The sequence below is a fragment of the Lontra canadensis genome, unplaced genomic scaffold (assembly GCF_010015895.1).
Source record: "Lontra canadensis isolate GAN:19392208 unplaced genomic scaffold, GSC_riverotter_1.0 scaffold19, whole genome shotgun sequence".
NCBI lineage: Eukaryota > Metazoa > Chordata > Mammalia > Carnivora > Mustelidae > Lontra > Lontra canadensis.
In genome coordinates this window covers 17,417,174-17,488,614 of record NW_022631013.1, presented here as the reverse complement: position 1 = coordinate 17,488,614, position 71,441 = coordinate 17,417,174, and the positions used below count along the sequence as shown (strand labels likewise).

General features: G+C 43.1%; 3 protein-coding genes across 7 annotated transcripts in view; 2 read left to right on the top strand and 1 right to left on the bottom strand.

Annotated features, from left to right (window-relative positions):
- Nucleotides 1-24,158, top strand: part of GRIN3A (glutamate ionotropic receptor NMDA type subunit 3A) — a 150,907-nt gene extending 126,749 nt beyond the window's left edge. The window contains exons 7-10 of one of the 2 annotated variants that reach the window (XM_032860746.1): nucleotides 15,764-15,928; nucleotides 17,065-17,141; nucleotides 21,541-21,869; nucleotides 23,770-24,158. In XM_032860746.1, coding sequence (XP_032716637.1) covers nucleotides 15,764-15,928; nucleotides 17,065-17,141; nucleotides 21,541-21,869; nucleotides 23,770-23,840 — 642 coding nt within the window. In that variant the 3' untranslated portion in view covers nucleotides 23,841-24,158. Of the gene's footprint in view, nucleotides 1-15,763; nucleotides 15,929-17,064; nucleotides 17,142-21,540; nucleotides 22,696-23,769 lie in introns of those variants that run through there. The other variant, XM_032860747.1, reaches the window with a different exon arrangement.
- On the top strand, nucleotides 1,724-2,573 carry PPP3R2 (protein phosphatase 3 regulatory subunit B, beta). Its single transcript, XM_032860748.1, has one exon. It carries the CDS (start codon nucleotides 1,754-1,756, stop codon nucleotides 2,264-2,266), a length of 513 nt encoding a protein of 170 aa, XP_032716639.1. The 5' UTR covers nucleotides 1,724-1,753; the 3' UTR covers nucleotides 2,267-2,573.
- Nucleotides 24,159-31,561: 7,403 nt separating the features above from the next.
- Nucleotides 31,562-57,869, bottom strand: RNF20 (ring finger protein 20). 4 transcript variants are annotated; one of them, XM_032860742.1, is made up of 20 exons: nucleotides 57,716-57,869; nucleotides 56,462-56,616; nucleotides 51,281-51,448; nucleotides 51,017-51,164; nucleotides 50,681-50,863; nucleotides 46,425-46,543; nucleotides 44,569-44,715; nucleotides 44,317-44,394; nucleotides 44,018-44,137; nucleotides 42,504-42,683; nucleotides 41,630-41,765; nucleotides 40,949-41,070; nucleotides 40,459-40,829; nucleotides 39,147-39,264; nucleotides 38,391-38,540; nucleotides 35,166-35,378; nucleotides 33,990-34,115; nucleotides 33,692-33,832; nucleotides 32,924-33,025; nucleotides 32,493-32,669 (listed from the first exon to the last, which is right to left on the bottom strand). In XM_032860742.1, exons 2-20 carry the CDS (start codon nucleotides 56,588-56,590, stop codon nucleotides 32,493-32,495), a joined length of 2,928 nt encoding a protein of 975 aa, XP_032716633.1. In that variant the 5' UTR covers nucleotides 56,591-56,616; nucleotides 57,716-57,869. The 4 variants fall into 4 exon arrangements, with proteins under 4 accessions (XP_032716635.1, XP_032716633.1, XP_032716634.1 ...); XM_032860743.1 differs by having other exon boundaries at nucleotides 57,769-57,851; XM_032860745.1 differs by lacking the exon at nucleotides 57,716-57,869 and adding an exon at nucleotides 53,681-53,752 and having other exon boundaries at nucleotides 56,462-56,576.
- Nucleotides 57,870-71,441: the final 13,572 nt, after the last annotated feature.

Below are 71,441 nucleotides of genomic sequence, written 5' to 3'. Positions count from 1 at the left end.
TTCCATTGACTTACTTCAATGAATGTCTGATGGTCCGGATCCCTCCTGTGATAAACAGAAAGAGTAACAGTGAAAATGACTAAGAATAACAACCAGAGAAAATTGAAACAATGGCATTGAGCCCCATAACAATGCTGACCTACAAAGTTTATGAAATGTGGAGCAATGGGGAACTCAACTTCACATTGACTAGAACTTAAGATCCAGTGTGACATTGCATCCTCTGCAGGGAAGGAGTAAAACAATTCTTGGTTGCACACTGAATTATTTGAGTGAAGTGGTGCCATCTTCCTGATAGTGTCTGTTCCACATGAGTTGACTCTTGTGACAGTACTTCTCTTACATAACATTTCTATGTGCACTCCCGCATCTCGCTCTCAGAATAACTACATGCAGTGGAGAAGGCAGTTATAATTACTATCCCCATTTTACAGATGAGTACACTGAGGCTGGGATAGGAATGGCTCCTCTAAGGGCTCATTTTTAATCTGGGCAGAGCAGGGATTGGAACCTGGTCTACTGAATTCTTATGCTCTCTCCACTACCCTTTACTACCTCCTAATAAAACCCATAGAGGAACAGAGGAATACATTTACTAAAAGTTTCCACACTAATATCTCCTTTCCAAATGACAACTCTCATGGGTAAGTCAGCGTGAACTCCAGAAACATGCTTGATGGGCCAGTGCGGTCAGTCCTCAAGGAGTGTGCTGGGGGAGCCAGAGCTAATGCTGAGGAAGTTCTTAGAGCAGTGAGTGGCACACTGTCAGTGGTACCAAGGAATGCTCATTAAATGACATACCTACGTGTAAGGACCCAGGCTGCCAACTGTTCATTCTTTAAGACTTCATCTCCAAAAAAAAAAAAAAGGAAAAATTAAAAAAAAAAAAAAAAGACTTCATCTCCACCCACAGGGGAAATAGTAAGGATAATGATGATGTGACAATGATTTCTCATATTGGCTAATACCAGCTTTAATCCTCACACAGCTGTACAAAATGTATTATTAGCTCCATTTTACAGATGGAAAAACTGATGCTAAGCAAGTTGAGGCCTTACTCAATGGTCACTTCAGAGCTGATGTTGGATTATTCTGTTTTGAAATCTTTCCACCCTGTCATGCTTCTTTCAGATCTAATTCATTCAATCAGTGGGGATAATAATTCAGTTATTAAATATTGTAGCCTACCAAACTTCCCTTTTCCCTTAAACTGTTTGGTTCTTGGGTTAGGTACCCTGTAGCTGTCATGGCAGTTTCAGTAGTTGCCTTTAGAGTGCTATTTTGGCTGAACTTAAAACACAAAGAAGGTAGTAGCATTTTTTAAGTGAGTGTTTGCCCCTTTCAGTTTGATTTAGTGGCCTGGGGTTCTTCCGGTGAACTACATTAACCTTGAGTCAGTTTATTTCTTATGCATTTGGAGTAAATGATGTGCTTCTAAAGGAAGAAGGAGTGGGGGGGGGGCGGACACAAGAGATTCATGTTTAACAAAAAGAACAAATCCAGTTTAAGCAAAGAGGAAAGCATGAGACAGTGGAAGGACCACTGTCACTCTCAAAACATGCTAAAGGCATCTCTGGGCACTTCCCTCTCTGCCCGGCTCCCCGCTCCTTCCTTGCCGCCTGGTGGGGGAGGGGAGAGGTCGTCGAGCCTTCCAAGCCTGCCCCGCCCCCCCATCCTCCCGCCGCAGCAGCGCAACCGCCGGGCTTGGACACGCCCTCGCCTACAGCCCTTGTGAGCGGTGTCCGCGTCCGCAATGGGAAATGAAGCCAGTTACCCGGAGGAAATATGCTCCCACTTCAACTCCGATGAAATTAAAAGACTGAGCAAGAAGTTTAAGAAGCTGGACTTGGACCGTTCAGGTTCTCTGAGCGTGGAGGAGTTCTTGTCCCTGCCCGAGCTGCACCAGAACCCGTTGGTGCAGCGAGTGATCGACGTCTTCGACACCGATGGCAATGGAGAAGTGGACTTCAAGGAGTTCATCCTGGGGGCCTCCCAGTTCAGCGTCAGGGGGGACGAGGAGGAGAAGTTGAGGTTTGCCTTCAGCATCTATGACATTGATAAAGATGGCTACATTTCCAACGGGGAGCTCTTCCAGGTGCTGAAGCTGATGGTGGGCGACAACCTGAAGGACTGGCAGTTACAGCAGCTAGTGGACAAAACCATCATCGTCCTGGATCGGGATGGAGACGGGAAAATATCTTTTGAGGAGTTCAGCGCTGTGGTCAGAGGCCTGGATGTCCACAAGAAGTTGGTGGTGATTGTGTGAGCTTTTAAGAGCACCACCCACCAACTCTTATTTCCCTTTCTGTCTCTTTTAAGATCTGCTCAAGGCAGTCCAGGAGCTGGGTCTCTGATTTATTTGGAAGTGTTTCTCTTTGTGAAGCCACATTTTCTAACATGAACCTCATGACCAACTCGGTGTAGTGAATTCTTTTTATCTCAGTGATTCAGGGTAACACGCAGACTGGGGGAGACCAAGATGAAGGAGCATGGTGGGGAAAGAAAATCAAAAGGTCTTTCTAAACATCTTTTTCTTTGTTTTGATTCGGGATCCAAACTATAAAGTGTCAAAAACTTTAAAAATTCCAAAGTTATAAAATATACATATCTTTGCCTTTACTTCTCATAGTTTTATAGATGGGAGGGAATTGCACAATTTAAATCAGGTATTAGGTGAACTGTTTTCATTTACTTGTGTCCAGGTTCTCTCGACAGATTGTTAACTTCCTGTTTTGGCAACAGGAACAGATCTATTTCTCTTGGCTGAGCACCTTTTAATCAACTCTCTCTGGGCAGTGAAAGCCCACCTTTCCCTTTCCTAGGCTGTAGCTCACTCCCCATCTTGATATCTAGATATCCCTGAGCCCATCTGGAGGCCTCCTCCTGTCCCATCATTCCAGCTCCTAACCAAGAACTGGTCTCAGGGCTCTTACAAGAAATGCTAATAAGCCTGGACTAAGTGCCTAGCCCAACTCTCAGCCTTAGTGGCAGTTTTTCCAGGTGGGCCAGCCATCCCAGTAGGAAGTACAGTTAAGATTGCTTCCAGTCGGGGTGCCTGGGTGGCCCAGTGGGTTAAAGCCTCTGCCTTCCGCTCAGGTCATGATCTCAGGGTCTTAGGGTCGAGCTCCGCATCGGGCTCTCTGCTCAGAAGGGAGCCTGCTTTCTTCTCTCACTCTCTCTGTCTCTCTCTCTCTGCCTGCCTCTCTGCCTACTTGTGATCTCTGTCAAATAAATAAAATCTTAAAAAAAAAAAAAAAAGATTGCTTCCAGTCCAAACAGGGCAGGGACCTTCCCAGGAAGCTCTTCCCTCCAAAACTCAGCCCCCTGCTCCCACCCCACTCCACCCCACCCCCAGTTAGAGGGAAAGAAGCAGATTCAGAATTGTTCTGATAGGACAGAGGCAGATACATTCAAAAGATGCAGAGATGAGCAAACACATCTCTGCTGCAGGGGGGGAATGCTATCTATACTAGCTAAGCTCGGTTTTAAACATCAGACCTGAGGCCTGGCAGGGAAGCTGAGAGCTTTTTCACCCCAGGAAGCCTTTTTTCTAATGGGATTCAGCCCAGAATTCCTCACAGGCTAATACACCTGCAGCCTAGGTGTGTACTAGATGTGTACTAGGTGTGTACTAGAGCCTAGTCATCCTGGGCAAGGGCAGTGTGTGTGCCTTCTTTCTAGCTCTGTGTTTAGGGATGTCATGTCGTTAGATTGAAATTGGCCATGGGAGGGACACCTGGGTGGCTCAGTTCGTTAAGCATCTGCCTTTGGCTTGAGTCATAATCCCAGGGTTCTGGGAGTGAGTCCCACATCAGGCTCCCTGTTCAGCAGGCTCCCTGCATCTCCTTCTGCCTGCCGCCCCCCTGCTTATGTGCGGTCTCTCTCTCTGACAAATAAAATCTTAAAAAGAGAGAGAGAGAATTTGGCCATGATAGAAATAGTACATCATGGAAAGAAGCAAAAACATTTCATGTTTTGTTTGGAGAACTTGTGTACCAGTAAGTATACCACTGCCTATATCCAGATATTACCAGCTCTCCGAGGCCCCACTTGCTATCAGTTCTCAGAAAACCAACTGTCCTAGGTCCCAGCATTTGCCACTTCATGCCAATCCTCTTGCTTACCGTGGACCACTCCCCACAGAAGGGCTGAAGGCTCCAAACATCAGGACAATGAAACCTACTTTCCCTACACAGGACAAAACTCAGGTTCTCAGGATGAGGAAGATCTGTTTGAAATATGTTATTATCCTTCTAGTTTGAAGAAGCCAGTTGCTATTCTTGAAAAAACAGAAGTAGGAAAAATAAGTCCACAAATTTCATTACTGTCAGGGTACCCATCTACCAAGCCTCCCTGCCATACTTTTTATTTAATAGATTATTTAGGAATCACAAAAAATAGGAATCTCTGTTCCTTTCGTTTCTGTGCAGTCCTAAAAAAAAATCTGTTAATAATAAATGGTCCCAACCATGTAGCGATCTGAGTCATAGCCCCATTGCAAGATGACATTGTTGAAAGAATCAGACACACCTGGGTTTGGAGTCATTTAAACCAGGTTCTTACGATGGGCATTTATTAGCTGTGTGAGCATGAGCAAGTTACCTAACCTCTCACTATCGGTTCTCCTAATTAAAACAAGGATCCATTGGTTATTCTGAGGATTCAAAAATATAAAACATGTAAGGGTGGCTGACTGTCTTGGTTGGTAGAGCATGCAACTCTTGATCTCCGGGTTGTGACTTTGAGCCCCATGTTGGGTGTAGAGCCTACTAAAAAATAAGACAAGGGCCTGGAGCACAATGGGTTCATTCTAATTCCCTTCCCCCTCCCCTTCTCCATTTCTATTAGATCAAGATACATAAGGGAAACAGGACGCTTATTTCTTCCTTTTGAACCCTTTCTTAGTACTTAGCTACACCACTCTAAAATTAAACTGGATATTTGTGTAATCCTAATCCAGAAAACAAACAGTGTCATAGTCCTCCCCACCCCCTCATTTGCAGAAAAAAATAGACTTCTTGACGAGAGGAAGTTTAAAAGAAAGACCCTCTGGCCACCTGGGTGGCTCAGTTGGTTAAGCATCTGCCTTCAGCACAGGTCATGATCCTGGGGTCCTAGGATGGAGCCCCACATCAGGCTCCTTGCTCAGCGGGGAGCTTGCTTCTCCCTCTGCCTGCTGCTTCCCTGTTTGTGTGTTCTCTCACTCTCTCTGACAATTTTTTTTAAAAATCTTTAAAAAAATAAAAGGAAGACTCTGATTCTAGCCCAACCTATTTGACTCTGTGGAGGAAACTGCATGAGGAAAGCGAGCATGTGCAGTACTAGCCAAGAAGGCCTCAGAGACATTTTTTATATACCCTGCAATGTACACATTAAAATATGGAAATTTAAAAATTACAACGAGGGGTTTGAAACATGTTGGATTACATGTTTTAATTTAACAAGAGGAAAATATTTCAGTTTCTGGAATGGCCGGAATTAACAGGCTAATTGTTCGATCAGTCTACTTAATGTAGTTACCCAGAGTTTTATGGCAATGACCTTGACTAAGAGCCTGTTTCCAGTTTCAGAAACTGGAAAGATCTGACTGTATGGGTATTTGGGAAGAAAGATCACATTTACTTCCAAGTTAGAATGCTCTGATTTTTCTGTTAGTTGCCAGTTGCCAACAAATGTAGTTCAGTGCAACTCGTTGGGTGATAATGGTAGGTAACATTTACAGAACCACTGTTCCAGATACTGTTGAAGTTGTTACATCATTTAATCATAATAACACTGTGAAGTAGGTGCCATCATTCAGTTTAATACATGATGCTCTGGAGAGATCCAGAATCTTCTCCAAGATCTCCCAGTTGGTAAGTGGCAAAGCAAGAACTTAAACCAGGCTCCTCCTCCTCCTCCTCCTCTTTATTTATTTATTTATTTTTTTTAAGATTTATTCATTCATTTGAGAGAGAGCACATGCCAGTGTGGGGAGGGGCAGAGGGAGAGAATCTTCAAGCAGATCCCCCCATCAAGTGCAGAGCCTGTAGGGCTCGATCCCACCACCCATGTGATCACAACTGGAGCCAAAACCAAGAGTCAGATGCTTAACCTGCTAAGCCACCCAGGCACCCCTGAACCAGGCTTTCTTCTGATCCCAAACGCTGAACTCACTGCATTACCTCTTACTTTTATGGTTCTTATATTTACTTGCTTCAAAATATTTCTGATAGTGTTATTAATATAATCAAATCAAACCTGAGTTTTCACAAAAGGAGTGAATTACTCGTCAAGGACCAAGCAGCTGCCACCTCTTTGGTTCTACATATTGGTGGGGGGGGGAAACAAGGCAATCATAAGTCATCTTCCATCTTCATTCTGAAAAATAAGTGATGTGTTTAGATTAAACTGATAATAGCAACCGTACATGTCTAAGCTATAGAGATCAGTAACAATATGTTGTTATGAATCCTATGTTAATGGATTGTATCTACTTTCTACCGTATGTTGCAATCCCAAACCACTTTTTTTTTAATGTAGGAGAAAATGGCTTTAGCATTGTTGGTTTATCCTCTAGGTCTGTCATGCTTTAGAGACAGTCTCTGGGAAAAACCTCTCAGGAAATTTTTTTGTTTTGTTACAAGCTGTTCTGCATTTATGCTGCTGATTGTCTTTGTTAGCATGGAGGAGGTCATTGATCTGGCTACTGTGTTTTATCTGTTTTTCTTGCCTTGAAAAGGGATAGGCTTGGATGTTTTTTGTTTTTTTTTTTTTTAAGATTTTATTTATTGATTTGACAGAGAGAGATCACAAGTAGACAGAGAGGCAGGCAGAGAGAGAGAGAGAGAGAGAGAGAGAGAGAGAGGAAGCAGGCTCCCTGCTGAGCAGAGAGCCCGATGCGGGGCTCGATCCCAGGACCCTGAGATCGTGACCTGAGCTGAAGGCAGCGGCTTAACCCACTGAGCCACCCAGGCGCCCCAGGCTTGGATGTTTTTAAAGACAAGGTTGCACCGTAATAGGCCACTAGACTGAGAATCAGAACTGGACCCCTCTCCTTTCATATTGGCTACCATAGCTCCCCCAAAGGCTGGTGACTGTGTGAATAGTAGCAAAGCATGTGTCAACTTTAAAGGCATTAGCTGATTCACAATGAAAAACCACAACACTGAAAGGGACTCTAGCAGCAAGACAGCTGTGTACATCAAAAGATATAGTCTGACAGCTCATAGGCTTAATCTGACCCACAAGTACATTTTTTGTTGTTGTTAGTGTTACATAATGTTTGTCCTCACAATTTTCTTATTTGCCAATATTTTTAAAATCTGAAGATCTTAAAATGAGCATAAAGGAGTGCATGCCACCCTAAGGAGAGAGTGCCCTTTTATTGGCTAATGTATCTCTAAAGCATGTGGCTAAAATGGAAAGTCTCAATGAAGAGAAAATAACGTGCTCCACTCTTTAGTATAAAAGCTCAAGAACAAAATGGCAAAACCCCTGGTCTCTTGGAGCTTATATTCTACATGAGAAGGGAAATAGGCAACAAACTCCTATTTATCATGACAGGAGAAAAATTAAAACAGAGTAAGGGTATAGGTTGTGTCCAGGAAAGGAAGGGAAGGAGGGCAGGTTTTGCCTTTTATTTTTTTCAAAAATAAAGCAACTGGTCATAAAACACTTATCCCAACAATGTGGATATTTTCTAACAGCTAAAACAATAGATGGGTTTACAGTAGTCAAAACAAATAACAGCCATATAAAATTTCAAACTCCCATATAATAAAATCCAACAAAAGCTAACGGTAAAACCTGAAGTTAGAGAAACATAAATAATATGTAGGAAAGAGGTTAATAGCTTTTTAAAATAGAAAGCCTGGCCTTGTCTGAAATGTATAATTGGCAAAGGTTATAAATACATGATTCATACAAAAGGGGATGGGGAAGACAAACATCAGAAAATGGCCTAAGGAAATACAAATCAGAATGTTTAAAATGGGAAGAAGTGATTACGTACAAAACAGGCTTGGCAAGGCTGTGAGCGTGCTGTGCATTGGGGCAACACTAGCAGCAATGTTCACATTTTCTGAAAGCTGCTTCACACATCGCCAGGCATCAAAACAGTTACTTCAGCTGACCTGTTAATCCCACCCACTGCATATATTTATCTTAGGAAGTCAAAGCCAATTTTTTAAATGCTATACATACAAGATTTTTTGTTGCAGCAATATTTATTATATATATACAATTAATAATATTAAATACCTGACAGTTTGAGATTAGCTAGGTCAATTATGGTAAATAATAGGTTACAATATAAGGCCATTAAAATTAATAAAGTGACTGTAAACGCACACATTTTTAGAAAATAGTGGTTTGGTTTTTTTGTTGTTGTTGTTTTTAAAGATTTTATTTATTGATTTGACAGAGAGAGATCACAAGTAGACAGAGAGGCAGGCAGAGAGAGAGAGAGAGAGAGGGAAGCAGGCTCCCTGCTGAGCAGAGAGCCTGATGCGGGACTCGATCCCAGGACCCTGAGATCATGACCTGAGCCGAAGGCAGCGGCTTAACCCACTGAGCCACCCAGGCGCCCCAGAAAATAGTGGTTTTTTTAAAGCATAATTATATGTTTACATAACTCTGGAAAATACATATGCATATGTTTCATATGCAGTCCAGGAGAGAATATGGAAGAACTGAAAGCATTTTGTAGGGACACCTGGCTGACTCAGTTGGTTAAAGCCTGTGACTCTTGATCTCAGGGTTGTGAGTTTGAGTCCCACGATGGATGTAGACACTTAAAAATAGAACTTTTTTTAAAAAAGAAAGAATTTGTATAGTCTAAGGATTATGGTTAATCATCTCTAAGTTTTAGAAATATTTTTCTGAGTTGTCTTAATAATAAATTAAGATTGCCAAAAGGCCACACAATGAAACTAATGTAGCAAACTAAGCACCAGGTCCACGGCTAAACAATGGTTGCCAAAGCCTAGAAGGAGCAGGGGGTTGTGGAATGCAAGGAACAGAGAGGGAGCATTTCCTCAGCACTATAGGCAGGAAATGTTGATGAGCCATTAAGCAGATTCCAGATTAAAGAAGACAGAGGTGTCCCCCGGCCACCAGGGCCTGGGAAGTGATGGGACATTCCCACAGACACTGTAGCTTTCCATCTAGATTATTTTACTCATCCAAATATGTGAGCACTGTTAACTTTGCTTATGCGTTGTCCTATTGGATTTTGTAAATCATCTCTTTTGTTTCTTTTGTTAAATGTGATCTTCCAGTCTGCCCTTCATTGATAAGAAAATTCCAGATCCTCTGAGTGAACACCTTCTTTCTCCCTTTTCTTGATTATTGTTAATTTTTTTAGAAATCCCAAATGATTACACTTTTCAACCTTACGCTACTCCCTAGCCAGGCAGACTCTCTCCCCTAGGAGCTGTCCTTGGTACCTTCCAGCCCATGCCTCATTGCAGGTCTCCATCTTCTGTCCCTCCCCCTCAGAGGGTCATGTGTATAGACACAATGAATCTGCCAGATTTGTGGAGCTGCTGCTCTTCTGGTCAAAATAGTTGGTGGCCAAAAAAAAAAAAAAAAAGTGTATAAATCAGGTCTTCTAAATTTGAAACATCATTTGCTTCCTACATGTCCTGCTTCTAAGTATCTAGGAGTCATCCATATTTCAGAAGATCCATAGCCTTTCTTCTCTTTACCTCTTGCTAAAACTATTATTCCTCCCCTACTCCTATTCTTACTAAAGGAAAAGAAAATTTGTTTGAACACCAGGATTGGGCTTTATAGACTCAGACAGGAGATAATGCAAAGTTTAATGCATCAGATCACTAAAGTAAAAAATGATTTCCTATGGCTCTTCTAGTTATTTTGCTCTGGGGGAAACCTACTTTAATAGGTACTGGAAATCTTGAGATTAATTATAACTAAGTTTCTTGTCAGATGTATACTTTGATAAGTATTTACTGAGCACCTACTATACACCAAGCTTTTGGAGGCATGCAAAGAAAGGCAGAGCCTCACTGTGTCAAAGAAATCTTCCTAGAACAGACTCACACATTCACTTCAGTGTTCTGCATGAGAAATAAAGTCTATCTCAAGATCGGTTCTTTTTATACCTTGGAGCTAGGGGAGCTTAGTCCTTGAAGCAGTCGATCAGGTCAGGTTCTTTGGTTGCAAGCAACAGATTAATTTAAACAAGAGAAAGGAGGATTATTGAAAGAATAGTGGGGAGCTCAGTATTTTGAAGTGAGGAGAATGACTGATGATGCCTCAGGAACCACAGGACTTCAGGGATGGTAGTGGCAGGAAATAGGCAAAATAGTGTCTTTGAGGCACTGGCATTGGAAATGACTCAGCCTCAACCACTTTCAGTGACAATGTCTCTGCCCAAATGCAAATTGACTTACCTTGGGCCCCATCCTTGGCTCCAGGGAACTAAAGAACTGGGAGTCTATGGTAGACACACCAAAACTATATGAAGTGGGAGAGGGCAGTCCCCCAAGAAAAGGGTCCTAAGCAAATAAAATCAGTACAATACACACCCAACACAAGCCAGCTGAAATTACTGCATTCAGTCTGTAACTTTTTATTTTATTAATTGTAAATATATTTCCCCCCAGTTAGTCCCCAGAGTGATGAACACTGGCATTATGAAGTCGGGATGGCAAGTTTTCTGAGCTCTCTCAGTTCTCTCTTTTATCAATTGAGAATATGCATCTTTGTCTTTCTCCCTCACGGAATTATTCTAGAACTCTCCTGAGATAAACAGAAGTGTTTGGGGTGGTGGGGAATCTGTATACATTTACATTATACAAAAAAGATACTAGCTTTCATATGCTTTCATCCATTCATTCAAAAATATTAATTGAACACGTAGTAAATGCTAGGCACTATTGTAGGCAATCAGGGTCCACTCTGAACAAAATGGCAAAACCCCTGGTCTCTTGGAGCTTATATTCTACATGAGAAGGGAAATAGGCAATAAACTCCTATTTATTATGGCAGGAGAAAAATAAAACAGAGTGAGGGTATAGGTTGTGTCCAGGAAAGGAAGGGGAGCAGGGTAGGTTTTGCCTTTTTAACCATACGGTTAGGCTAGACTTTACTGATAAATGACATTTGAGTAGAGACTTGCAGAAAATGAGGGCAAGGAGCAAAATTGATGCCTGGCAGAAGAGTTACAGGCAGAGAGAACAGATGAAGATCCTCGACTGCTCCATAGACTTAAAGAAGTGAGAGAAAGCCCGAGTAGCTGAACAGAATGAACAAGTGAAAGAAGGATATGAAGTTAGGAGATGTGGGACTAAATCATGGAATTTCTTGGAGGACATTGTAAGAACTCTGGCATTTACTCTAGATGAGATGGAAAACCATCACTGGGCATTGCATGACATGATATGTTGAGGGAGCCAAGCCGGATGCCATGCACAAGACAAACTGAGGGGGTCAGGGAACCAAGGAGAAGGCTATTTCAGTTGTCTAGGTGAGTAATGATGGTGGCATAGACCAGAGTGGTTGGTGGAGGTGGTGGGAAGTCATCAGATTCTGTATATACTTTGAAGGTGGGGTCTGCCATATTTGCAGACACACTATATATGGAATGCTAAAGAAAGAGAGCAGTTAAAGATAACTCTAAGGTTTCTGACCCAAGCAATAGCAAGGATGGAGATCCTCTGATGAGAAAGACTCTATGAGGAGCTGTTGTCAGGGAAAATTTGTTGATTTCAGTGTGTTAAGTCTGGGATGTCTGTTAGACAACCAAGTAGAGAGACTGAATAAGGAGTTGGGGAAGTCATTGGCAGATAGGTGGGATTTAAAGCCATGAGTCTGGATAAGAAAATGAAGGTAGCTAAAGAATCAAAGTCATACCAATATTTATTAACAGAAAGATGAGAAACCAGTAAAGCGGTAAAGACTGAAGTAGAACAAAGAGAGAGGTATCCCAGAAACAGTGAAGAAAATATATCAAAGAGGATGAAATAATAGTGTCCAACCTGATACATGAATAAGGTGAAAACTGATTGTTGGATTTAGCAATGTGTGGAGGTCATTGATGGCTTTGACAGGAGTCATGTAGGTTATAGGTTGGGACAAAAAGCCTGATTGGAATGAGTCCAAAAGAGAATGGGGACAGAGGAATTGAAAACAAGTATAGCCAGCTCCTTCGAGGACGAGAGAAAGTGTGTAGGTGGTATGTATTGAGAGATGTGCACTGGGGGCTAGGGAGGCTTAGCTCTTCGGACTCAGTACCATCTAAGGCATGATACATGAAATAGTCCAACAGCATTTCTTGCTCGAGGTTTCAGAATTAATCAGTTATCTCAGCAGCTGTCAGATGTTTCAAATGTCCACATTTGAGCAAGATGCCAAGCACAGTTTAGGCAGCAACGAAATTGGTGGTCTTGGCCTCTGTGTGTCACTGGGAGCACTCATGGATCTGGGCAGAGACCACTCAGAACATCAAGGCATTTCTCTTTATCTGAATTTAGTCCACTCCTGGAAATACATTGGCTAGTGAATTTCCAGAAGGTAGAAGTCCTTCGCATTGTTTTAAATGGTGGTGGGGAAACACCAGAGCCTTCCCACCTCATCTAAAAATCCCAATGAGTTTCTTTAAGTATCACTACAACACTCTTAGACACATGGACCCCTGGGTGGCTCAGTTCAGCGTCTACATTCAGCTCAGGTCATGATCCTGGGGTCCAGGTGGCAAGGAGTACCCATAAATGGTATTCACTTGAAAGGCAGTGCAGGCTTTAGCATCAGACTGTCCTGGATCCACAGCCTGACTCCCCCATTTATTAGCTTGTAAGATCTTGTGGAAGGTGGTTAATCTCTATGAGACTCAGTTTCCTTGAATGGGAGATGGAGATAATAATACTTAAAGGGTTATTATAAGATCATAATATGCATAAGGATGCCTGGCACACATATTAGATACCTAATTTAAAAGAAACAGTCACTATATCCATTAGTCTACTAGTATGTGGTATAAACAACAGAAATTCAAAGAAAAAAATGAGGGGGTGCCTGGGTGGCTCAGTTGGTTAAGTGTCCCACCCTTGGTTTCAGCTCAGGTCATGATCTCAAGTTCATGAGATTGAGCCCCATATCAAGCTCAGCATGGAGTTTGCTCAAGATTTTCTCTCCCCCTCTCCCTCTGCCTCCCTCCCTGCTCAGGCTCTCTCTCTCTCAAATAAAATCTTTAAAGAAAAATGTATAAAATAAACTGAGTACAGCCTATTTGTTATTGAGGTAAGAAGAGGAAAATGAGACTAGTTATTGTCATGCACAAAAAAAGGAATGGGAAGCCATGTGTTTAAAAGGCAAGATGTTTTACTGTAAGTTACATTTTTCTCCTTCATCTTGGCAGACCTTATAAGAAAGCATTGCCAGTCTGTTAAATGTTTTGCTGATTGTTTGATGATGTTAAAATCAAAAATGAATTCCCCCATTTTATTCATCCATAGCAGTAATAACTCATAAAATCCTTATATAATAGCTATATCCTATACACATAGAGGGCCAGCCCAGTGGCTATTTTCAGCCATATTTGTAATCTGCTTTCTGGAGGTCAGCATTACACAGTTGGTCACCATTTGTCCCAGGAGAAGCCCTAGTGCTTTTGTGGCTCTCAGGGCCCGATACATCTCTTGCCTTTCCTAGACCAGCATTCCTTATTCCCTAGGGCTGCGCTTCTGCCTCATCATCAGGTGGTCTGCCTTGTGCTCAGTCACCTAGACCAGGCCATGCTCTATGTCCCTGCTCACCTCCAGTCATTAGTTGTCCAGGCAATATCTGTCATGGATACTGAGCCACTGCTGGAGGTACCGTCATGGGGGAAGAGAAATTTCGTGGCCCAGACTCCACCAGAATCCGCAATCCCCAAGTTCAGTCTCTGAACGCTACCCCCAGATGGACTTCCTGGAATACCCAGAAGGTTGACCCGTGCCTGAACCATGTCTGGCTAGCTTCAGGATTCAGGTCTTCAGGATTCAGGTGGGGAGAATGAAAGAAAGGAAGACCCCTTCAGAGAATGGGGGACACTGACATCAGTCAAGGGAGGGTGAGTAAGAGTGTAGGCTCTGGAGCCAGACTGCCTGGGTTTGAACGCCAGCTTTTACCTTTGCTAGTTTCGTGACCTTGGACAAGTTGCTAAGCTACTTTGTTCCTAAGTTTCCTCACCTATAAAATGGAAGTGATGACAGTACCTACCTCATAGGTTGTTATGAATAGTAAGCAAGTTCCTACAGTGACAAAGTGCTCAGAGCTGTGCCTTCCACATATTAAGTGCTAAGTAATTATTGATGATGACGATGATCAGCAAAAGCCTCAAGAAGAGGGATGACAGGCTCCTTAGCCCTGGCATCTGAGGGCTTTTAGTTTGACCCTGCTTCTCCCTCACGGCCCGTGCCTCCTGCCCAGACCTACATCTCAGCCACCATGGTCTGCTTCACAGCACCCTACATCACTCTGCCAGATGTCACTTCTTTCCCTCTGTTTCCACAGCCTTCAGAGTGCTTACTTTCCCACCCGAGCCTCCACATTCTACTTCTGTTATGAGCCAACTTCTCCATAAAACTGAGAAGACACGGATCTGTGCCTGTATCATGGCCTGTGAATGTTTGCTTCCTCCCTAGACTCAAGTTGATTAAAGGCAGAGACATAATCCTCCTCTTCATCCCACGGTACCTCAGAGACTGCCTAAAGTAGGCACTCAGTGTGTGCAAAGTCTTTCTGCAGGATTGACTCTTGTCATTGATGTCTGTGACTGAATAATACCCGTTTCATAGAGAACTCATGAGGATTCTCTTAGATCTCATATGTAAATCACATAGCAAAGTACCTGCCACATACAATTGTTGTAACTATAGTTGTAACTGCTGCTGGCTTTTTTTGGAGGGAAGGATGTGGCGAGGGGCAGAGGGAGAGAGAGAATCCCAAGCATACTCCACGCTCAGCCTAGAACCTGATGTGGGACTCGATCTCATGACCATGAGATCATGACCTGAGCCAAAATCAAGAGTCTTACACTTAACTGACTGAGCCACCCAGGTGCCCCAGCTGCTGTTTTGTTGGATAACAGAAAGACCCCAGGTTTCCCAGCTAAACAAACATGGACTTACAGACCTGCTTGGTCACTTAAAAGCTGCAAGGACTGTAAATTGTGGTTTTCAACTGTAAATTGTGGTTTTAATACCTATCTCAGTGCAAAAAGGTAAGCAATCAGTAAATATTAGATTCCCCCTTTTTTTTCCTCCTCGGTGGCTAATTTTGTGAACTGCCTGGATTTACTTCTGGTCGCAGGTTCCTCATCTGTAAAATGAGAACATTGAAGTAGATGATCTCCATGTTCCTGCCAGATCTAAATGTCAAAATTACTGAATTCATCGTCTCTTCCCCTTAAACATACTCATTCTGCATCCCTAAGAAAGGTTCTTTCCTTGATAACTGTTCAGTGCTTTAATATGTTAAATTGTTTCAACCCTTGGTCTCTCTCCTCTGTCTCAGTCTCTAGTGACTATAGGGTGGCCCAGACCCTGAGACCCTTCAGACAATAGGACTGTATGTGCCCTGCTCCCCAGGAAGTGTGCTGTGCCCTCGGTCCTGGCTGGGCCTCTCTCACAATGTGGTCTAGTGAAGCGTGCCAAGCGCCCAGGGAGGGGTAGTCTCCAGCTCTCCCAGGGGCCAGGAAAGGATGTGCATCTAAAAACAAGTGTGGGGCCAGGTGGAGCCTCGCATTCATGGCCTTTCCTTTCCTGTTCTGCCACAGACTTTGCAAATGGGCATCAAACACTTTTCTGGACTCTTCGTGCTTCTGTGTGTGGGCTTTGGTCTGTCCATGCTGACCGCCATCGGGGAGCACGTCGTGTACAGACTGCTGCTCCCTCGAATCAAGAACAGGTCCCGGCTGCACTACTGGCTCCACACCAGCCAGGTGAGTGCCGGCCACCTCGGGATGAACCCTCAGCCTTGCCGCCGATGCCGCAGGCCAGAGCCCCACGGCAGACAGGTGACCAGCTCCCAAGAGAACCAGGCAGCCTAGACAGCTCTGTGCAGAAAGTGGAGTTCCCTCTAGCCCATCAATACACTTTCCCCGTGAAGTAGGCTGTCCTGTCATACCCCCACCTGTCTCATCACCTGCACTGCACCTCCCACGGAGGCGATGGGATTGTTTTTAATCTGGTTTCACTTAAGTGACAACTCGAGGGGATGGTGTGAGAGATTTATTTCCGACGCTCTTTTCCAGCCAAGATGGAAACTCATTCAATGAGTGTGAAGTCCCTATTTCTCCCTTTAGATGAACCTAGTGGCCCCTGTCCTGTCCCCATTTTCAAAGGCCCCGAGGGAGGAGGTCAGCCGGTGCCCAGGCCCAGCTGCACAGGATGGAAGTTCAGTCCCCAGACTTGGGTGTGCTCAGGCCCCGGGACCCCGGAGAGCATCCAGCCAGCACCCTGTTCAGGCGCGCTCCCTGTCAGTGGTGAGCAGGGAGAGCCGGAGAAGAACAGAAGGGACTCTGGCAGCAGGAGCAGCTGCCCCCAGGGAAGCGGAGGCCGCAGGTGCCAGCCTCATCTCCCCACCGGCAGCTCCCTCCTGTCTCTGGGGGCCGTGCTTCTGGCCCCTAAGGCCGCCCCTGCTGCCTCGGCTACAGGTGACCTCCATCGGGTGCTAACGTAACTAGCAGAATTCTCTGGTTCTTCTCTTCTTTGTTTTGGCTGCTGAGATGTTAATACCTAAGTTTTTGACTCTCCTTTAGCAATCCTACAAGGCCCTTTGCCACACAGTAGTTGTGACGAGTCTTCTTTGTATCACATGCCTTTTTATGTCCCAGAGCATTTCTAAAGCTTCCTTCAAATTACTCTTTTTCCCTCTAGATGGAATAATAGCTTAGAATTAAAATTTGGTTCTCCTGAGATTTAGGACTAGAGGTTGATGTTTTCAGGCATCCCTAGAAATGTGTTTAAAGAGGCCCAGATTTGTAACAGTGAGATACACTATTAAACTCAGGTGGTACTTGTCCGCAGACTGTGTGTCTCTAATGATCTCTACCTGTGAATCTGTTTTTTCTGCCAGAGGTTACATAGAGCACTAAACACATCATTTGTAGAGGAAAAGCAGCAGCGTTTCAAGACTAAACGTGTGGAAAAGAGGTAAGAAGGTGGCCAGCACCAGGTGTCTTTATGTTTGTAAAAATAAAAGTGGAGAGATATAACTGGGACTCCCTACTCAAAGGGGAAATTATGTATAAATAATTCAGATCAAATCAGGACCAAGTTGTTGATAATATAGTCAGCAAAAATACATGTGGTTTCAAAGAGAAATAGAACAGAGAAGGAAAAAAATGTATCTGTAAATACATGGACAGGGAAATGCAGTACAGGCCCAGGCCGTGGTCTTGAGAGTCACGCATCCAGATCCTAACCTGTCAGACCCTTGTCATATGTGTGCCATAGCAAGGTATTTCTTTAACCTCTCTGTGCCTCCATGTCCTCATTTGTGAAATTGAGATAAAAACAGTATCCACGTTCTAGAGATGCTGCAAGGATTAAATGAGATAATACATGCAAAGCCCCGGAAACAAAGCCATTTTAGCTCTTGTTACTGTGCACAGAGTACACGCAAGCGTGAATTCACAAGGACTATAGGCAGATCGTTTCATGCTGTATTGCCTTTCTGGCATGGGTCTGCTCCCCACTCCTTTCCAGCACTCCTAGGAATATTTGAAATAGGCAGTGGATGTGTTCTGCTTAATCCATTTCCTGGCACTCTTACTGCAAATTCTCCAGAAAAGCATCTCATTGATAGGGAGTAACAAGCATTAAATGCCTAGCGGACACCTTCCCCACATGCAGCCTGTGGGTGGCTGTTGTGGCTAAAGAGGCCGGCAGAGTTCAGTCTGGCCTCTGTTGCCTCCTGCCTGGGGCGGCCCTCCTCCTTCTGTCTCATGCCCAGAAGCCTCCGTTCAGGGTACCCCCCTGGGCAATTCTGCCATCGGTGGCAGATCTTCAGCTCAAAGCTTGGCTTCCTGGGTAATTCTGAAATCTGCCACACACACTCCTCACTCATAGTAGAGGAAAAAGGAGTAAAAAGCGTCATTCTTCTTCATTGTTTATACCTCCTCTGGAGCTGCTGTCCCCTTGTCTCCAGTTTGCATGTCAGAATCATTTCCGTTCTCACTCAAAGCCTCTCTTTCCAATCAGTGAGCACCCCCGCCCTCACAGTCTGTGGTATTCCTGGATTGTGTTGCAGCCCTGTCAGCGACAAGTGGGAGACTAATCAGGTCACAGCTGTTCTATGTCATGCTACGTATATTTTTTTCTGTAATTATTTTTTAACACAAATTTTCAGCCAGAGGAACACAAGAAGACATAGCAGTGAAGACGTCATCTCATGACAAACCATTTGTTTACCAGCCGTAGTAGAAACAGGAAGCCCAGTGATCCCATTTCCAACCGTGATGTGATTGCCAGTCACATCTCTCTCACCTCAGCTGAGAACCAAATGTGTCTGTCACTCGATGTACCCACTTTTCTTGGCAGATTCCCTTCTGGAGTGCCTTATTTTGAGGAGTTAAGGCAGAACATGCCCTCCTGGCTTATGTTGGGCCCACACTTCCTGTGCCACGTCCCTTCTGCCCAGCACCCAGCTGTAACCTTTCAAATGCAGTGAGTTTTTGAGGCCCCACAGCTGTCATGTCTCTTCTGAAGACTCCAATGGAGTATTGAACTCCAAGGCTACAGAATTGGTCTGTGGAAGCTCATTTTGCTCATTTTTAGTGCCAAACACAGTTCACCCACTGGTCACCTTACACACTAAGGCTGAGGAAGGTTCGATAGAAAACAGAACAGAACACTGAAGAGGCCTCCAATTAGACACCAAATCTGACATCACTGTCATCTTCTATTCACAGGTGGCCCAGAGCCACATGTTGATTACCAGGGCACTTGTTATGCTAGCAACTTGAGTCTGTCATGGAATCCAGCTTCTGCTTATTCTTCTATATTCTATTCCCAGATATTTGTACAAAGCTGTGGAGAAAACCAGACTTGCTAGCTCTGCTTACCTAATTTCTGTGGTTGCCTGGATACCAGGAAAATGTGCAGATGCCCTACTCCCAGGTTCTCCCTGTGAATCATCCTGTGCTACTAGAGTTAGGTCTCCTGGTTGAAAACTCTTTTCCTCTTTTTTGGGAAAAGTATCTATGCAAATGCCTATGTCTGCTACAATTCGGCATTCCTCCAGCGTGCTCCGTATTTATAGAATGAATAAAACAATAGATAAGTGGGTGAATGCAGATAAGTGTGGCCCTGAGGACCAGCGATGGTGGATGTGTGTGCACCTGCTAGAGAATAAAAATTTCTTTGAGCTAAAAAAAAAAAAAAGAGAGAGAGATGAAAAACTATTAACATGTGGATTTGAGGAAAGGCTTAAAGTTCTGGGCCATGATACAAAAGCAGATGTTGCTCTTTTTCTATTTAAAGCAGAGGAAGAAAGTAGATATTACAAGACACTAAGCATAGTCTTTGGTTTATTCAACCTGGGATTTCATGTAAGGTTTGGTCTATACTTTACCCCACTGGGTTTCCAATACACCCCCATTTTCCCTTGCCCCAAGATATAAAAAAATTGTAAATCATGTAACACACACAAGACTATCAAAATTTTTCAAACTCAGTTGGAAGAGATTTTGAGGAAAAAATTAAAAAGAACTGTACAGCTTGAAATAAAATTATAACTGCACCCTGACCCACATTTGAAGCCAGCAGAGCTGTAAGTGGGTTCACTATAGACTCTTACTGAGCCCAGGACACATGAAAGCTGTGCTCTGGTGCGCCATCCTCCCCCAGCCCCCCACCCCCGGCCACTCATCATATGCCACTTAAACTGTGAGAAGTGTAAAGGAGCTGCAGGGGAGTTAGGAACGTGTGTTTTAATGGCTTGGGGCATGTATCTTAGTTTTTCCCATGTGAGAAAATTATCTCAATAACTTAATTTTCTAAATTAAGAACTGTTTTCTAAACAACAGCAAGTGCAGTTTACTGGCCTGGGCCGGACTCGGCTGGTCTTGGCTAGATTTGCTCACATGTCTGCAGCCAACTTGTGGGGAGGGGGAAAGCAGCTAAGGGTTGGCTGGTCTATGGCTTAAGCTGGGTCCACTGGGAAGACTGGGAACTCTCTCTACCCTGTTACCATCAGCACTCGTTCATATTGCAGCAGCAGAAGCAGGGTTCTGAGAGGGACCCTCAGGATGTGCACGAGGCTTCTCTAAAGTTGGCGTGGAACGCCCACCTGCCATTTCTGCTGGTTGGGCCAAAAGAAGTCAGGAAACCAGACTAAATTCCAGGGGGAGGGAAAGCCAGACTTTCTCCCCTTGAATCCTCCTTGATAAAGGTGAGCTGCAAAGTCATATTATCAAGGGACATGGGTGGAAAGGAGGAACAAAGGATTATGGCCATTTCTGCAGTTACCCCCAGGACAAAATGCAACAGAATCCTCCTGTCAAGTCCTTGTGTTTCTGTTCTCAGCCATATAACTGAACCAAGATTTTATTAGCCCTCCCTTTGCCCCTTCCCTTCTAGAAAGAAAGAGTCCAGAAATAAAGTCTTGAGTCAGTTACATGGATGAGAACAGAAACACAAGGACTTAATATATGGAGTGTTTCTACATAGGTTTGCCCTGTGGTGGATTGAAGAAGTAATAACCCTGCTCCTCTTCCAATAAGGCTAGAAGAAACCCGCAGCTATGCTGCTTAGGGCTCTTTTCTATTCTTGTAGCAAGAAACTCATCTCACTGCATCTGACTGTCCAAGCTTCTTTCAGGCACCCGAACGATCCCCCTTCTCTTGTGCCTGTCCAGCGGTAACTCCGGCCGTCTGCCAGCCATCTCTCGGAGGTGGGGGCAGGTGGTTTGATGCAAGCCTGGGAGAGGATGTGAATATGTTTGTATTGACCTTCATTATTCCAGCAAGAATTTGAGGCTTTCCTGGGGTTTCTTTTAAAGCTCCAGACCTGAGCTGTCTTTCTCGACCCACATAAAATCATCCCTATAATGGAAAACTTTTTGCTGAACCCTGCAGCTTGTGTTTTTATTCTCCTCAAACTCAAGTAGTGAACTTCAGGGTAGTCCTGTGGGACCGAGGATGAGCCATTTTATAGCATCAGCCGGCTTCTGCGTAGAGCCCAACAGGTGAATAAATAGGTTCTCACTTTTACTGAAGCACCATTTTGTAGCCAGAGAGTGTTTCAGCGCAGCGCTGTGCTCTGAGCCTCACTGGCAGGAAGGGAGTGGAAAGGCATCCAGGGTTCTTCAGAAAAGAACCCTCCAGAGGATACATCCATTCCAATTTCAGGGCAGCAGAACACTTGGTAAGACCCTGAACTTCAGTTGAAAAGAATTTTAATGGCTCTTTCTGTCTCTGTGCCACTCCAGCAGGCAGTCTGTCCTCTGAATGCATATCCTGCTCTGTATTCACAGTTTGAAGCGGCCCACAGCTAGGGAGCAGCACTTAGCCGCAGAACGGAAGGTAAATCTAGTGTCTTTGTTTCCTAGGTCCAGTGTGGGACCCCGTCAGCTCACGGTGTGGAATACTTCCGGTCTGAGTCAGGATAACCAACGAAAATACATCTTTAGTGATGAGGGAGGACAGAACCAGCTGAGCATCCGGACCGACCAGGACATCCCGCTCCCTCCAAGGAGAAGAGAGCTCCCTGCCTTGCTGACCACCAATGGGAAGGCGGACTCCCTAAATGGAGCTCGGAACTCAGTGATGCAGGAACTCTCGGAGCTCGAGAAGCAGATTCAGGTGATCCGGCAGGAGCTGCAGCTGGCTGTGAGCAGGAAGACGGAGCTGGAAGAGTATCAAAGGACGAACCGGACTTGTGAGTCCTAGCTGACCGTGCTGCTCCCCTTCCCGGTTCCCGGCATTCCTCTGAGCCCTTGAGACACTCTGTACTGCTCTTTTGTAATTGCTGACCAAAGTGTAGGGAAGCGGAGGTCTAGGTCTCTCTTAGAGGTCAAGTCTGCCGGTCCTAGACTAAAAATCAGTCATAGCTCTTCCCAAGCGGACTCCCTAGCTCTGCAGGGTGGGGGTCTTTCAGAGCAGGAATGTAAGTTAGTCAGGAGTGAACTCCGTGGCAAGGATCTATGAATGGCCCCGCAAAGCTGGCTCCTCCCGGGGTGCCGTGCTAGTAGTTCTGGGTCTCAGCCCTTTCTCTGCACTCTCACCAACGAGAAAGAAAAATGATACTCAAACCTGGTTTTAATCTTAGGATAGAACAGGATTATCCAGGGTTGTGGCTTTTGAAACAGTTCCCACAACTAGATTTGTTCCTACGTTCTGAACCAGGAGCCAGATAAGAGCCAGAGGTGTGGGTACCTAAACAACCAAGCCAACTCATTAGCATACAGTGGACCAGGGATTGACTGGATCGTGCACGAGGGTCCCGTGTCTCCGACACCACCCTGACCAACATTTAGTAGGAAGGGCTTACATGCCACTGTGAAAGGGGACAGGGATGTGGTGAGCGAGAACAGAGGACAGGCAGAAGAGGCATTAAAAATGTCCACCATCTTGAAGAACAAAAGTTCTGGGCCAGAAAAACAATTTGGCTAAGGAAGGAATAGGACTATACCTCTAATCTAACTAAGCTTCTCGCCTACAGAGTATGCCTTTTGTAAAGGAAAGCAAAGCAGAGCAAGGACGCGGCCTTAGATGACACTGGACTACACCTGCTCATTGCCTGTCCAGGGCTCCCAAGCTGGCACTGTGGGTTAAGTGAAAAGGCTCTACGACCACATGCTAGCCCCTTTTCAGATCAGCAGTTACCTCTTAGCTTTGGGAATCCCTGAAGCAGACCTCCCCTGCAAACACCACAAGCTTTAACATTTGGGATAGTGCCCTGTGCAGTCCACCTCTGTACAGGTAACTACCACACCAGCCTCCTCTCCCCACACCTACTCCTTCCCAAGGGGCTGTGACCAGGTGTGGTCCCCTCCCATTCTCTCCCAGGCATCTCTGTCCTGGGCGCAGTGGTGTGGACATGCATGCAGGAGGGAAAAGCCACAGGGAACTATGGAACAGCAGTTCCCAGTGCTAGTGTAGATGGGAAGCATCTAGAAACCCATTAGAATGCTGACTGTCAGGGCCTTTTTCCCCAGAAGATGGCATGAGGTGGGGCATCTGGCTCAGAAGCCTGTTAACCAGCTACCCCAGATGACTGTCACGTGTGATCTAAAAATTACTCAAGAAACACTGCTCTAGAAGAATGGCTGCTCCAGGCCTAGGGAGAAGTTAAGAGCTTTTTGATAGGTTTTGACATTTTAGCACACACCTGCTGATTCACCTTCCGTACAGCCACTCCCACCCCTGAAAACCACTGAGGACAAGACTTCCTCAAATATCACTTACTCTGCTCTGGCCTCATCCATTGGGATGCCCACCATGAATCCACGGCACTGTCCCAACCACTGTGTTCTGTGACGGCTGCACATCGTTGGAAAGGCTCCGCAGTCACAAAATTTCCCCTGCATTTCCACCAGGAGGTACCCAGTCCCCCAGGGAAATACAACACCTTCAGCTGAATTAGCTCACACTTTGGTTAGTTGTCCGAGAAGCCCTGGGGTGGATGGAGGCCCAGAGAAACTGATGGGGGAGGTGAGAAGCTTCTAGTTAGACTTCCTCAACTTTGCAGATGGAACAGTGAGGGAACAGGGGGAGCCCTGGAAACAGAAAGGACAATCCTGCTTTGAAATGGCCTGTCCTCCCGTGTTCTCCCCCAGGCCCTGACCTAGATCTGCAGCTGCCTTTGGAAGACGATGCCTCGCAGCCACGCCCCCTCTGCAGCCGCTGAGTGCTCTGCCAGCCTGCTCTGCGCGGCCTGAGGTACTGAGGTACGGGCGAAGCCCTCCACCGGACAGCCAGGCTCCTAACGTACACCGGCACTTTTCTAACGCAGCTCCTCCTGACTGTACTTGAGAAGCTGGCTATTTAAAGGAACCCAGAGGTGAATTCTTTTGTAAAGAATCCTTTTGTAATGCAATTAACTACCCCTTAATGTATCTGTTTTGTAAGTTTGGATTTTTGTATATTGGGTTTACCTTAAGCTTCTCTCCTGAGGCGCGCTGAGCAGGGGTGACCCGCCAGGCAGCCCTGCCTGCCCCCGAAGCAGCCGGCCGGTGCGCGGTGCGCGGCTGCCCCAGGATCTTCCGAGGAGCTCCTCCGCCAAAATCGTGGCCAGGGTGTGGCCCGCGGCAGCAGGAGCTGAAGCAGGCTTGCTGCCGGCAGCATCGCTTGAAATGCCTCCGTTTTCTGGATGAAGAGAAACCTCCGAGTTGCTTGTGGTGGAACGAAGCGGTCTCAGGTGGCCGTGGTTGTCGTTACTGGTAGTAACTGAACAGTGTATTGCAGTGTGTGAAACAGTGTGTTGTGTTTTATAAAAAGAGTTCATGAAATGGTGGGTCCTTTGAAAACTTTCTGTTCTGCTCCACTTGTCCTTTCCGCTCCCCTTGGGCTCAAAAACCACAGAGGTCCAAGTCTTCAGGTAGAGGGTGGTGGTTTAGTGAGGAACAAAGAGGGAAGGGCTGCTCCCTCGCCGCCTCTTCTGGGCTCCTCTCTCAGGAGATCAGGAAGGTCCATTCTTTTCCAAGCTCTGGTGCTGGGCAGCCAGACAACCCGATTGTGTCGCACACCCCACCCCGTTTTCCAGGGGGACGTTCCTGGCACAGGAAGCACATAATAAAATATGGCGGGGTGAGCAGGAACAGATAGGCTACGTGCGTCTTGTACATAATAGTAAGGGCCCCAGAGTACGGACGCCTCAAGGTAGAGGACCAGCAAGGGGATCCCTCCAACAATTAAAGACGAGTTGAAAAAACAGGACAGACAAGTGAGGCGGCCACAGGGACACAATCAGTTGAGGTCTTTAACGTGCCTGGAGGGGACTCCATTACTCATGGATCTTGCTGTTGCACAGACCCCGTGCAGGAGCTGCTGCTTCCGTGCCGACCAGAGAAGTGGTCAGTGAAGCAACTGCCTAGTAAAACCCAGAGACATCAGGGCAGTGGGCTTCTTGGTGTTGGCCCTGGGCCTAGTAGGGCCTGGGAGCTAATAAGCACTTCCTTGGTGTGGTAAAAGAATGAAGGGAAAAGAAACTGCTTTAGAGCCTCTCTTCTTCCCACTCATTTTTGATAAGTAAAACCAGAAAATCCAACCAGTCATGGAAAGAACTTGTGTTTTTGTCATCACTAGCTATACCGTTGAGTTACTCCTTTCTTCACCCACCTATGCCATCCACCTAATGCAAGAGTCCCTCACTCTCTCTCGATTTAGTTCCCAATCGTTTTATGAAAACAATGTACTTAGAAGTATTTTCTTAAGGTTTGTAGAGTGTTTGCTTTGTGTCTTCATTTTAACGTGTGTGCAATCGCTCCAGTCCAGGAAGAGCGGAAATGCTGTCTTGTGAGCATGAAGTGAACAGGCTGTTTTGCTCCAGCCACTTTTCTCGTACAACCATGTGGATGGACTAGATGTTCTCAGGTCTTTTCCATCTTCAGTTTCTATGACTGTGGAATAAATGTTCAGATAGAAACTTCATTTTCTGATGTATTGCTGGCATTGTCTTGGGGGATTCAAATGTGGACGTGGTACCAGCCCCTTCCTCACAGGAGACCCACTAGGACTTACACTTGTTTCCTTAGTAGAGTCGATGTGGCACAAAACATGCTGAGAAAACTCAGAGCCCAGGCATCACAAAGTACAATCGAAATGGCCTTGTCTGAAAGACATTTTAGGAAAAGCCACAATACTGAGAGATCTCTAAAAAAATTCTGCCCTGGCCACCCTCATTTAGTAATTCAACCACCATCTGCTACACAGCCTGTGTTTACGTGCCAAGTGCTGGAGACACAACAGTGAGTAAGATGGGCATGGTCTCTGAGCTCAGGGACCTTCTCACAATCTGTCCTGTTCACAGCCTGTCGACAGACAATACTATAGTAGCTAACACTTATTTCAACTTCATTAAAACTCCTCGACACAGGTTCTCTAGACCTACTCTGCAGTAGATGAGCTAGACCTCCAGTTTACAGATGGAAAAACTAAGGCTCAGGGAATTATGGACGTTGTCCAAGGTCACACAGCTGGTAAGAGAAGTAGCAGAGACAGATTCACACACAGGCAGTTAAATTCCAGGAGACCGATTTTACACTGTCAGGATTCTGATTGCTGCCTTACAACCCCTCTCCTTCTTCCAATGCCCCCTCCAGTCTTTCCGCTATAGCACCTCCAGCCCATGCCTCAGCTTGGCCCCCAGCTCCGCAGAAAAGGAAGCCGATACACAAACTGTACCTGCATTGCCACGTCCACTGCATTCAACACCATAGCCCCCAAGTCTCACAGAAACAGCTATTGTAGGTGCCTCTTTCGGCTTTCTGGCCCAACCGAGAACGGGTATAGATACAGCTGGGAATCCCAGAGTGCTCCCTCGGTGTCAGGCTCACTGCGGTTTCTGACGCACCTGCAGTTATAGCAGCTAGCCGCCTTGCCAGCGTGAACCTGCTAGCAGGATGCATTTTTCACATACGTTCTTTTGGATGAGACCCAAGTCAGATCTCATACAAATATAAACCCACTGTAACCTGATTCAACCACCAACATACCCGAGGTGGTTTTGCATCATTCAGTCACTCCTTGTTTGGATGCTCATTTTGCGCCTGGCATTGGGCTAGCTGCTGGCGAGAGAAAGAAAAAGTTTCTGACCCCATGGAGCTCAGTCCAGCAGGGAGACACAAACTGGCGAAACAGTGTGGCGTATATTCTGATAAATGCACATCAGGTATTGTGGAGGCAAAAAAGACACTGTGTGTGTGTGCGCGCACGCACGTACATGCAGCGGAGAAATTGAGAGAAGGGTAACAGGCACCCCAGGTAAAAGAAACAGAATGTGCTAAGTTCCAGAGTTGGGAAACTACAAGAACTGTAGGAACATCAAATAACTCAACATGACAGAAACATAAGCACAGGTGGGTAACAAGCTGTAAGGACGGCAGAGAGAAAAGCAGAGGCAAGATCCCGGTGCTAAATTGGACGTGTATCCCAAAGACCACAGGAATCTTTAAAGGATTTTAGGATAAAGAGGGTTATAGTAAAAGATCAAGGTCCTCACTGCTGGGTGGAACTGGCTATCATTCACATGCATTCAATTTGTTTGTAGGATACTGAGCAAATGAAGTTAACTTTTGATGCCTGGGCATGACTTGGCCATGACATCATTTTAACCAGGACAGGTAGACTTAGAAATAAATAAACACATACCATCTAGAGTCTAAATATGTTGATCTCATTTTTTCCTAGAAATAAGGAGAAAATGTAGAAGAAAACTTGCTCTCTCAACTTATATGCAATAATACAAGTTAATATTTTGAGCATTTACTAGTTACCAGGCACCCTGCTAAATGTTTTGTATATATTGACTCATTTCATCCTCAGTACAATTCTATAACATAGTTATTATTTTATAGATTAAGAAACTGAAACAGAGAGCTGAAGTAACCTTCTAGTAAGAGGCAGGGCCAGACTCATCCGAAGTCTGACTTCACAAGAAACAGGTTTAGCACGGTGCCTGCCATCACAACAAATACCAAATGTATGAACGGGCTGGGCTGTGTGAGCAAGGAGAAATCTAAGATCCCCTTGGTTCAGTTCTACTCTGGAACAAAGTGCTATAGGAACTCTCAATCAGGATGACTGAGATGATCTCAATCAGAAGAAAATGCAGTCCTAATCTAGGGCCTGGCAGAGAGCCTACTTAAATTAGAAACCTTCAGAAAGACTTAAAATTTGACTCAAGGTATTTTCATTTACTATCTTCCTGATGACATGCGTTCTATTGGTACACGTCTCCACTTACGGTAAAAGAAAAATAGAGTTCTGATTGCAACATTATGATTCTGCTGCTAAACTGAGTGACCCTGGAACTTGTTTCCTCATCTCTAAAATAAGGGGAATAATGGGGAATACAAGCTGGTACAGCCACTCTGGAAAACAGGATGGAGGTTCCTCAAGAAGTTAAAAATAGAGCTACCCTATGACCCAGCATTTGCATTACCAGGTGTTTACCCCAAAGAAAAAGATGTAGTGGAAAAAAAGGGACACCTGCACCCCAATGTTCATAGCAGCCATGTCCACAATAGCCAAACTGTGGAAGGAGCCGAGATGCCCTTCAACAGATGAATGAATAAAGGTGTGGTTCATATATACAGTGGAATATTACTCAGCCATCAGAAGGGCTGAATACTCACATTTACATCGATGTGGAATGAACTACAGGGGATTATGCTAAGTGAAATAAGTCAGTCAGAGACAGACAATTATCACATGGTGTCACTCATATGTGGAATATAAGAAATAGCACAGAGGAACATAGGGGAAGGGAAAGAAAATTGAATGGGAAGAAACCAGAGAGGGAGACAAACCATGATGGACCCTTGACTCTAGGAAATAAACAGGGTTGGTGAAGGGGAGGCAGGCGGGGGAATGGGGTACGTGGGTGATGGGCATTAAGGAGGGCACGTGTTGTGATGAGCACTGGGTGTTACATGCAACTAATGAATCACCGAACACTACATCAAACGCTAATGGTGTACTATATGTTGGCTAATTGAATTAAAATAAAATCTTAAAAATAAATTAGTACATGGTTTGAGGTCCCTTTTAGCTCCCACATCCTAGCTTTCAAATCATTCTACTCTGTAGATTTTAGTAACCTGAAATCCTCAGAGCACAGTGTTACTCTATTAATGCAAATATACTATGCTTCCAATTTTGTCTACGATTTTCCTCAAAAAAAAGACTAAACCATATAAAAGACATAACTATCACAGATTGCCTCAAACAGAGCTATCAGTTTCAGAATTTGTAATTTCTTTTGTTATCACCAAGAAAGGAAATTTAAAATAAGGTTATATATTTCAGGATAATCCAAATTGGAAGAGTTACTTCAACACATGAGGAAAAATTGTTTCCACTTAGGAGGTGAAAAAAAAATGAGTCAGGTTTGAATATACACTGGTCCAATAAAACAGACTCCTGGGGGTGCCTGGGTGGCTCAGTGGGTTAAAGCCTCTGCCTTCCGCTCAGGTCATGATCCCAGCGTCCTGGGATCGAGCCCCGCATCGGGCTCTCTGCTCAGCAGGGAGCCTCCTTCCTCCTCTTTCTCTGCCTGCCTCTCTGCCTACTTGTGAACTCTGTCAAATAAATAAATAAAAATCTTAAAAAACAAAAAAAAACAGACTTCTGAGAAACTGTTAGCAGAAGCAAGGAGCTGACTTAACCATGTGGACCTTCCCTGAGTGCTGTGGGCCAGGCCTGCTGCTGGACACTGTGGACTACATTAAGACACTGCTCTTTCTATATTCCTAATTTTATATTTTTCTATATTCTATATTCTATATTTTCTATATTCCTAATTTTAGTACCTATGAAATATGCTACAAATAAGACCTTAATATTTAACATTAGGAAGAGACTAAACTTGGGGAGAAATCCCCAGAAAGTAAACCTCAATTTTTTCTGTATGGTGGGATAATTATGGATCTAGGAAATGTTTAGGTTATTTCCATACCAGAGATTTCCTATTATGTAAACCCAGTCTAACATGTACACAACCCACCAGTTTCTACTTACTCTTAATGGAGCGGTCTTATCACGTTGAATCAGGTAGATTTTTGCGGTTAAGAACTAGTTCAAACTTCTCTGCATACTCATTGGTCCTTGGGTTTATCTATCAATTGATACTCCTCAGCAAAAACCTTAAAGACCAAAATTTAAAGGCATTCCATACCAACAAATGATCATGGAAATTGATGAGAGCAGAATACACCTTCCTTCAAGAGTCGAGCATAACCATCCAAGTAGGTCTAAAAGAAGACAAGTGATCATTTCCCTATTCTCCAGAATCCCCATAATACCAAACTCCAGAGTGCAGACCAATATACCATGGGGCCCACCTGAATCCTCACAACAGCAAATCACATTAATCATTCAAGAGGCATGCACATAGTACTATACACACAGAATTCCTGCCCTCAAAGAACAAAGATGCTTTGTGGATCTGGACAGAGATTTAAAAAATTTTCCAATGGAAATTCATGTAAGAATGCAACAGCTAGCAGAAATAGCTGAGCACTTTTGAAAAAGATCCCTACAGAGGTAAGAATTTAAAAGCCAACCATGTAGTTAAGACATATGCCTTAAAGCATATCAACACTGATTTTGGTCCAAATTGCCAAGACAATTTCCAAGGCAACAACAAAATAGAGAACATTCCCACAAGACCTGAAAAAAGAAAGGGAAGACTCTAGTACTTTTCCAATAATCCTTGAAGTTGACATTCTATATAAGCATTAAAGAAATTTTCTAAAGAAGTTCCTTATGGATCTAGAGCAATGATTCTTTTTTTTTTTTTAAAGATTTATTTTAGGAGTGCCTAGAGGGCTCAGTTGGTTAAGCGTCTGCTTTCAGCTCAGGTCACAATCCCAGTATCCTGGGATGGAGCCCCACATCAGATTCCCTGCTCAATGGACAGTCTGCCTCTCCCTCTCTCTCTACCCCTCCCCCCTGCTCATGCTCAGTCTCTCTCTCAAATAAATAAATAAAACCTTTAAAAATATTATTTATTTTAGCGAGAGACAGACAGGAAGAGTGTTTGGGGGGAGCAAAGGAAGAGGGAGAGAGAATCCTCAAGCAGACTCCCCACTGAGCAAGGAGCCTGACGTGGGGCTCCATCCCAGGACCCTGAGATCATGACCTGAGCCGAAATCAAGAGTCAGGTGCTTAACCAACTGAGTCACTCAGGTGCTGTGAGGCTTATATATATTTTTTTTTTTTTGGAGGATTGTGTGGTTTCAAAATTCCTTTCAGAATCTGAAAAAAGCTATGAATAACGTACATACAACACAAACAAAATTTTGTATACAATTTGTGGATATTCCTGAAACCCATTCATTGGCCTCTTCTATACTAGAAGCCAGACTGTCCAAAAATCATCACCCTTTTTGGTATTCTCTCAAAATGTTTCTAAATGCTCTTTATGTTGCTGGGACTTCAGATTAGTTGGGACTAGAGGCTCCCTGCTCTTCCCAACTAGAGGAACTTCCCCTAAATCCAACTCCCCATGGGACTAGTGGTTTTCTGCCACAATATTCCACAGGCTGGGGTGCCTGGGTGGCTCAGTGGGTTAAAGCCTCTGCCTTCAACTCGGGTCATGATCCCAGGGTCCTAGGACCAAGCCCCGCGTCGGACTCTCTGCTCGGTAGGGAGCCTGCTTCCCTTCCTCTGTCTCTGTCTGCCTCTCTGCCTACTTGTGATCTGTCAAATAAATAAAATCTATTTTAAAAAAATATATGTATGTATGTATGTGTGTGTGTATATATATATATATATATATATATATATATATATATATTCCACAGGCTGCAGTCCCCCAACGCTAGACAGCTAACTTCCCTAGCCAAGTGTCATGAACAGTAAATAATCAAACCCAAACCACCTACTGCCCAAAAAAACCACAAACACTAAAGCAAACCGAATCCTGCTTTAATTGAAGCTTGGGGAGTATAAAGTCCTACAGAAACATTACAGAGAATCTTCCAGAAAAAAGGGATCACAGCAATCCCTGTGGAGAGGCAGATGAGAGTAATTCATAGCTCACTAAGGCCTCCCTGTATCAAGTTTCCAGAGTACCCAGAAGATTTCTTCATCATCTCAATCCTGTTCCCCATCCTCTCCAAGCTTGATTTCATTGTAAGATAAAAAGGGCTAATGAGTTTGAAATTATTCTGGCCTCAAGAAGTAAGATTTTTTAATGAGTAGGACATTTCAAAACTTAAATAACTTCAACATGGCACCCAGCTGACCTTAACAAGTTACTTTGTTAGTGAATAGGAAATGGACTGAATCATCCTGGACGTAATTTCATTAAGGCTTCAAACCATCCAGGAAAAAATAGCACAATTATACCATTTTATAATCCAACTTTACAAAAAGTTTACTACACAAATCAAGAAATATTTGTGCCCACAGAGAGCTTATTTCTAAAAGATCCCCCACACCCCGCAAAATAGCCATATGTCTCCACTCTTCTTTGTTCCCTTCTCTGTGTCGAAAATATCAATTTATTTCTTCAGGAGGAATGGAAATCCAAAATTATACAGTAAGCCTGAAGAAGAAAATGCTGAGAAATCTAAAAGCAAGCAAGAAAGAAGCTGGTGGGGAAGACAAATGAGGGTTGTTTCTAATTCATTCCAAAACCCAAGACTTGCCTTTACCCGTCCTTTTCCCTGAAGTCATCTAGCTATTAGAGAGGAGAACCTGGACGTAAAGTCTGTGAAAGAAAGGTCATTGACAAACTGCCCTTAGGTGACAGTCAAGGAGAGAAGAGGTAGAGGTTTGGTGGTTAATGAAGAAGTGCCTGTCTAGCCATTCCCTCTTCTTCTCTTGGCTTGGCTCAACCAATGTAGATGCGATGGAAATCATTAGCACCAAACGCAGCGTTACACTTGGGACATTTGCGCTGACGGGTGTCATAGCGTGTCTTCACACACTCGAAGCAGAAAACATGGAAACACTTGGTCAGTACAGCATCCTTTTTACGCATGTTGCAACATGGACAGGTCAGGCGTGCCTTAAAAAAAAAAAAAAGAAAGAGAAGTCAGAGTCTGATCGACCATAAAGGTTTAAGTGGCAATCATATGGAGGCAAATAAGCAGGAAACCCACTAAGCACTAAGATAAGAGTGTCACCTCCCCTCTAAAAGAAACCATCCTCTGGTTCCCTTCATGTAAAGAACTTGAGTATTTATTTTCCCGGTCTATTAGCAGGCCACTTCAGTCCTGAACAAAAAGGACATGAAGAAATCACTGAGGCAGTTTTCCTAACCTTGTAATCTTTAATCTCCTCCATCAGGATCTCATCACATTTGGGCACATTGTCTGGTTTCTTTGTGGTCTCAAGCTTCCTTCGAAGTCGAGAGATGTCCTCCTGTGGTAAGACATCATACCCATTAGACATACATACTCCCCCAGACCTGCCATTTCTGAAGAAAAAAAATTGCTCCAACTTGGAACTTTCTACTCGGCAAAGAAAGGACTTTCTGTCCTTTCCTGGCCCATTATCTCTTAGGAATGCAGAGAACTGGAATGGCAAATACCTTCTTTGTTACTAAGCACAAAACCATAATCCTATCACCAAACTCTAGTTGGACCTAACTATTGTCAATGCAGTTCTGTAAAAATACAGTCTAAGAATTAAACAACAACAACAAAAAAGATGAAAAACTTGATAAACTATTTTAAGGTAATTACTCTCAAGCTGAAGGTAAGAGTAGGTTAAAATAACTTACAGATGTATGGATAAGGCTAGAAAGTCATCATGAGAAACATCTGACATGCCAAAAATAGAAAAATTACAGAACTTTAAAATCCTCTAATTTGATAATGTTGCTGTATTTCATGCCCACCAGGTGGTAGGCACCATGACAGGCTTTGGGGGGAAAGGCAGTGAGGAAAACAGACTTGGTCTCGTCACTCAAAGAACTTATAATCAAGTAGGAGATGACGTACATTAGACCAATGATTCCTTCATAACATTTCAGAGCTCAAAAAGCACCTGAAAGGTGAAATGTAAAGAAAACACAATTGCTCTTGCCTGGGCTCTTTTGAAATTGAACATGTCCTTTTCTTTGGTGACACTGTTCTCCACGATCTCATCCTGAAAATCATGGAGCTTCTTCTGAGCCAACTCCAGTTGAGCTTTGAGGTCATCTGCCAGCTGGGCTGCCTCCATCGCCTAGGTGGGGTGAACAAATAGCGTCAGCTTATTTCTAGGGAGACAAGACATTAATCTGGGCCAAGGTAGAAAGTGAACCTATAATGTCATCAGTGTCCTCCGTATTTGCTCCTCTGAGACTAGCCGTCACTTCAGATGACAGGGTAAGCAATCCTACCTTGCGTTTATTCATCTCTAAGGCTTGAGTCCTAAGACCCAGCTCCTTCTCCCCCGTGCCAATGTTGCTTTGTAACAGATGCTCCTTCTCTTCCAATTTCCTTACTACCTGTAACTGGGCATCAACCTTTGAAAAAGAAAAATCAGATTTTAACACAAACAGGAAAGAAAAAAACTATTAACTGACTAGGCACTGTTAATCCATAGGCCCACAAAAAGAGTCTGTTAGAAATCTCAAACCATCACTGTCTTTACCCAGGAACCCTTCAAAATATATGCAAGATCACAATACTTAAAAGCTTCCCTTTTCATACCAAAAAAAAATAAGTCATGGTTGATGGCTCAAGCAAGAGTTTTAAGAAACCACTGAAAATTCTTTTCCAAGTTGCCAAGAGCAAAAGGAATTATATTTACAGATACTCACCTTCTTCAGCAGTACTAATTCTCAAAGGCTGCCAATTCACACTAGACCATGTAAATTATAGCTCAAACAAAGGCCATTTCTCTCAGAATGTGTCTAGAAGTTCTAAAATAGTCTTTTTCTTAAAATTCACACACAGGGACACCTGGGTGGCTCAGTTGGTTAGGCAACTGCCTTCCACTCAGGTCATGATCCTGGAGTCCCGGGATTGAGTCCCAGATCAGGCTCACTGCTCAGCGGGGAGCCTGCTTCTCCCTTTCACCCTCCTCCCCCTCTCATGCTCTCTCTCTCAAATAAATAAATAAAATCTTTAAAAAAAAAAAAAAAAGAAAGAAAGAAAAAGGAAATTCAGGCACAAAGTGGAGTCAACATGAAAGGGTACAAAGTAAAGTCATACACCCACGGACTCTCATCCCAGCATCCAGAGGTAATCAGGTAACCACTCTGTTTCTCATACAGCCTTCCGGAAATTTGTAAAATACACAGCACAAAGACATACACGTTTTTAACATAAAAGGGATAATAAAATCACTTAATAACATTTACCATACTAGCAGATCCTTGTTTGTTTTAACAGTAAAGTGTACTTCTTTGCAGGGATGTATAATTTATTTACCAGAATGCCAAAAATATAATTTAGTTTTCAGGGCTTTTTTCTTATTTTAAAAAATGCCACAATAATCATTCTTTAATGCAGAGTTTCATGTAGAAAGTGCCCTACTTCAACAGAATTCTGGCAAGCTCTATTCAAATTACCTGAGTCTTTAGAGTCAAAACCTGGTCAGCCAGCTCCTCCTTCTCTTCTTTAAGTAGCTTGTGGATCTGATTGGACTTGATACGCTCAGACATGAGCTTGAAATTTGCATCATCCTTCTCCCGCAACTGCTGCATTAAACGGATATTCTGCTCCTGCATGTCTTCAAAGGCCTGGCCTGTAACATCCATCTCTGAGAGGAGAGCCTCTTCCTCCTAAAACATGGAGAAAGAACCCTCATTTTAATAGGATCTTCTAACTCCAAATGAGCACTGGAAACTAAATTTTCCCAGTGTTAATTCAGAAATAAAGTAACCTGCCGACAGAGACTCGGTTTTAAGCAGCTTAGTTTTGTCACTTAGGTTAGCCCAAGGAATACAAAAGAAACCCTTATTATCTGAAGACACTGGCACCGGTGGTCTAATGCTCAGCTGATCTGTATTCAGGGCTGGTTAGAATAGACAAATCTACACACCAATGTAGCAAACTGATCAAGTAGCCCTTGGTGAAGAGAATTTCTATCACAAAACCTCACATTTTCTCACACTTTTCCACAACTGTAATTATCAAATTTCACTACAGACTTTCCAGCTGTACTGTACTACAATGTGATGGGTGAAGAACCTAAAAATATTTTTTACTTATATTTTGTGTTATGAGGAGACTGAACATCTTTTCAGATGTGTAAGAGCCACTGGTATCCTTTTCTGTGAACGAGTCACATCCTTTTGCCTATTCCTCTACTAAGGTGTTGGGTTTTCCTTTCTATCATTTCTGGGGAGTTTTTAAATAGTAGCAAGATAAGCTCTTTTGTGCTAAGAGTTAGAAATATTTTCTCCCTGCTTGTCATTTGTCTTTCAGCTTTGCGAATAGTGGTTTCTGCCAGACAGAAGTTTTATGGGCTTTTTTAAGTTGAAATTATCAATTCTTTTCATATTTTTTAAACTTTTATTAATAGTTAAAAAGGTCTCTACCAGGGCACATCTGGGTGGCTCAGTCTGCGCGTCAAATAAATAAATAAAATCTTTAAAAGAAAAAAAAAAAAGGTCTCCACCATTCCAGACTTATAAAGGAATTTGTTTTCTTCTAATGAATTAAAAATTTTTTTAAAGATTTTATTTATTTATTTTATAGAGAAAGCGACAGGGAGAGGGAACACAAGCAGGGGGAGTGGGAGAGGGAGAAGCAGGCTGCCCGCTGAGCAGGGAGCCTGAAGCAGGGCTCTATCCCAGGATCATGACCTGAGCTGAAGGCAGATGCTTAACAACTGAGCCACGCAGGTGCCCCAAATGGATTAGCTTCTTTAATATTACAGCTACAGTCCCTTTGCAAATTACCCTTGTGCAGAGTGTCTGAGTATATATGCAACTTTTTTCCAGTATTAGTGTTTCTTTTTGCCCTTCCGCATTTAATACTCTTCCTTTTCCTCACTGACTTTAAACTGTCCCTTTGGCACACATGTACTCTGGTCTATTTCTGGACTTTTTATTCAGTCCTAGCAGTCTATTAGTCTCAAGCTATCTTACCTCCTGAAACTTCCTGTTTTTATACCTGGTTGAGATAGGAACTGCCACTGCTCTTCTTGTTTGGTTTTATTGGCTATTCTTGTGTGCTTTTTCATATGTACTTTAAAATTGGTTTTAGTGCCAAAATCAAAAAAAAACAAAAATAAGTATTTGTATTGGGATAATACTAAATTTATAATGTCGCTCCACTTCTTACTAGAACCTATAGTAGTACAATTTCCTGATAATTTTTATTTTTTTATTTTTCTTAAAGATTTTATTTATTCATGCAGGGAGAGAGTGCACATGTGCACAAGGGGGGGGCGGGGCAGAGGAAGAGGGACAAGCAGACTCCCCACAGTGAGAGGAGCCCAATTCGGGGCTTGATCCCACAACCATGGGATCAGGCCCTGAGTTGAAGTCAGATGCTTAACCGAATGAGCCACCCAAGCACCCCGATAATTATTATGTTTTAAAAAAGAGCAAGAGGAGTGCCTGGGTGGCTCAGTCGTCTGCCTTTGGCTCAGGCCATGATCCCAGAGTTCAGGGATTGAGTCCCACATCCAGCTCCCTCCTCAGCAGAAGCCTGCTTCTCCCTCTCCCACTCCCCCTGCTTGTATTCCCTCTCTCGCTGTCTCTCTCTGTGTCAAATAAATAAGTAATATCTTTAAAAAAAAAAGAAAGAAAGAAAGAAAGAAAGAGCAAGAGAGAGAAAATTGGAAACCACCACATTTAAGAAAAGCCAAAATTCCCTATTTTTATCAAAGAAATGCATACAGGTTCTACTAAAGTTCCTCTTTTCAAGGTACTTAATCTAGGGGCACCTGGGTGGCTCGGTGGGTTGAAGCCTCTGCCTTCGGCTCGGGTCATGATCCCAGAGTCCTGGGATCGAGCCCCGCATCAGGCTCCCTGCTCGGTGGGGAGCCTGCTTCCTCCTCTCTCTCTCTGCCTGCCTCTCTGCCTACTTGTGATCTCTGTCAAATAAATAAATAAAATCTTTAAAAAAAAAAAAAAGGTACTTAATCTAAAACTCCTTCACTTTGCCATTTTGTTACTTCTTAGATACAGTGAAGATGTTCCTCACAGTAAACATATATAGTTTTTCCATTTCTGGTATCTTTATTATTGAACATTAAAAGTTAATAAAACTCACTGGGACTTAAAAATGAAGAAATATATGTTCGTTGTGAGAAGAAGTCTCTACAGTTACATGACCTCAAAACAACCACAGTTAACATACTAGTTATTTATTTATAACCTGTTTGGGGCACGTTATTTGTGATCATAATGCATATAAAACCATACACACACACACGTATATATATATGTGCGTGTGTGTGTGTGTGTGTGTGTATATGTATATATGTATGTATATATGTAAAGACACATACATTTTTTTTTTTTCATTTAGACTCACTATATCCCTGATTCCAGATCAGCAGAGGAAGGGTAGACCCCTCAATAAATAACATTTGAACAACTGGCTACCCTTTTGAAAAAAAAGTAAAAAGTAAAAATAAAAAAATTTGCCTCACAAATACATAAAACAAAATAATAAAGAATGAAAGACTTCAGTATAAAAACAAACGTGCATATAGGAGTAAAACATATTCACAGAAAGAAAAAGACTGGACTGAAAGAGCATACTGCACTGTCAATAACTTACTTGTCAAGTAACATGTACTTTTTAAAAACCTAGCTACACAAAGAGAGCGTGCCCACCTGCTTGGCCATGGCCAGCTTCTTCTGCAGGTACTCTATCTGCTCCTCAACGGCCCGGATCTTCCTCAAGGCATCCTCATCGGCCATTTTCTTGTTCTCCTTTTTCTCCTTATCCTCTAGATCCTTGAGTCTTTGCCTTAGATCTTCCAACTAGAGAAGGTAAGGAATCACACACACGAGAAGAAAAAGATATAATACAATTTCAAGAAACAACTGATCCTGCACAGATGGAGGGCCCACAACACCAAAGAACCCTGACAGAACTCGAAAGGAGAGAACGCTATACTGGCAGGCCACATCACAACACTGCTGTCACTTCCCTCCATTCCCACATGACACACTCGTATAAGGAACGCTGGTGACAAGTGCACACGCACCTCTCTTTAGGACAGTGGCTCTTACCCTTGTTTTTAAGGCCCCCAAATTGTAAGAGAATAAGACATTCTTCCCAAAAGTAATCTGAAACGTGACTCACTGGAACAGTGATTTATGGGAAAAGCATTAATGGAAAAGAGAGAATAAAAAGTCTGAAAAGGTTACTCCTATTCCCAGAAATTGTGATATACCTTACCACCTAGTGCAGAATACAGAAATCTGTTTTATTTTAGATGGTCTCTGAAAGGGAGGAAAATGCTGCTGAGTTTTAAATGCTAACTTTAAAGATGAAGAAAGAAACTACATCCTTCAGAAATGGGAAGGAAAATCCCACAAATGCAGACTATAACCAGAATGACAGGTAATGGCAGACTAGATTACCTCTGCCTTAGACTTCTTCTCAGCTGCCATCAGCTGAACTTTGTCTCTCTGTTCCTTCGGGGCAGAGCGGTACATATCTAGCAATAGTTTCATCTCCTTTTGGCTCTCTTGTGCCTTCCTATGATGAGGATGGTAGAGGGAAGTGAAGGGTGTAATGAGAAAACACAGGACATCAGAGCAAGGGAATTTGGAATTGAGCAAAATAATTTACAACAGTTCCATGTACACCTTACATCACAGCTCTAAAAGATAATACTTCTCACGGACCATCAGGAAACTTGTGGATACACTTGGAAACTAAAGAAAAGCAAGCTCACTAATGGAACCATTTCTCCCTTCAGACCAAGTTCTCCAACATAAAGTTATAAAATAAACACCTGTGGCCCTACTTAAAGAGGCAAAATTCTGGGGCCCCATTCTTAGAAACTGAGATAGGTCTTTAATGGGGTCCAGGAATATATTTTGAATAAGTCACCCAGATAATTCTGATACTATACTTGAAAGAGTATTTGCCTTAAAGAGATCAAGAGGAAGGAATAGAAAAAAAAGGGAGAAAACTAGAATCGATAGTGGAGTGATAAGCCATCAGCTGCAGACTGAAACTTCACCTCCTACCAAATTATCCAAACTCTTAACTATACTTTTATATACCAAAGAAACTCAAATGTTTTGAGCAGAGTTGTCCTTCAAATCCAAGTATCAATAAAGGCACAACCACGACCAATGGGAAGCAAGATGCAACCAGTTCTACTGGTTATGCAGGAAGAGAAGGGGCAGTAATGAGATGTTATGTTGGTGTTTCATTTACAACAGGTCTGTCTTACCATTTCAATGCCTGCAGGAATAAACCTAAGACATCTCTTAAAGTGATCTGATACATACACAAACTAGTTAACTGTCGGGTAAATAGACCAACATTGCTCAAGTTAGAGTGATACAAACTCTACCCATTATGATTTAAATTACAGTTGATGCCAGCAATCTGCCAACAGTTAATTTCAATAATTCTCATGAGTATTGCTTAAGTCATGGCACCCTGTCCCTTAATTTGGATTCATGAAGAATAAGGCTGCAAGTGCAGGGCTCACTGAGCCCTGACCACCGAGCCAGACGCCACACTAGCCCACGCAAGCCATTTTGACTGCACACTTGATTAAGAATTGAGAGCACAACTAATTGTACATTTACACCTGAGATACTATGACGCCCTGTAAGTCACACCATCCACCAAACACTGCGTGCATGATGTCCTAACCTCAGCTTCTGAGTCAGAAAGTTACTCTAGAACAGTTACTCTAAAGTCTGCTCTTACTTCAGTTCAATCTTCAATTGTTTGATAACTTCTGCTTCCTTTTTCCTCCCATCGTCATGTTTCCCCTTCTCTTTATCCTTAGCAGAGTCTCTTTCCTTCTCTGACTCTTTCAGTTTCTGCTTCTCTCGTTCCCTCTCCTTTTCCTTCTCCCGCTCTCTTTCTCGCTCCCTCTCTTTCTCCCTCCTTTCTCGTTCTCGTTCTTCCTCGTCCCGTTTGGACTTGATTTCACTGGCTTCCTCCTGAGATGCCTTTGCTGCGGAGGACTGGGCAGCTAAGTCCTCGGAATCTTGCTTCAGCTCCACGGGCTCGTCCTTCGGGTCCTCAGTACTGGACTGAGACTGCAGGAGGGCAGTGCCGCTGCGCAGACGTGTCTGGGGGACGAAGGAGGGAAGGAAGCGTGTGACTGCCGGTAACCACCCCACTCAGCTCCCTCAAAACCAGCCATGCAAACAGAACAGCTGTTCTCACTTATCTGACCCCTCCTGGTTACCTTGTTCAGGTCAGACTGGGCTTCTCTCAGTTTCCGCTTGTACCTCAGGACCTCACCTTTCAGCTGGTGGTTGTGATTCTGGAGGCTGCTGATGAGGTGGCGCATCTCCCGGTTGATGGGGCCTGAAATACAGCAGCAGCAATATTAGGAAGAATTGTGACAAGGGCAAAGGCACAAAGAGACAAAGTGCAGAACACATCAGGGCCCTCTGAGAAACAGGGGAAATTACCAAAAGAAAGAGACCTCCTCCTCAGAAGAAAACAAAACTGGCCAATCTGGTTTTTTTTATTTTTCTTTTTTTTTTTAAGATTTTATTTATTTATCAGACAGAGATCACAAATAGGCAGAGAGGCAGGCAGAGAGAGAGAGGGGGAAGCAGGCACCCCACCAAACAGAGCCTGATGCAGGGCTCTATCCCAGGACTCCGGGATCATGACCCGAGCTGAAGGCAGAGGCTTAACCCACTGAGCCACCCAGGCACCCCAAAACTGGCCAATCTGAATTGAAAAACAAACACCCAGGCTGTGAGCCAGAATGAATTCCAGGGTTTGATTACGGGTCTTTAAGACATCTGAGCTCCACTTAACACTGTCAGATCCAGATGAACCACACTATGTTGTTGAAGGAAGTTTAAGGAAGGCATTTGCATCAAGCTTCGAGGCGGAGTGAGAATACTCATACCTGCTTGTTCATTGGCGGCCAGCGTCTGCTCAAATTCTATCCTCAGCATCTCGTACTCCTTGCGGACCTGGGCCAGCGTATCTTCCAGCTGGATCACTTCGGTCCGCAGCTTCTTATGAAGACTAACCTCATCTCTCTACACACAAAAAAGGGAGCCAATCAAAAACTCTTATCCAAATGTGGAAACATCATCATGTTCTATTAATATGTTTCCTAATTTTGACCTGTAAGGATCTAAGAAGAAAAAAAGTGAAACACTAAGAGAGATTACTCTGAAAAGTTCCCACTCAATTGATATTTAATGAGCACCAGGCAGCTACAAAAACTGATTTGAGAACTGGACGGATATTACAGAAATGAGGGAAATAGCCCCTACCTGCGAGAATGTTATAATTTACAAGGAGTACTAAACAATAAAACAGAATATAAATGTATGTATGTATGTAAGGTAAGACATATTAAATTCAATTCATTTGTCAGACATACAGGAAAAGACCAACTATGACAACAAATATTATCTTAAGGACTATGGAAGGTATAGAGTTGAACACACGAATGAAAGTTTTTGCCTTAAAAAAAAAGTATTTACATTTGCCCCAACACGCTATAATGGCTTATCAGGTGCTTTGTCTCCTTTATCACTGTCTCTTTTGGGTACGCGTCTGTTGTCCCACATCACATTCTAATGGTCACTACTCACCCCGCTAGGCTCTCTGATCCCAAATGGCGGGATGCCCGCCATCCAGCAGAGTAAAGACCTACGGCCACTCCATACATACTTGCTGAACGAGCAATAATCACTCATGAGACGGTAAAATTATAAAATTTATGAGGCAGAAAGGCTTATATACAGAAGACAAAGTGAGGCTACTACCTCAATGAGCTCAACTTGGCGCTGGTGGGTCCCCCTGGTGCCATGAAGCAGCGTCCGAGCCTCATCCAAATGCGCTTTCAACTGCAGACTCTCGTTGTACAGGACGGAGAACTGCGACTGCATACAGCGGTACTCTGGGGTCTCCTTAACCGCCTCCTCCACCGCACTCCGCAGTTCCACCTGAGGAGGGCCCAAAAGCCAGTCAGAAGCAGAAGCTAGCGTCTGCGCCCTGGATGCCAGACAGGAAATAAAACCTTAAACTCAATGATGTCCTGTGCAGTTGAGACAAGCTTTTTTTGTTTTTGTTTTTTAAGATTATGTTTGTCAGACAGAGAGAGAGAGAGAGCGTGTAAGAACACACATTCAGGGGTAGCAGCAGGCAGAGGGAGAAGCAGGCTCCCCAATGAACAGGGAGCCAGATGAGGGACTTGATCCCAGGACCCTGGGATCATGATCTGAGCCAAAGGCAGGCACTTAACCGACTAAGCCACCCATCTTCCTTACAAAGATTATGGATTGTATTTGCCCACCCTTCTAGTTCTGTAAAATCTTTATCAAATTAAATCTGACCAGCCAAGAGGTGACACCAGGTACCTATGTTCTCCACCCAAGAACTGTTTTAATTGACATGTATTTTACATTATATATCAACCTACACCAATGACACTAGAAGATGCCTATGAAATTTGTCAGACCTAGGGACACAGAAAAACCCTATGAAATTTGTCAGGATGTTTAATTCTTAAAACACAGTTGAGGACCCCCATCACTAACTTGTTCTTTTTATTAACAGTCACAGAGAAATATATTTTCAATACTGGATTAAAAATAGTTATGCTTCTCTTAAGCAACGGCTTGCTTTAATTATCCACTTTAACTGATTTCACTCAGGTTGGTTTGGTTTTGTTTTGCTTTGTTTTTCAGTTCGAACATCTTTATTTACCTAGAAACATATCAAATTATAAAAGACATGTGGCTATGACTGAAAGAGGGGCAGGAAGACTTTCAGGATCCATTTTCTTCCCGGCCTCCAAGAACGTGGGGAGAGAAAATTCTAACAGGCAGGTTTGAAAACCAACAGGAACCATCACTGATCATGTTTCTTTCTGTTTTGACAGCTAGGAGCAGCACAGCCAAATTCTGTGACCCACATTTGGCAATTATTGACACTGAGTAGCCTGCCTGCTACAAGATGTATGTGCTCCTTGCACAGAACTTGTACACGAGCCCATTTTTTTTAAATCCATTTTGGATCATCACCCCAGTTTACCCTACTCATTTTTCTCAACAATTCCTAAGTTAGAGCACCCTGATTCAGTCTACATATATCTTTATAGGTTGTCTTAGATACTTTTCAGAACAAGGCACGGTATAACTAACATATAAATAAACAGACATACCAACAAAACCCACATTTTTCTTTTCCCTCATAAGTTCTGAGGGCCAACCAGTATGGATGTGAATTGATCAGCGAAAAGTTTCATTCTACGGCCCTTCAGAGAGGTGTCTCCTACCTTCAGCTTCTCATTTTGGGTGGTGACCTCCTCCAGATCTTGCCGGAGTTTCTCCAGCTCGCAGTGGCGGTTCTGGGCCAGCTCTTTGTTCTCCTCAAGCTCTGCATTCATTTCCTCAAACTGGACAGAAGAAGGAAAACAGCAAAATGAGCAAAAAGAATTTTTATATCATTCCCATTCCTAAGCACCTTCCCATTCTTCTAGCACAACCCCACTCTGCCACTTGTGAACTCCTAAGTACCAAGCATGACAGCTGACACGAGGTCACAAACGTGTCCCAAGTGAGTCGCGCATCTTACCTTCCGGGCATTGATAGTGATCGTGCCGCCATAGAGACTGCTCCCTGCTCCGTATACCTTATAGCCTTTCGAATTCACCTATAGGAAGGACAAAGATTTTAGTGAAAGGAGACCCTAAAATTTTACTCTGATAACCAAAGTACTTTCAAGAGTCCATTTTGTTCCCAGGTACTACTACCTGGGTCCATCCTTTCTGAGTAGACTCTTTAAAAATGAATCTAGTCTCTAAACTGTAAACGAAAAAGCACTTGCCCGCTCTAGAACTTCTGCTAAGTGGCGGTTGAGTCGCTGTTCCCTCTTTCGAATTTTGTCAATATCCCACTGCAGGTCATCAATCATGGACTCAAGGACAGACACTCGTGACTCAGCTGTCTCCACTTTACTCTGCAACTTAGAGAACTACAACCCAAAGACAGGCATCCAGAAAAAGAAAGCCAAAAAAAGACCGAGTTAGAAAAGCAATACCTTCCATCACTACCTTACATCCCAAATCTCACAAAATTAACCCTTGCTTATGCAACATTATAGACAAAATTAAATTGGAGCTGCTTCACCTTCTTCCCAATGCATGAATATAAAAATAAAATCATGAAAATTCTAATTCAAAACTGTTAGATGTTCACATTAATATATACCCTTTGTGTTGGTTTTAAAAAATGGTCCCCAAAGTCTTTGGCAGTGGTGGCACTGGCCCTCCTCTTGAATCTGGGTTAAGTTCAGTGACCCAGTAGAAATGATGCTACGTAACTTTGAGGCTATGTCTGAAAGGCCATGCAGGTTCTGCCTGCTGTTCTTGGAACATTCATTCTCTGGAAGAAGCCAGGTGCCATGTAAGAAGCCCAACCCTGACACTGACACATTGGTGCAGCAACATGCAGGCTTTCCAAGGTACGACCCACCACTGTGAGCTCCCTACCAGCTGACAGATAACATCAACCGTCAGCCACGAAAGCCACAGTGGACGTCAGCTCAGCTGAGCAAAGCATGTCTCTCTCCAGCTTAGTAATGCTACACGAGATTTGGGAAAGGGCCAGAAGACGTGAACCTTCTCATCTCTGTCACACCTAATTTATGTCTCAAACATTACAAAAAGTTATTTTATTTTTCTACTATACCCCAATCTATTCATAAGCACTGCTATACTCTACTATGTATATATTTTAAGGCTGATGAGAATCCACATGTATTAACAAACTTCCCAGATGATTCTCATGCAAACAGCCAGCACGGACCTTGGCACTTGAGTTTACAAAATAAGAGCATAAAGAAGAACATGGGCTTTAAAGTAAAACACACCTACATACAAATTACAGTTCAATCACTTGCTGACTGTGTGTTCAGACCAGTTACCAACCTCTTTGAATTTGTTCCCTTAGCAGTAATATGGCAAATGCTGGACCATTAGAGAGGATACTAAAGTACTGAAGTGCTAGGCACTAAGGAGATGGTAACTACTAACTTACCAATAAGCACAGGGTACGGGCGGCCAAACTACGTCAAATTTTAACACAATATCCTTTCAACTAAACTGAAATGATAATCAGGGGTATCAGAAAAAATCTTAAAGGTCTATTATCATTTTATCTCAATCACTGTATATAAATAAATAAATACCCAAATCCTGACGTGGTTTGGTCATGGCACTATTGATACCCAAATCTGGACTGAAAACCCACATTCCTCAAGTTCCCAGCCCATCATCAATACAGTAGTTCCTACTGTCCCATTCTCAGATGAATTTCTACCAACCCATCCCTCAGTAACATAGTATGTGATATTTTATATTTGGGGTAATTCATTATTTAAGGGATTGGTGTGTTGTTGCACAAAACCCCACATGATGGTATTTCTTCCTAAAAACTAACATCATAAAGTTGTCTATTCAACAGAGGCACAAGTCTAGGAAAAACATTCAATTTTTTTTTTCCCTTAATCTTTCCTCAGATTTTGATTTCTCAGATCTGGCTGTTCTCTCCTGCCCTGCATGCACTTTAATATAAAAATAGGCTTTCAAAATACAGCCAGATGATCCTCAAAGCACTCAAAATGCTAAATCAATGTCTGCCACAGGCCACAGAAAGTACCATCTCTCCTTTCAGGTCAAGTACCTCCTGAGACATGGTGCGATGCTTCTCCTGAAGGAGGTCTGTCAGTTCCTGTAGCCTCATGTTCTCCTGGGCGAGGAAGGAATTCAGCTCCTGCACCGCCTCCTCCACGATCAGATTATCTGAGGGAGCAGAATGGCATTTTAGTTTAACATCTATAGTGTCAAATTTTAAAAGTGTGCCTCCCACCAAATATTAACATGCTACGTCACTTTATTTCCTGAAAACCTTCAAGAAGTAGGTTGGTTTTTATTATCTTCACATGACTGATTAAGTACCCAGCCCTTAGATGACCTGCTTAAGGAAATGAGCCAAATTTGTGCTTCAGTAGAGGATGACACAGAGCCAAAGTCACCTAACTCTCATCCCTTTCTACAAAGTCAAAATGCTGTGAGGAAAGAAATGGAGGTTCTGTAACTTTATTCAGATAAGACACAATCACCTAAAAAACTGCATTTTAGAATTGTAGACAAGATAGAGGTATCTCTCTCATCAGTGACAGTCTTCATAGTAATAAAATTCTATTTCATAAGGCTATCACAAATTCCTATTATTCACTAACACCAACATGCAGCATCTCTCTGTTGAGAGAAGGGGGAGCAAAGGGCAGAAATTTCCTGACCCAAATGAGCACCCATAAAATCACAAAGAATGAAGGTAAGAGCCTCGAATTACTTAACATATTCCAGAATATGATGCTAGGGGCACTCCTGAAGCTCAAAAGCCAAAATGTACAATTTACAAAGAAGGTAGATAAATATACAGAACTTATTACACCAAGTAAATATGTTTAAAATTAGAGTCACAAATATAAATGCTCAAATCCAAATGTTAGTAAGTGAAACCAGATACTCTTCAGGATATATAGTGCCCTATAGAGACAGTTACCAGAAGAAAAATTGTGGGCTTTCCTCCTATCCTCTGGCATGTGGTGGAGAAACACCATATACAACAGGCTGGCCATGTGGTGGTTTTTGTGGTTTTCAACCAGGGTTGCCTGTAGAATTACTTGTGGGACTTTTAAGATTAGACAATTCCCTAGGACCCATCCCACACCTACTAAATAAGAATACCCATGGGCAGGGCCAAAAAACATATGCTCCAAAAGCTCTTAAAGTGATTCATAACCCAAGTTAAGAACTGGAGGCTCAATTTTAGTCCTTTTAATATCCTGAGATACTCAGAACGAGTCCTAGAATACAATAAGAGCTCAATAAATACTTACTGAATTAATAAACAAGCTGATAAATGCAATTCTTTTGAATCCAAGGATAAAATAAACATGGAGGGGAAAAATGAACTGCCAAAAAGGTATAGTTGATGCTATAATTCATTCCTTATAGATCTTTATCTTTTAGCAAGTTCTGCTTATCAACAATTGCCTTTTATGCTATAAAAAATAACTCAGGGATTTGTAACTCATAATTAACGTTTTTATTTGAACTTTAACTTTAAAACGCATGCCATCAAAAATAATTTTAAAATACTGTTCAGTATATTACCCACTTCAGTTCCTTTTTAAAGGTACCGATTATTTTACTTGATATTCATTTATAAAATCAAATTTAACACTGGCATAATCTCTGCAGACGGCATATTACCTGCATATAATATGCACACAGTATGTACCATGATACACACGGTTCATCCATATGGCATATTATAGGATTTAAAATCCATACTATTGGATTTAACCATCCAACTGTTCTAGTACAGCCAAGGGAGAAAGAAGTAACACCCAGCTCAGTTTACATTAGGTGACAGGGAGGATTTATAGCCACTCATTCATCATAACTAAGCACGCACTAGATAGCAGATACAATGCTAGAAACTGGAGAAACGAAGAGTGAGCCAAGGCACCGCACCAGGAGACAGAACCCACAAGAGGATATAACATATGAATAAAAAAGACTGGGAGGACATGAACCACATTGCTTACAAAATGATCATTTTTGAGAAGTGGGATGGGAGGACTTCTATAGTCTACTTTTATGTATTTCTGATTAGTATATTCCAAAACTGGTATCTAAATAATAAAGTACACAAATATGCAAATACATTATTGGAAAAGCAAAAGAAACCCTTTCCCATCAAATTTTCGCAAGTCTTTTACATCCCTCACCTTCTAATTCTGTTGACAATTTAGCCAAGTAGCCTTAAAAAAAAAATTAAGAGTAGGGGCGCCTGAGTGGCTTAGTTGGTTAAGTGTCTGCTTTAGGCTCAGATTCCTAAAGGAATCCTCAGATTCCTCAGACTGAGCCCTGCATCAGGATCCCTGCTCAGTGGGTAATCTGCTTCTCCTCTCCCTCCACTCTGCTTGTGCTTGCTCTCTTGATCTCTCTTGCTCGCTTGCCCTTTCTCTCAAATAAATCTTAAAAAAAAAAAAATTACAGAGGGCACCTGGGTGGCTCAGTTAGTTAAGCATCTGCCTTTTGCTCAAGGTCATGATTCTGGAGTCCTAGGATCAAGTCCTGTATTGGGCTCCCAACTCAGCGGGGAGTCTGCTTCTCCTTTTTGATTCTTCCCCCTCTCATGTTCTCTCTCACTCTCTCTCAAATAAATAAAATCTTAAAATAATAATAATAATAATTTAAAAATTCTTATTTGCCTGCCCAATGGTTCATTACATTCAACATATTACTATCAGAAACAAAAGGTTAAACATCTTTTTTTTTTTTAAGTAGGCTCCGGGCTGAATGTGGGATGTGAACTCATAACCCTGAGATCAAGAGTCACATGCTCTACGAAGCCAGCCAGGCACCCCAAAAGGTTAAACATCTTAATAATCACAGAAATTATGCTATTACAACTAGACCATGATTATTAAAAATGTGAAATCAGGGCATTAAAGAAGATGCAACCTGGCTACACAAATACTTTACTATATAATGTACAATTTTAAGTTTCTCCATTAACACTGACTAGTAACATAATTATTTCAAATAGACACTTCTCCATTCATATAATATTTTATCTTTTTTTTTTTTTTTTTTTTTTTGAGGGGAGGGAAGAGGGAGCAAAAGAATCTTAAGCGCATGGAGCCCATTGCAGGGCTCAATCTCATGACCCTGAGATCAATACCTGAGCCAGAATCAAGAGTTGGACGCTTACCAACTGAGCTGCCCAGCCACCCCTCTTTTATCTTTTTAAACACAGAGACCATCTAACAACTCTAATACCTGAGCCAACTCTTTTCAAAAATATTAGAGATGGGGTGCCTGGGTGGCTCAGTGGGTTAAAGCCTCTGCCTTTGGCTCAGGTCATGATCCCAGGGTCCTGGGATCGAGCCCCGTATCGGGCTCTCTGCTCGGCAGGAGCCTGCTTCCCCCTCTCTCTCTGACTGCCTCTCTGCCTACTTGTGATCTCTGTCTGTCAAATAAATAAATAAAATCTTTTTAAAAAAAAATATTAGAGATAACAGATAAATAAAAAACAAGAACATATCAAAACTGACTCTTTGGGGGTGCGCCTGGGTGGCTCATTCAGTTAAGTGTCTGACTCTTGATTTTGGCTCAGGTTATTATCTCAGGGTCGTGACATTGAGCCCTGGGTTGGGTTCCACGCTGGGCATGGAGCCTGCTTAAGATTCTCTCCCTCTCCCTCTGCCCATACCACCCCCCTGCCCCACACACTCTCTCTCTCAAATAAATAATTATCTTTACGGGCACCTGGGTGGCTCAGTTGAAGTGTCTACCTTTGACTCAGGTCATGATCCCAGGGTTCTGGAATCGAGTCCCGAATTGGGCTCCCTGCTCAGCAGGGAGCCTGCTTCTCCCTCTGCCCCTCCCCAGCTCATGCTCTCTCTCATTCATGCTCTCTTAATCTCCAATAAATAAATCTTTAAAAATAAATAAATAAATCTTAAAAAAAAAAACAACCCTGACTCTTGAAGTCAAAGTTGAACATCTTATAAACAAAAATTTTTTAAGTGTAATTACCAATATTTAAAATATCCAAAACACAGCTACTCCTTAAACAGTAAAATTAATTTTGCTACCTATAAAAGTGTTTAATTAACAGAGCGTATCAGAATGGAGCTTTCCTCAGCTTCTTACAGGACCGTTAGTGGCTCAAAATATGAAGAACTTGGAAAATACTAACATGCCATAGCAACAACATTACTGGTATCACTGGTAATACTGGAGATTGCATCCCAAGGAATGGAATCAAAAATAAATACATTAAGTCTGCAACTACAAATCAGCATGCAAAGAGAGCTCTTATTCCTCCCGCTTCTTCTCCCAGTCTCCCAGCCTCACCTCCACTGTTCAGCTTCCGTGATAAGAGCTCCACTTTTTCTTGTAATTTATCATAGACCGTCACAATCTGGGACACAGCTCGGCGGGAGGACTCCACACGCTCCTGCAGCTGAGATTCCATTTCCTCGCTGGAACTGCTGGCCAGAGTAGCAAGGAAAGAGAAAGCTGGCTCTTGCCCTTCCCCTGAGGACACAGGGGGTAAAAAGAAGCCGTCAACGTTATAAAACTGGCAATATCAAAATCTTCTTTCTTTCCTCAAGTGGAAATCCCAAAAGCAGAGCTCTACTTCAGAAACCCACATGGCACGTGGTGGTAGCAGGCACCACACATGCTCACCTCTGTCTCGGTCATCTTTCCGCTCCTGATTGCTATCAGAGTCCGGTTCTGGTTCCGGCACGACAAGGGCCTTTCTCTCCGTGAGGAGATCTCCCAAGCCCTGCTCCAGATCGTAGCGTTTAAGGATGATACGGATGTTTTCATCGAACTGGAGGAGGGTGGGTACCGTTATGAAAAAACAAAAGAACACAACTTGGGAAATGAAGAGAGTGCTAAGGCGAACAAGAATATTCAACAATCTGAGCAACTAAACGAGTGAGCTACCTGACTCCAGTACCGGTTGACAATCAGCAGTGAGGCATCATCGGTGGCCTGTCTCCGTTCCAGTTTTTCGATGTGCTCACGGAGTTCGTCTTCAATGGTCTGCCGCTGATCCAGCATTTCTGCCAGCTTGCGATTTTTGGTTTGCAGTGTACGAATGTCTAGCTCCTCCTGCTCCAGGAAACCATCTTATTAATCTCCACAAAGAAACTGGGCAAATCTGCTTTTAAATTCAACAGTCATATTAATTAGTCATTTCCAATGACTAAAGCTATTTATCTTTAAAAATCTTACAACAAGTCATTGGGTAAGTAGGAACAGAGGAAGGAAAGAATGTGCGATGATGGGAAGTAAGAATGACGCTAATATACCAGAACCTGGACCACACCCATCTCACGGTTCTCTTCTCATGAACACTCACAAAGTCCCGTGAGGCTCCACTGTCCAGCTAGACCACCTTCTACCCTGATGACCGCTGCCATCTATCTCCTCAGCACCGCCCCCCACTCATTTAGGAACCTCGGCACCTGGGTCCTTCTCTGCCTCAGTCCCTGCCGACATACCCAGTAAGTGCAATACCCATGCGGAGAGGTGCACATGTGGACGAACCACTGAATCCTGTAGCTGTCTAGGCTGCATTCTGAATTCCTTAACTCCGGGGAGTATCTCCCCCATACTACGTTTCGGCCATACCATTTCAAAAACCACATCTTGGATTTCTGTCATTATCTGGAACTGTGCCATAACTGAAACCTTAAAATCCTGTGAACAAAACCCTATCTTTTTCCAGGTACCTTGTGCCCTTATCCCCATATACCGGTCCTCATCTAGATCTCCCAGAACCTTGAATTCTCTCCTTTTTCCTTGTCAGTCCGTCTGCTCCACTGTCTTCCATACCTTGACCTCAGCTTTTATTCAGGATCTCATTCTCCTCTATTTCTGCAAAAATATCAATCCACCAGTAATTCCACACCTCCCTCAGTATCTTTCACTTTTCTCCCTAATTCCTTTCCCAGGACAAGGTAGGGACTAGAGGTGGGAAGGATGGGGTGAGTATCCCAGGCAAAGAAAAGGATTGAAAAGGATTACATTTTTACTTTACCTAGGAATTCATGAATATTTTAAAGTAAGAACTGTTTATTAGAGCACCAATTTCTTGTGTTGCTTCCATTTTCTTTCTTCCATTTTGGTTAAAAAATTCTTGATATGTCAAATTAGTCAAGAGTTTCCCAAACATACAGCTATTAATACTATTAATCCTATTAATAAATGAAATCCTCAACCTCTTCTCTGAGCCCTACTTTCCCTCTTCTTGTTCTAACTGAAACTTGGATGAGAATCCTGTTGCTCCTTAAGTTTCTCCAGCACTGGGCCTGTGGACAGGCAGGCATCCTTCTTGTTCTCTAATGGCCTGCCATTCCAGGCCATTAGCCCACCTGCCTCCCCAAACCTCCTAGCTTTGCAGCTCATGCACTGGTCTGCACCACCTGCTACACTGCCTTCCTGCACTGCTCTATGAATGCCCAGATCACCTCCCCACGTTTCCTAAAGATTTAGCACCTAGCTTATTATACTCTCAAATGCTACTCCTATCACAGTTCTTACTGATTTCAATTCCCATATAGATTATCTTTCCTGTATCTCAAATCATCAAGTTGTTCACTTTCTTTCCTTCAATGATCTTATCTTCTGCCTCCCTCAGCCACCAAACTCCCAGTTATTCTTAGTCTTAGCTATACGTGTATGCTCTTCATAAGCTCAATTTCAAACACCCCATTCTCCACAAACACCGCGTACTTTTCCAGCTCACTCTCTCTAGTGTCCTGACTCCCAAAGCTCTTCACCTCCTCCAAGATCTATAATCCATTGGTTCTGTATCCTTCCAGTCCTTCACTCCTCTCACTTCCTCACTCCCTTCTTTTTTTTTTTTTTAAAGATTTTATTTATTTATTTGACAGACAGAGATCACAAGTAGGCAGAGAGGCAGGCAGAGAGAGAGGAGGAAGCAGGCTCCCCGCTGAGCAGAGAGCCCGATGCGGGGCTCGATCCCAGGACACTGGGATCATGACCTGAGCCGAAGGCAGAGGCTTTAACCCACTGAGCCACCCAGGCGCCCCCTCACTCCCTTCTTTATTGAACTTAAATTCTGCAGTAAGTCGCAATCGCGACCGTTTGTAACCTCCTTCTTCTTCACACTTACCTGGTAAGAACCCCACCCCTCATAACATCCAACTCTCCACTCCTACAGGCCTACAATCATGCAGCTGAACGTGACCACAAAACACAAAGTATCATGCTGCGTGGGCTCACTTTAAACTCATGATCACAGAATCAAGTAAGTCCTCAGTACTGGCCAGCAAAAATACCCTAGTCCATTCCCTCTTCAAGATGACTACTTCATACCTTCTCCTGTCTCTTCAACCTCCAACACTTCCTCCCCCATCCTCACTCTCAGATGAGTCGCCTCTGATTTCACTGAAAAAAAAACAGAAGCAATCAGAAGAGAATGTCCACAGCTATCGCTCATAACTGCAGCTACGGACCTACCTACAGCTGAACTTACATCCACAGCCTTCCTCTTTGTTGCTACAGATCAATTGCCCCTGCTCCTAGTTAAGGCCAATTCCCCACCTGTGCGTTATATCACACGCTCTCTCCCCTATTCGTGGAAATCACACCAACAACCATCTCCTCTTTCTGCTACCCCGTCAACTTGATCATCTCTACCAAATCATTTCAATCAACATGCTATAATAGCTCCTACTTTGAAAACAAAACAAACCTTCCCTCAACCCCATATTTTCCTCTGGCTAATGCCCCATTTTCTGTGTCTTGCTTTTTATTAGTACTCTCACAAGGCATGGTCTCTCCCCTCTTTTCCCTAATTCCTCTCCTCTTCTCTTCAGCTCACTGCAATCAGGCTTCTAGAACCACCACTCCATGAACATAGGCCTCACTAAGGCTCTACTGCTAAACCTCATGTCTCAGTGCTCCCCTTACTCAAACCATCAGCAGCACCTGAACAACTCCTTCCTTAAACACTCTCGTTATTTGGTATCTGGGCCCCCACTGTCTCTTGTTCTCCTCCTACTTCATTTTCTGTCTCTTTGGTCAGTCTCTTCTCATCACCTTGACATGAAAATATCAGTCAATATCAATGCTTCAGGGCTCTGTTGTCAAGCCTCTTCCTTATCTACACTCAGTTAGAGCCTCTAGTCTCATGGATTTAAATACCTCCTACAAAATGATGACTTCCAAATGCACATTAGCTCAGACCTCTCTTCAGACAGCAGATTGTGGTATCCAGCCACCTAACCCACTCAGATGTCCAGTAACTTTCCCAAACTTGAATGTCTAAAATCAAACTCCTCCCTCATCCTCCACAGCTTCTAAAAAAATCTGCTCCTCTCATACTCTTCCCTAGCTCAGTAAGTGGACAGTCCATACTTCCAAAATTCTGGGATCTCATAAACTTCATCCAATCCATCAGCAAATCTGTCAATACTACCACCACAGTGACCCAGGTTACCATGATCCCTCATCAAGATTACCGCAACAGCCTCTTGCTGTGGACACTTCTGTGCCCCATGCCATGTCCCGTCAGCCCGCCAGACTTCAACACAGCCACGGTGGTGAGCTCCATCCACACCCCCAGTGTTCCTACCTCAAGCCGCCCAGAGTCTTTTCATTTTTTGTTCCACAACTCAGCTGGCTTACTAGAGCAACCTTGAAGTGCAGAGGAAAAGCGATCGCCTGTAAGAGCAACCTTCAACCAACTGTGGCAGGAATTAATGGATATATGCCCCATCTCCCTACCCTTAGAGAGATGAAATGGAAAGGAAAAGAGGGAGAAGGAATGAGGGAACAACTCTGCTAACTGAACTCATGCTCCTCTACTATCTATTCTCCAAGCATAAGTAACAACATGTTACTCTCCTGCTTAAGACCTTACAATGGCTCCTCACTACTTTGCGGGTAAGATCCAAACAGGGATGTATCCTCTCTGCTTCTCTTAGAGCATGGGGCTATTCATCCCTATGAACAACTCATAAACGTTAGAACAATCTGCTCCGTTGGCAGTGCCACCTGACAGCCTGAAGTCCAGGGGCTGTCTTTAGTGTAAAGCATAGTTCTGGCAAACAACAGATGCTCAACAAATATTTATATTTATTGAGTTAGCAAATGTCCTTGGGATGCATGATGTGATTCAGTGTTAAGACAAAATCACCTCCCGGCAAAGTATGGAGCAGCTGAACCCCAGAGAGACTAATGACACTTCATCGACAATTTAATGTGAATGTTCCCATTATTCTCCCTGATCCTAAGCCTAATTCAAATAAGTAAGAGATGGGGTTTTATAAGCTATACAAATGTAAAGCATTTTAACACCATATCCCCACGGCTGAGTTCCAGAACACAGACTCCTGATCTACATCCAAACCAATTACAGTGAGCTTCTGATGTCTAATGGACATATAACATTACTCTAAGCTTCTGGTGTGTAACAGTCTAATGAAACTGTCAACTCCATAACAGCAAGGGCAGAGTCTATTATATTCACCATTACATTCATAGTATCTAGCCCCATAATAATTATCAATAGCTCAAACATATTGCATACTTACCATATTAAAGGTAATGTTTTAAGCCTGTTTAACAGGGGCTCTTTCATTTTATCCTCTCAACAACCCAATGAGGGAGGTACAATAATAACATTTTATACACAAGGAGAAGAGGCACAGGGAAGAAAAGAGAAAAGTGAGCAGCTAAGAAGTGGTAGCACTGAGGGTAAATTCCAGGTCGTCTAAACTCAGACTCTGACCCTTCGCCATCCTCTCAGTGATTTTGCTACACTGCCTCTTAGTACCTAGCATCTAACTTTTCAGTGAATGAAAAATGAATGTACAGTTTCCCACTGCTAATGCCTATAACCAAGGTGTATCAGGCACCACACTCACCAGAGATGAGAAGCATACCTTTGAAAATAAAGACCAAATGTCAATATACTCTTTTCAGAACTGACCACATCATTTCACCTACTTCTGACTATTTCCCTCTTCTTATCAAATAAATTTCTCTTACACCAGAAGGCTTCCATAAACTCTTACTTTCAGGTTGCAATTGACAAAAACAAAACAAAACACACACACACACACACACTCTCACGGCACTGTTTCCACATACCGTTGAAGAGACACCCCCGAGCTTAATCGTCTCCACTGTGGTCCCTGAATCTTCAACAGCTGTCTTCTTCTCCGGAGGCATGGATGTGCCAGACTCTCCAGCCGCTCTTTTATTTCCAATTCCTGACATCTTGGCACCAGATGACAGCAGTCTTCCCGGAGGGGAAAAAACCCTCAGAAATTTAGGTAAGATATGCAAGAGCAACAATAAAGAAACCACCCACAGTGTAAAAACTAGCAATTTTTCTAGCCAGCCTTTTAACCAAAATCCATTAACTTCATACCAAGTGACACAATCTCCAAATTCCTCTTGGAAAGAAAAAAGTAAACTGTGGAGTAAGAGTCAGGGCTGAATTTACACAACCACCAATTTCTAAATAGGGTGCTGATAAGAAATAAGACAATGGGCAAAGGATGAAGACACCAAGAAAAATGTCAGAGAGATCTCACTTCCTGAAATGTCAGAATCAGAAAAATAGTTTGATTAGGAAAGGAACTAATTCTATTGTGTTGGAAAAATCACAGAGCTGAAAGAGATCTCAGAAATGTCTATTAAATCATTAATATTGAGCAAGTAGTGTTATCACCACTAAGGCTCAATTTCCCAAGCCAGGAATAAGAGTATATCATTACCGTGCCCCTTTCAAGGAATGAATAAGTATAGAAAGAACGTAGCACAATGCCTAACACGAAGAATGCACTCCGAAAAACTAGCTCCCTTTCTTCAATTTGCAGTTTCTTTCCTATTCCCAAACGTTCTCCTTATGATGTCGCACAACCCTAAGGAGAGCCTAGACCTGACAGTGAATCACCATTCTACCTCTCAGGGAGCCGGGTTGCCTTGAAGGAGTTCTTCCAAGGGCTTCGGTTTCCCCCCACGTACAGTAGAGGCGAACAAATATTCTGGCTAGCTAAACTGCCTCCCAGGGTTTCGGAGCTCAAAGAAGGAGAAATGGATGCTAAAGCACTTGCTGCTTCAGAAAGCAGCCCTGCCATCACCGAGACTACACACCACCCTGCTTCCGATTCAAGCTCCAGAAGGGGTTATTGGCGGCAGTAACCTCAGTGAGAGCTTGTCTGGAGAGAGGACAGACAGGGGCAAGACAGGGGCCGCAACACGACTCGCGAGGAGGCAAGGACCCCAGCCTCCCGCGCCGCCAAACGCAGGCCGAAGAGAGGGAAGCCCCGGAGCCCGAGAGGGTGGAGATACCCCAGGGCCCGCACAGTCCCGCCGCGCCCTCGCCCGAGGTCTAACCTGGGTTCTAGCAACTCGCGCGGCTGGGCAGCGGAACTCGGGCAGTTATTCACCAAGGTCCGCTCAGCGCCCCCACGTCTCACCCCTGACCCGCCGGCGAGGACCCATCGAAGCTTCCGGGAAGCGGGGCCAAGGAAAGGAAAAGGGGAAAGAAGAAAAGAAGGCGCTTCAGAGCCGCCGGGCGGAAGTGACGTCCCGCAAGGGCGCCGAGCGCCCGGAAGCAGGTGCCGTCTCCGTAGCAACGCGAGGGAGCCGACCTCAACCTGCGCCGTGTCCCCGCTGGCGTGGGCGAGAGGGCTCCCGACTTTTTCGGCTTGTTGGCCTGTGTTACTGCGACCTCGTTTTTGCTACTGAAATAAAGTGCCTTGTTCTATTGCCTATTACTGGTGCTATGGAGACTCGTTCGGACTGCCGATTGGCCGATGGGCCTGTCAATCTCCGGGCGGAGAGACCTAGCCTCAGGCACCTCAGGAAGTTGTTACTCGCGGCCCATTTGTGCTGAAATCGTCCTGGAGAAAATCCAAACGATTTGATGGGTTTCGGGGCTTGTAGGTTCTTACAGGGAAGTATATACGGTCCTGCCAACACATTAGAATTATTTGGGGACTTTTGGTCCTTCTAGGGTAGGGGCTGCCATGGGCCATTTTTTTTTTTTTTAAGATTTTATTTATTTGACAGATCACAAGTAGGCAGAGAGGAAGGGGGGGGGAGCAGACTCCCCGCTGAGCAGAGAGCCCAATGGGGCGCTCGAGCCCAGGACCCCGAGTCCATGACCTGAGCCAAAGGCAGAGGCTTAACCCACTGAGCCACCCAGGCGCCCGGCATGGGCATTTTTTTTTTTTTTTAAGATTTTTATGTATTTATTTGACAGATCACAAGTAGGCAGAGAGGCAGGCAGAGAGAGGAGGAAGCAGGCTCCCCACTGAGCAGAGAGCCCGATGTGGGGCTCGATCCCAGGACCCTGGGATCATGACCCCAGCGGAAGACAGAGGCCTTAACTGAGCCACCCAGGAGCCCCGGCGTGGGCATTTTTTAAAAGCGGTCCTCCATCGCACTTAAGCCCCCAAGACGCTAAGGTGCAAACAGTTACTGCTTTTTGCTTCTTTGGAACAGAAAAGTGACCAGGGAGAAGATAAGAAACATAAATCAATAAGTAGTTTCTGATCTGAACATTAGTTTATTTTAAGCTAATTAGGGATTGATTTTTAATAAACTATTTCCCATTCAATTAAGCTAAATGCCTATGTTTTAATGATAGGAAGGTAATCAATCTAACTTATCAATAAAAAAAAAACTGTATGCCGCACAGAACTATGAGAAACTACCTAATGACATCAGATAGGGGCTCAGAAATGCAAGAAAGATAGCTGTATCTTAGCCAAAGAAAAGGAAATGAACCAAAGGAATTCAGGCAGCTTTGAAATAAGGATCAAACCTAGGCCACGCTGGATTTCTGGTAGTATGAAGACTTTGGTCCCTATAGCTACGAGGTCTTACCTGTGCATGAAATAAGAAGACAAAAAAAGTGCTTGTGGTTCGGGGTAGCAGAGTAGTTTTTCTAGTCAGGAAAGGAGTAACTGGCTCCAGTGGAATTCAGATTTTGTTGAGTGAAGCATAAGCCTGAGAACTATGTTTGGGAACCTGAGATAGGGAAGCTGAAGGACTCCATAGAGATCTGCTTTTTGTTCTTTTTCCTGCTTCTATTCTTGCTAGGATCTGCACCCTACTCCACTTTACATATCGTAATGCAAATAGCGTTATGTCCTCTTCATAAGGGACAAGGAGTTAATGATTTCTCTAGTATAGATAACATCTAAGGAAGGACCAGGTGAGAATGACTGGAGGAAGCTATTATTAGAGTGCTCCAGACCACCAGAGACAGACTAAACACCAGGACCCCCTGGTTCCAAGGAATAACACCTGGGCCCTTGTCTTTGTTCTAATCAGTACCTGGATGCCGAGAGGACACATACACCAGACCACCATCCCAGACCCCAAACAAAGACAAGATTCATGTTCCTTTCCCTTCTGAGTTTCCTGGAAGCCCTGTCTGTATCTGCTCTCCTCAATAAATTCTGCTCTCACTCACCGCTGGCTCAAGGTGGATTTCAATCCTCACGAAGCCAAGATCCTCTTGGCTGATCCTGGCATCAGACACACCTGCTGAAATGTATTGCATAAGAATGGCACTAACTCTCTGATCTCCCTCCTTTGGCTGCTCAGTTCTTGATAAGCCTTGCATACTCAGGACCAGTGAATGACAGGCAATGGTTCTTCTATCCAAAATTTGTAAACTAGAGTTTCACAGGCTATATGTTGTCAACAGATAAGCTTTGTTTATTTTGGACAGTACTTGTTGCCTTTTGTGGTTAAAAACAAAAACGAACTTAGTTTCCAACATTTAAAATAGGATATTTGAGGGACACCTGGGTGGCTCAGTCTGGTAAGCCCCTGCCTTCAGCTCAGGTCACGATCCCAGGATCCTGGGATTGAGTCCTGCCTTAGGCTCCCTGCTCCGTGGGGAGCCTGCATCTCCCTCTGCCTGCTGCTGCCCCTGCTTACGCTCTCTCTTTCTCTCTGACAAATAAACAAATAAATAAAATCTTTAAAACAAAATAAAAATAAAATAGAATATTTGACATACAAATTCAGATTATCAACTCCTCTTGAAAATGCTGAAACTCTAACATGTTTGTATATTCTTGTATTCTTGCATTGCCACATTGCCTAGAATTGAGTAGTGCTTCCTCTTCTTTTTCTGTTTACTATAATCCCCACTAATAACCAGTTCCCTCACATTAGTTGAGTTTCATTTGAGTATCATCACCTGAGTGTTGTACTATGACAAATCAATCACTGATACTAAATGAACATTGTTTGTTGCCTACCCAGCATCCATTCCCCCTCCCCTCACTTTCTGAACAGAACACAACCAGGATTTTATTCAAGTATCCATCTAGCCCCCTTTATTCCCTATGTCTTAGGGGAAGCTAACTTCAATTTCATCTCTAAAAATCGTCTTAATAAAAATAGTAAGTCTCATTCCCCAAGCAAAGTCCTGGTCTTAGCAATGGACCATTTGATTGGGGTTAATTGCTTGAAATACAATAGAAACAACTTACTTATCTCCTAAATTTTTTATGTGAGGACTCTGAAACTGCTGGAAACTTCTTGCCAACCAGCTTGATAATGAAGCCAACACAGAGGTGGGCAGAACTAAGAGTCTCAGGGAAATGGTGAGGACACCCCTAATGTCACACCTCAGAGTGCTAACTTCACCCCTAACTTCAACCACACTCAGACAAAAATTGAAAAGACAGCACACCTTTATAGAACCCTTCGGTTCTCATCATGTAGAAAACCATATTCTCCAGCTACTGGTGAGATCTATCTTTTCTGAAAGCCTCAGTCAGCCATCTGACACCTTGAGAATGAGACTTTTCACATCACCTCTGACATAACCTGTCTGGTTCAAAGAGGTAGCCTCACCCTAAATATTAGGGAAATGGAAAAGATGAAGGGGAGGATGACAGAGACCTCTCTCATTGAACATATTCCCTATTTCTGACCAGCCACCTCTTGTTCAACATCGTAATCCAGAGAAAAAAGGATAGCCCTAGAAAAAGAAGTTTGGCCCTCATCAGCAGCAGACCAGCATTTGCTATTCCGGTTTCTGACCTGTCTTCACTAACTACACAATTCTGCCACGAGGTGGCAGCAGGCGACATGCTTCCATCCCCAGTTCCACTCCTAAAGCTTTGGTTGCCAAGTACTGCCCTGCATTGCCCTTTGGTCCTGTCTTCAATTCACCTCAGAAATCTGGCCAACTATTTAGGGGGGGCTCAATGCTCTCCTAAAGGACAAAGTTAAGATGCTTTGGATTTTTGTTTACCATTTTGTCTATGCACCTTACAAACGTTCTGCTGTAACATTATTGTTATATCTCCATGCATTCAAATATTCCTAGAACTCTAGATTGGACTGTCTGTGTGCTAAACACAATTCCTCTATTTATTCTTACTTTTGGTCAAGTTGTATTTTATCTAGCCCGACATTACTTGTTAAATATAAAGATACAGGTTCCATGGCCCCAGCTCCAGACTTAGTGAATCAGAATCTCCAGAGGAAAACTCTCTGGAAAATGTAAGTTCTTGCTTTTGTTAATTCTGCCCTCCCCTTTCCAACACATTTGAGGAACACTGCTCTGAGTGATGATATCCAGCTCTGCCTGATTGAGAGCGTGCTGTCGAACCCAGCTCTCTGCTCTTGTTCTCAGCTTCCCCTCACTCACAGACATTCACCATCGCCACACATCTTTCTTCTTCCCCACATCCCTGCCTCCTTCTCCCCAGATCACCAGGTCCACTATGTTATGCCCTCTTGGTGTGATTTCTGCAGATTGTGCTTGTGGCTTTAGTCCAGGGAGGCAGGAAGCATGAGAGCTGATAGAGTCACAAACTGTCAAAGAAGTCACCCTTCATTTAATGCTCTCCTAAAAAGCTACGTTGTGTCTATGGTATAGTCATAGAATTGGTCATTTACATTTTTATGCTATGTTTAGGTTACTAATATTTTCGTGATTTTAATTTCCATTATATTGACAGCAAACCAAAGCATCTACTGGATGACCCAAGGATAGTGATAACCCGCAATGGAGATCCCAAAACTATGAGAGTTCAAAGAATGTCACTTTGGAGTCTTGTTAAGAGACACAGAGGTCTGGGCTCCCATCTGACTCCTGCAAATGAATGCTGAGTTTTGATGAAAGGTGGTCCTGTTCCCAGCACACAGGGACCGTCTTGATACCTCAAATGGTGATTTGTAAAGAGATTGTTGTAATTTACTCCAAAGTTACGGGCTGTGTTTATTCCTGCAGAGGGGAGAATGGAAGAAGAGCCCATTTCCCAACACTTTTAACAACCTAGTGCTATGGACTGAATCATGTTCCCCCAAAACTCAGATGACTCCTCCCCACAACTGTGATGGTATTTGGGGTAAGGGCCTATCCAAACAATTTGTACACTTTACAAACAAAATTTCATTGAGATGTTGATATAGTGCGTTCTATTTATAAAATAATTAAGGGAGAAATGAAATTTTCTAGTATTTAATCTTCCCAACCAGAAACACATCATATCTTTCCATTTTCTTAAGTCTTTATTTATGTTTTAGTAAGATTTCATGGTTTTCTTCTTATAAGTCTTTCAAGTCACTTACCAAGTTTATATCTAGATAGTCTGAGGTTTTGTTGCTTTCATTAGTAAGACTTTTTACATTGTATTTTTCTAATTGTTTATAAGTGCTATATAGGACAACCATGTATTTTTTTGTATTTGACTTATTATCTTAGAAAAGTGTGTGATGAGTCTCTTGGATATGGGGGAGGGGCAGAGGATGGAGAACAATCACAGCATCTGCAAATAAGGATAGGGTTTGTTTTGTTTTGTTTTGTTGTTGTTTTTTGCTGCCTTTCCTATATGTTGTAGAGAACCCATCACCAGCCCTTGGGTTTCTTTTTGTAATACAAGTACCTGATTTAAGCTTTTTTTTTTTTTTAAGATTTTATTTATTTATTTGACAGAGATAACAAGTAGACAGAGGGGCAGGCAGAGAGGAGAAAGGGAAGCAGGCTCCCTGCTGAGCAGAGAGCCCCGATGCAGGGGTCGATCCCAGGATCCTGGGATCCTGACCTGAACCAAAGGCAGAGGCTTTAACCCACTGAGCCACCCAGGCGCCCCTTTTTTTAAAAGATTTTATTTATTTATTTGACAGAGAGAGACACAGAGAGAGAGGAAACACAACCAGAGGGAGTCCAAGAGGAAGAAGCAGACTTCCCGCTGAGGCAGACGCTTAACGACTGAGCCACCCAGGCACCCCCTGATTTAAGCTTTGATTGCTGAAACCTCCTCTTGAAAGAATATTATCTTGAATTAGCACAAGATCAGATAAAGAATCAAACCACTTCCCCATCCCCTAGGATCCTTTGTTTTAGAGATGTTGGATTTGATAACTGACCATTTAGGCCACTGGTTTGTTTTGTTGTTTTCTCTCTGCTATCACTTTAAATTCCCACTCTTAAATTTAGATTCACCAATAGTGAGTCTGGGAAACTCTAGGCCCCTACACTCAACCCCAACAGAGACAGAACCCCAGGTCCTTGTGTGCACTTGCCCCTTCCAACCCTGCCACCACCCTACCACCCAAGCTCACTGTGTGGCTCCAGGAATGCTGTGTAATTTCCAGGTTCTGGAAGAAATAAACCTTTATTTTTTCAGTTTCCTGATGGTTGTTGCCGAGTAGCATCTTGTAATCATGTCTTTCAGAAGTGAACAGCTCACTGATCCACCTAGGTCAACCATCTAAATCGGATCTGTCTTTTAAAGTCCAATTCAAGTCTCTATTCCGTTGACTAAGACTTTCCAGATTATGTCCCAGCTCTTGCTGCTCAAACCCACCAGCTCTGAAAATGAAGGCAACGTTAAAACTTGGGATACAATGGAAGGTAGAGGTATCCCTAGAGAAGGCTGGCTGATCAGTATAAAGTTTCCTCCGCAAGTAGTTTTATATAGGTGAAGTCACTTATTTCCCACTGCAGGGCAAATACACAGAGCTGATTACAATTTTAGGAACTCCCAAGGGTGATCAGGGAGAAAATAAAACATTCATTATCCAAACTTATATGCAATGTTATAACTCAAATGCCGATTTGTTTATTATTTCAATAAGACCAGATGTTTATATTCCTTGTAGCTGGTCTGTACATGAAGCCACATTTATAAATAATCAGAAGACTGCTTAGCAAATCCAGAATCTAAACAAGCAAAAAGAGATATATTATTTTAATACTGATGGGAGCTATCAAGAAGAGCTGACTTCGGGCACCTGGGTGGCTCAGTGGGTTAAAGCCTCTGCCTTCGGCTCAGGTCATGATCCCAGGGTCCTGGGATTGAGCCCCACATCAGGCTCTCTGCTTAGCAGGGAGCCTGCTTCCTCCTCTCTCTCTCTCCGCCTGCCTCTCTGCCTACTTGTGATCTCTGTCTGTCAAATAAATAAAATCTTTATAAAAAAAAAAAAAGAAGAGCTGACTTAAGTTATGGGACAGCTTCACAATGGAAAATGTGTCTAACTTTATGTGAACACCATGACATTATGAATAGTATGATCTCATTTCCATTTTTAAAATTAAACTATATTGTACAATCAAAATTTGCTAAGAGAAGTAGAACTTAAATGCTCTCACAACAAAAATTCATTTCTCACCAATTTTTTTTTTTTTTTTTTTTTTTTTAGTAAAGCAATAGAAGTCTATTAAGTGGAGATAAAGAAAAGGCTCTCAAGAGTGAGAGGGATCCCAACAGGACTGCCAAGGAGAGCCTTTAGGATTGGTCTAAAGCTAACCAGGGAACTTAAATTCTTTTAACACCTCTATGGATAACACCTCCACAAAAAATTTCTTATGCACACACAAAAATAATCCTTATCCCAGGCCAGGATAATTGTATGTGTCCAGTTCAACCCCTCAGAGCACAATTTGGACAGTCAGGTTTCCAGGTACACTATCTCTCACCCTTGGAATTTACAAACGTCTCAAAAGAATGTGTGTGAACAGAGACCAGCCATCTTCCCCAGAAGCAGTCAAGAGTGGTGAGCTAGATCACTAAACTCCCAAGAATCTATACCATGCCATGTTCACAGTCCAAGTATGGTCTTAATTTCAGCAAAACGACATCAAGCATCATGTTAAATGTTGTTCATGTGAAGCTTATTTGATTTTCTTTATATTTAATTTGTATATGTTTTGATCTGTGTAGCTATATAAGCACAGGCATTTATACCGGGATGATGTTTATACATGTTTTAACTAAAATTATAATAAAAATAATTCAGGTAAGTACTAGGTGGTCCATAAGAAATTTGTTTTCCTTTAGAGAGGGACCTGTACATTACTTAAGTTTGAAAAATGCTATTTATTAATTTTATATGTGCTGTCCTGTGTGGCTCATGATGATTATCTATGTCTAGCTTTTAAATAACTCTGAGATCAATAAAGAATTCATATCACCATAACTGACACAATGTATCAATTTAAACTTCCATTGACTCTAACAAACTGCATGTATTAAGATGTTACTCACATTCATTATAATATTCATTCACTGAATATATATATATCATATACATATGAAATATATCATATATAATTCATTCAGTTATGAATTTCTAGTGCCTGAAGGCAGAGCAGCCAATGCAGTTACAAGGAGGTCTTGGGGGGCCTGGGTGGCTCATTCAGTTAAGCATGGGACTCTTGATCTCAGGGTTGTGAGTTCAAGACCCCTTTCGGAGCCTACTTTAAAAAAAAAAAAAAAAGGAGGTCTTGCCATAGAACTGTATGTTTCCAGTCTTGCCTTTGAGCACCACCTACCCACCTCCGAGGAATAATAAGGCTGACTACACTGATCACGAGTGCAGTTACAGTTCTCTACAGCTGTGAAGTCACCAGAGAATGCCCCAAGTACCTCAACTCACATCAAGTCTTCCCAACCAACACCAGCCACATGGCATCCTGAGACTTTTGACACTCTGCCAACTCCCCCTCTGTCACTCTCAGAACCTCTGGAAACACTCTGAGCTTACACACACACACACACACACACACACACACACACACAGTGAATTTAAGTTGATGTGTTACCTGTCACAGGTAGCTCTTAGAATCTGACGCTAGCTGGATCTTTACTGCAGGATGGCAATATCATTTCCTACTGAAGAGATTCATAAAGCAGGAGACACATGATCTCACTTGAATGTTCAGGTGACATCCCTTCCCTACGTTTTCTCTGAAGCGTCATCCTGGCTGGTAGCGTTTTCCCTTCACAATAGATTAAGTCACTATGCTTTTGTTATTGAACCAAAACCTCAAATTACAATTAATGCACCAGTCTAGAAGCTGGATTTACTTGCAGCCTGTAATTGCATAAGGTTTTAAAAAGTAACTGGATGCCAGGCTAATAGGCATTTCAAAAGTACAGCGATAAAGATACTGTTCCTTGAACATGTCCAAGCCATGAAGAACTTTTTGACACAGTATGTATTGACATTTCAAATGTCAGTTGACTTTGAAGACTAGTTCCTCCAAAACCTGTATGGTATGGTGTCTTTTTGGCTTGTGTTTATTTTTATTAAGGTAATAAGGATGTGTGTGTGGACATTTACCCATAAGTGATCACCAAGCCTATTTTGATCAGGTTATTTGAAATGTGGCCTTACCATGTAGAATACCAGCAGAGATGTGTGGTTTCAAGCTGCTACTAAATGCTAAAATATCTGAAGTACTGAACATCTCGTTTTATTTTTTGTTATCGTTCTTGTGAAGACTGTCCTACTTTTTAAAATGATTACCAATCTGTCAAATGATTACCAATCTGTCAACTTATAGTAAAAGTTTAAAATATAAGTCCTACCCAGTAACCCAATAGTTAGTACACATAGTTCTAATAATGTATATTAAAAAGAAAACAGGTGGCTCAGTCGGTTAGGCATCTGCCTTTGGCTCAGGTCATGATCACAGAGTCCTGGGATTGAGTCCCCCATTGCGATCCCTGCTCATGGGGAGTCTGCTTCTCCCTCTACCCCCTCTTGCCTGTTCATGATCACTCTCTTACACTCTCTCTCAAATAAATAAATAAAACCTTTTAAAAATTAATTAAAAATAATTAGAAAAACAAAAGCAAATAATTGTTTAAATATGACCATACAAAAATGCTTATCACCGCATTATTTGTAATTTCAAAATTTTCAGAATGAATCTAAATATATGATGGGATGTCCATAATATAGAATTCTCTACAGCCATTAACATTGTGATATAGGGCTGTGTTTCTTAATATGAAGTAAGCGTAAAACGTGCTCAGCTGAGTGGAGTAAGCAGATCACAGGAATAAGTGTAGAGCATCCATTTTTATAAGAAATGAGAAACATTTAAAACCAACGGGCTACCAGGTGAGGAGTTACACTGCTGCCTCTTCCCACAGCATTTACCATTCACTCCATTTTCTTAATTGAATATTTTATTTATCAACTATTTACATACAAATAATACGAAAGGGTTTTAATGCGGAAACTGAGCATGCACAAACCTAGCTATTCAAAGAGAGAGCATTGTTGCCTTTGTTTGAAGACTTCCTCTCCTCCTACAAGAAGAAGCTGAATAAGCTTTTAAATAACTCTGAGATCAATAAAGAATTCATATCACTATAACTGACACAATGTATCAATTTAAACTTTCATTGACTCTAACAAACTGCAGGTATTAAGATGTTACTCACATTCATTATAATACATTCAGTTATGAATTTCTAGTGCCTGAAGGCAGGCTTAAGCTTTGTTCAAAGAAACTGAGGCATATTAAAAACTGTAAGAGTAGGGCACCTGAGTGGTGCACTGGGTTAAGCATCAAACTCTTGGTTTTGGCTAAGGTCAAGATCTCAGGATCATGAGATCAAGTTCCTGCTTTGGGCTCTACACTCAGCTCGGAGTTGGTTTAAGACACTCTCTCTCTCTCTCTCTCTCCACTCCCCTTCTGCACCCCACCCTGTGCACTATCTCTTTCTCACTCTCTCTTTTTTAAAGATTTTATTTATTTATTTATTTATTTATTTATTTATTTATTTATTTGACAGACAGAGATCACAAGCAGGCAGAGAGGCAGACAGAGAGAGAGAGGGAAGCAGGCTCCCTGCCGAGCAGAGAGCCCGATGCGGGGCTCGATCCCAGCACCCCGGGACCACGACCCGAGCCGAAGGCAGAGTTCCTAACCCACTGAGCCACCCAGGCGCCCCTCTTTCTCTCTCTCTTAAATAAATCAATCTTTTTTAAAAAACTACAAGAGTTTATTTGAACAAAAATCTATTCCAGTCAGGCAGTGTCAAACTGTAAGCAGTTAAGAGTGCTCTCCCAAGAGGAGCTGACAGAAAAATATCTGTAGAGAAAAGGAGCAAGCAAACTAAGGAGATTACTAGCTTAATTGTCTGTGGGTGATCAATTGACCTTAGCTTTTTGTGTTCCAGAGCTTGGGGCATTTTCAGGCGGAGGTCTTGCTTTGCTTCAGTCGGCCACCAGCCACCATAGCAGGAGAGTCACACCACTCTAGCAGCTTCTTCATTTAATTAATTTAACAGCTTCAGGGAGAGTCAGAGGTGAGACCCGGGAATGGTCAGGACCCTCATTGGGCTGGACACCAAACCTCCCCAAGCAAAATGAGGATCTCAACAAGAACTTCACACTCAACCACATGCTCCCCCCCCGACCCCCCACCATCGCACTCATTTCTTTGCCAAAAGAACATTCAGAGAACTTTGCTTAATGTGACTATTTTATTGAGCAAGAAACAGATTGTTCCAGAACAAGGAGAATTTCTAGGGAAGGGGTTAAGAAGCTCAGCTCTCAGTAGTTACAGCTCAGTTTATGAAGCATGAATGAGAGAGTACATTGTTTTCTGTTATGATTGGCTACTGGAAACCTTCATTTCACTTCATAAATTCACTTGTTTGTGGCTGACTTGCTAGGAAGCTGTGTGGTCATGCTATGAGACATGAAGAAACCTTAAATTTTGTTGAAGGTCAGAGTCAGGAAATCAGGACACCCAGGTGGTTATGATGATCATCCCATAGTATTTGTTGATGAGGAAAACCTTTTTCAAAGACAACACCATCAAAATTTAAGTGAGGGAAGACAGAAAATCTCAAAGTGGCCAACAAAGAGTTGAAGACAGATGAACTCCCTTATATCATAATTTATATGAAGACAAGAAAAAGGTAAGCACTAATCAAACTACTTTTGAGACTTTCTTTACAAGGAAATTAAACCAGAGCAGAGCCTACGGCCAGCCCACCTCCACTGTCCCCTCCCTCCACCTGCTTTCCATTCTCCAACATTCCGTCCTTCTTACCTCCTCACCCACTCCCTTTACTGGCTTTGCCTTTATTCCATTTGCTCTTTAACCTTCTCCAGTCTGGCTTCTGCCCTCAACACTCCACCGAGAAACCACTGTATTCAGCACCTCATAGACTCCAGCCTTGTTGCTCATCCATTCTGTGTCCTCGTCTCTAACACTTTGACACAACTGATTAATCCCTTCTTGAACGTTCTCTTGGTTTCTGTGATATCATCGCAGTGTCCTAGTTTTCTTCCTGCCTCACAGACTCACTCTTTTCAGGCTCACTTGCTTGCTTCCTCCACCACCATCCAACCCCTAAATGTTAGAGGGCCCTAAGCACTTAGCTGGCTGTAAAGGGTAGATAATGAAGGGGACCCTTCCAGTAACTTTCATTCACTCTATAGCAATTACAGTGATCTTTTATTTTTATTATTTTTATTTTTTTTAAAGAGAAAGAGAGAGTGTGTGCACATAGGTGAGTGGGGGGAAAGGCGCCAGAGAGAGGGAGAGAGAGAATCTTAAGCAGCCTCCATGCTCAGCACAGAGCCCGAAGGGGGGCTCTATCTTAGGACCCTGAGATCATCACCTGAGCCAAAATCAGAAGTGGGACGCTTAACTGACTGAGCTACCCAGGCGCCCCTAGAGTGATCTTTTAAAAGCACAAACTGAATAATGCTACCTTCTGGCTTCCGGTTGCACTTGGAATCAAATCTAATCATGTGGCTATGGTTTATAAGATCTGCTGGTCTGATCACTTTTCCCACCTATTCATTAAGCTCTAACTCTGTTCAGGTTCAGAGGTCTCTTATTTTAATCACTACTATCTCTCTGGAACTTATACAGTAGTGCCTGGCAAATAGTAGGCATGTGTAGTAGGCTGAATAATGGCCCCCGGTGATGGCTACATCTTAATCTCTGGAACCTGTAACTATGTTACTTTATATTGCAAAGATATGATTAACTTAAGGATCTTGAGATGGGGATATCTGAATGTTTGTGTGCTCCCAGAATTCATATGTTGACATCCTAACCCCCAAAGTGATGGTATTAGGAGGTGGGGCATTTGGGAGGTGATTAGGTCATGAGGGCAGAACGTTTGTGATTGGGATTTGTGTCCTTATCAAATAGACGGCAGAGAGCTGGCTTGGCCCTCCGCCGTCTGAGGCCACAGTGAAAAGACAGCCATCAATGAGGAAACTGGCCCTCACTAGACACCAAATTTGCCAGCACCATGATGTTGGACCCCCCCACCCAGCCTCCAGAACTGTCAGAAATAAATGTTTGCTGTTTAAAAGCCACATTCTCTTATAGCAGCCCCAATAGACCAGAACGGGGGGATTATCCTGGATTAACCAGGTGAGCCCAGAATGTGATCACAAGGGAGGCAGGGGGTGCCTGGGTGGCTCAGTCGTTAAGCATCTGCCTTTGGCTTGGGTCATGATCCCAGAGTCCTGGAATCGAACCCTGCATTGAGCCCACATCAAGCCCTGCCCAGAGTCCTGGGATCGAGCCTCGAATCGAGCTCCACAACAAGCCCTGTATCGGGTTCCCTGCTCTGTGGGAGAGCCTGCTTCTCCCTCTCCCGCTCCCCCTGCTTCCATTCCCTCTCTCGCTGTGTCTCTCTCTGTCAAATAAATAAATAAAATCTTAAAAAAAAGAGGGAGGCAGGAAGTTTAAAGGAGGAAGAAAATGATGGGCTGATGCAAGAAGGGAAAGCAAAGGTGATGTGATATGTGGCCATGAGCCAAGAATGTGCTCAGCCTCTAGAACCTGGAAAAGATCAAGAAGCAG

Excerpts from the sequence above, each read along its gene's own strand:
- PPP3R2 (XM_032860748.1), top strand. The coding sequence starts at position 1,754 with ATGGGAAATGAAGCCAGTTACCCGGAGGAAATATGCTCCCACTTCAAC.
- RNF20 (XM_032860742.1), bottom strand. The coding sequence starts at position 56,590 with ATGTCAGGAATTGGAAATAAAAGAGCGGCTGGAGAGTCTGGCACATCC. Across the intron at positions 46,544-50,680 it reads ACGGAAGCTGAACAGTGGAG|ATAATCTGATCGTGGAGGAG; the intron begins GTGAGGCTGGGA and ends CTGCTCCCTCAG. Across the intron at positions 38,541-39,146 it reads AGAAGAAGTCTAAGGCAGAG|TTGGAAGATCTAAGGCAAAG; the intron begins GTAATCTAGTCT and ends TACCTTCTCTAG.